Raw genomic sequence first — 65,409 nt, 5'->3', positions numbered from 1 at the left:
GCAGATAAAATGAGGCTAAATTATGTACCAATAGACCTAAAACCTCATTAATTCAGAGCTACACTTTGTATTCCTTGACACTACTGACAGGATGGGTTAAGGCTTAATTCTGCATGAATTTAAGAACACTAGTAGTGTATTCAAGATTACAAGAGAGGCTATTTAAATTACTTGAGACAATCATTTTAAAGATCCCGAATACTTCTAAAGCAGTCATTTACTCATACCCATTTACTTGCAAATACGCTAAGGTAAATAAGTCATTCTATGTATTCATTAAGTCTGTTCTCAAAAGAATTCTTTCAGTAAGTATTTCATGCTCACGTTTCTGTTATTAAAATAATAAATGCTTATTGTCAGTCCGGACAAGTAAAACATTTCAATTTTTCTTAAATTAAGATAAAAGCTCTTTCGCCTCTTTTGATCTGAATTAATGAGTTAAATTTCTATTGTAAAGAGAAATCTAGCATTAAATCTTTACTAAGTGCAACGTAACACTCTAACTGACCTTGTGATAACCTTATTTGACAGCATAGACTCTGTAGTAGGAAACCGACTTCCATGGTGATTCTAGTTCTCAGAGTAAGCAGTATCTAGATTTTTTTTTCGCTTTCTATTTATCAGGAGGGTGTTTTCAGACAAGGTAAATGGTGCACAATCAAGTAACAGATTCGGTCTTAAAACTAAATGCGACACTTACTTCTTTGGCAGATTACTAAATTATCTCTCTCTCTCTCTTTTTTTTTTTTCCTGTGGCAGATGAAGGCTGATTTTACTGAGTACTGATCTATGTAATACCATGGTCACAGTGTGCACACAAAAGAGGGAAAGGTTTATTTCTTGGTCTCTTCCTGGACAGATAGCTTTGATGAGCTCCTTCTGGCCTGAAGCGACTCTTTGGGGCACTGGGTGCTTCCTCGCCCTGGCCCTGGGGGTCCCAGCCTGGTCAGCTGGGAGCTCCTGGTGGACTTCTTCAACCCTCAGCTAGTGACGTGTCGCATGAGAATCCAGCTGTTCTTGGATATCCTCCCCTTCACCACTAAGTACAGGCTGTGATACAGGTGACTGCCAATCTTAATTTTGCAGTACCTTCTGAGCAGCTGGTGGAGAGTTCTCTTTCTCCTCATCCAGATAACTTTCTTGGACATTCGAGCCCACCAGTACCCTTTGGCTTACCTATGCCCAGATAGATGGCTGTCCTTTTCTGGCATCAAGCCCAGGAATGGGGGGGTCACAGGCTTGCACATGGTTAGCTTCCAGATCTGCCAACCGGAGTTGGTACTGACTATTTCACTGGTCTTATTGGAGTCCAATCAGAGCCTCTTCTTGCCATAACAGCTGATGCTGGAGGCCAGCCTCTTCTGAACCCCAGACATATTCACAGCTGGCACCACAGTGCAAGAAGACAAGTAAGTTATCTGATATTTTTCCCTTAAAAATCACATTATCTTTTTTCTTTTTAAGAAAGAATTCTATTACATGTTCAAGATAGCAGAATGAAGTGAAAAAATATACTTTATTTTAATCCTTCTGTTAATATTACATAAGAATATTCTACTTTTAGTACAAATGGACTCTCCTTTTAAAATCATAAGCAGTATTTTCCCCCTCCTGAATATTCTTCCATAACAGAATTTTTAGTGACTATCAAATACTCTACCGTATGGATGTTTTATAATTTATTTAATCAGTCTTTGAATTTCGGACACTTTGCTAGCTGTGCAACTTCTCTTTTCCTCATCTGTACAATGAAATCAATAATAATGCCAACTTTAAGGGTTGTCAGGAGAATTAAAGGCATTAACACATGCAAAGTGTTTAGGAGCATGCTGACTGATATTCCTCTTCTAGACCATGGCCACCATCAAGGCAAAGATCTTGTCTGCCTTTTTCAGTTTTGTATCTCGAGAGTCGAATATCAATTTGGCATGTAGGAGGTGTTCAATAAATGTGAATAGTAGTGTTAGTCTTAGTAGTACTGGAGGTAGAATTAAATTCTCAATAAATAGTTGTTGAACAAAGTAATTAACATCCTTTTACTGATATACTGATAGAGAACTACTTTAAACAACTAATACACTAGGAAATCTATATTAAGTTTTGGAATAAGACGTTTTGTTTTTAAATGCTAAGACCTTTTCATTGTCATCTGGAAATTTAGTGAGGTTAAATTTACAGTCATTGGAGTAGCATTTTCCAACCATCTGAACCTATTTGGTAATTAAATAAGTTTGTTGGGGCGCCTAGGTGGCTCAGTGGGTTAAAGCCTCTGTCTTTGGCTCGGGTTGTGATCCCAGGGTCCTGGAATTGGCCCTGAATGGGGCTCTCTGCTCAGCGGGGAGCCTGCTTCCTCCTCTCTCTCTGCCTATCTCTCTGCCTGCTTGTGATCTCTGTCTGTTGGATAAATAAATAAATCTTTAAAAAAAAAAAGGTTTGTTAAACCTTGGGTGGAACAGAAGTAAAGTTATCTTTACCAGAGGACATCTCTAAACTTCTAATAAGCTACGACACAATGAGAATTTTTAAGAAGGGATGTAGTAGGTTGGTGTTTATCAAATTAATTTGGTTACATAACTTTCATGGAGCATTTTCTAATTCAAGCGTTGTACTGAACACAGTTTGTGAATTCAAAGACACTGTTTTTGAAATATGGGTATCTACTTAATAAACAGGAAGGTGTACAGGAAGCCACCTAGAGAGAAGAAAGGGACAGATCCAAGATGGATGTTATACTATACAGTTTACATTTACCATGTCATTGATTTTGCTGCTCAACCAGAGCAGGTGCTAATGTTCTGGGTCCCTAGAATTATACTTCCCAGGCCCCTTTGTGGGTGATTCCATGTGACCAGCTGCCATTAATGCAATGTGATTAGAAGGATACGTGTCAGTTTGAAATCTGGCATGCGAGTGCCCACGTGGGAGGGTCCTTTTCCTTTGCCATGGTGGCCTGCAGTGTAATAGCCAGCTGTTCTCCATCTGTCTGGGTTCCTGAGTAAAGTAAAGGGAAAGGACCATCTCACATGGACAATTGCATTTCTCTCAAGAGAGAAATAAGCCTCTGTTAATTTCTGCTGAGATTTGTGGGATTATTTCTTATTGCAGCATAACTCAGTTCATCCTGACTGATAGAGAATCTTATTTAATCTAGACTACAAATGTCCAAGACAGCCAGTATTGTTGTATGTGTAATTGATATGAAAATGGAGACTTTGGGAGGCTAAATAATTTATGTCCAAACTTACACTGCCAGCATTTGAACTATCTCATTCCAAAGCCCATTGTATTTCTGCTTTATTACTGTGACTAACAAAAAAAATTTTTTTTGAAGTGGAACTCATTAGACTTCCTAAGTGCTTAGAGAACAGTAGGTGGTAGACAAATATTTGTTGAACAGTGTCGCTCATGTCCGTGAACTACTCTTGCAGTGATGCATGCAGTTGAAGTCCTTTATTGGGCTGGCTAAGTCTACTTCTAGAGGCCAACAAGAGGGCTGACAGTAAAATTTCCTTTGGGGCTTACAGGAATTTCAGCTTTACGGTAATTTCAAATCAGAGATAAAAACAAAAAAAAAAAGAAAAAAACAGAGCAGCTTAAATTGTGCAAAAACGAATTTTGGAGTCCCATTTTTTTTTTTTTTAAGATTTTATTTATTTATTTATTTGACAGAGAGAAACAGTGAGAGAGGGAACACAAGAAAGGGGAGAGGGAGAGGGAGAAGCAGGCTTCTCGCTGAGCAGGGAGCCTGATGTGGGGCTTGATCCCAGGACCCTGATAATGAACTGAGCCCAAGGCAGTTGTTTAACCCACTGAGCCACCAAGGCACCCCTCAGAGTCCCATTTTTATCAGTCTCAAAATACTTTAGATATAACTTTCTAAACCCTGACATTATGAAAATCATTTCACTCATATTTTGCAAGTAAGTACTTTAGTTTTTCTATCAAACCAGGGAGATGGAGATAATGTCCATCAACATTTTAGTAATTTGGTAAATCATATAGGAATTATACTTTGTTTTCTTTTGATCACTGTAAGCATTCAAATTTGAGAAGAAATTAGCTGCCCCTAATTTTTAAACTCCTATTCATTCCTTTGTGTCACTTGACAAATAATTGTTAAGGGCACTATGCTAAGCACTAGAGGTGGGCAAGGCATAAAATAGGCAAAAATCTCTGCTTTCCTGGATCCTATATTTTAGGAGGACAGATAATGGCAAGATAAAATATGGATAGGTAGATGGTGAGAAGCACTATGGAGAAAAACTAAGCAGAGAGAGATAGATATAGCTTGTGTGAGTGTTGGGGAAAAAAGATGTAATTTACATAGTATGGCCTTGGAGGGTCTTACTGAGAAGGGAATTTGAATAAAGCCTCAAAGAAGAAGAAATAGCCCATCACTTGACCAAGTATAGGAAGCAATTCCAGGATTATGGAATAGCAAGAGTAATGACCCTGAGGCAGAAGTTGGCCTCAACTTCTATAGTCAAGAACAATCAGGAAGTCAGTGTGGCCATACTAAAGTGAAGGCAAGGATTTTTGTCTGCCTTGTTCACCATGAATCCCCACCCTAGCATTAGCATTATGCCTGATATGTAGTAGGAACTCCATAAATGTATATTGAATAAATGAACCTATCAATGGGCAAAGAGAATAAATGGGAGGCCAAAGGAGATTCAATTTTTTATCATATGTGTGGATGTGCATACACTTTTTTTCAAAAAAAGAAGAATTAAAGCAAACATGACTGGTTGTTAACAGCAATCAATTCTGAGTTGTGAGAAAGTACATTGCATCTAACTTGTTAAATGTCTATTTTTAAGTTTCTAAAATTACAATAACACACAACAAACAACTCAAAAAAAGACACTTAAAATCTCACATCCCACAAAAGAAATGGGCCCTACAGGGCTTGGTATTTTCATTTGCTCTCTCCTGTTAAACGACCCACCTCTGAGACGGCTGGTGTTTTGTCCATTTGACAACTGTGAAAACTGAAGCTCAGAGACATTAAGTGAGTTGACCAAGGCCATATACAACTGGAAAAAGAAGAGCTGAAATTGGCATATAGATTTTTTGGCTCTGATCCCAGTGCTTTTTTTCTTTTTTTAATACCATCCTAGATATAAGATATATATAAAAACAGGCTTTGCTACAAAGATAAACTAAGAAAGGTATTTAACCATGCATGTAGTGAATAAGTAGTAAGAAAAACAAACTGTGTAAAATTTTAATATGATGTAATGCTATTAATATTTGTTCTTAAAGCAGTCATTATGAATGTAGACCTTATGGTTATTCTACACCTACTTTGTCTTTACTTCTACACATCTAACTAATTGATGTAAATACTACTCACCCACTTCCCAGCCTTCTAAACACATACTACAGACTTCCTCTCTTAGTTATTGTAGTGCTAAAGCCCTATCTCTGGGTTCACAGGGCTACTGTACAGAACCAAAGAAACAGTTCTAATCAAGTCTGGTTAGCTTGCCCCATATACATAGGGCAGTCCTAATGAAAATCAGAATTGCACTTTGTAGTTGTTTATTTAAATATATTATTTTGACAGAACAAAATGTGGGTTGTTTTTGTTTTTTAACTTGCAAGGGCTTAGTAATTCAGTGGTGGCTAAGATGTGGGTTGAGAAGAAAAGGAAAAGTATCCCATTTATTAAGAATGAGGATTGGAATGGAATAGTTAAAAATCGGCAAAACATAAAAGGTCAGTGATTTCAAAGATGCCCTAGAAATTGTATATATAAGCAGATCAATGCAAATTAAAACAAATTTAATAACTTATTAGAAAGATCTGATGCTTTAATGTAAAACATTGACTGACTGGATTGTGGGTTGTAATGGTTTTCTACTTTCCCCTTTGAGTTCCATGGACTCTCTAGACCCTGCATTTGAGAAAATGCAAAACACTCTCGTAGGCAAAGAGGGGCAGTCTCCCTTTGTTTCTTTTGCTAAGACAATAACTGAGTTAGATAGACATAGCTGCAGTCACTTTGGGAGGGCACCACCCATGGACTCTGAAAAAAGAAATGTCAATCCCCAAGAAACTACTTTACTTCACACATCCTTTATGGCCAGGAGTACTAATATCCCTGAGCCAAAGCTGACCTGGTTGTCCTCGGCCAAAATAATATTCTTCGTTGAATATATTTGTGATAGGGTTTTTTAAACCACTGTGTAATTTAAAGCACAATTTAAAAGTTTCTCTGAGAGCCAGGTTTTAGGACTGAAAGTCAGGAGAGAGAAGCTGGAGATCCAGTATTGCTACTAACTGGCTCTGTGATTTGGGACAAGTCATTCTGGCTCTTCCAGCTGAACAGCTGCTATGGTGTCTGTCGGCTCTAGTTCCACTACAATTTGTTACTTAAGGAAGATTCTCCAGTGAGGTAAGACAGGAAAGAGTTCATCATACTGTCTCCCCAACCAAGTATTTAAATTTTTAATCAGAAAGTTATTTTTTAGGGATGTCTGTGTAGCTCAGTCAGTTAAGCATCTGACTCTGGATCTCAGCTCAGGTCTTGATCCCAGGGTCATGAGTTCAAGCCCAGAGTCATGAGTTCAAGCCCTGGGTTGGGCTCCACACTGGACTCTGCATTGGGTGTGGAGCCTACTTAAAAAAAAAAAAAAAGAAAGAGAGAGGAAGTTATTTTTAACATATGTTATTGGTTATTTCATATGAGGTAAGTATGTTTCTCAAAGGGGGAAAAAGATGATTTTTATGGAATCGCCAAGCACTATTTCTGATATTGTAATTGATTAAAAAACAAAACAAAACAACCGCATGACTGAATCCTGTTGTTAACTAACAACTAATAGCAATCAGCAAAGGTTGGTTTTAGTATTCCTTCCTTTAGTTAGCACCTATGTTAACTGAGGCCTTAGTTACAAGTTTGATCCCTGTATAGACCATTAAATTATGTACAAAGATCCCTATTTCTAATTTGTTGTCTTGGGAGGATAGTTTGTTAATCATGGGAAGTACACTGACTGAATGAAAAGATGGCTTGGGATAGCCTATCACCTTAACCTGTCAAAGCACTTTTCCACCTTATAATCATCTTGGTGCTGACATTTACATCCCAGAGACATCAAAAGTTCAAATTAATCTGTTAAGCAGAAAGCCTCAAATGAGGGTCAGTGAGTTGAAATAAACATTTACTCTGAGATTTTTTTTTTAAAGCCCCACACTTCTGAAAGCGTTTTGTGATATCATTTAGATTGGAGAGTCACCTGATTAAAGGATGGTCTTTAGCTCCCAAGCTGTGTCCTGTAGAAAGATCATTAATTCTATAAACAAGCAAACAGTTGGCAAGTTTTTGGGGGATCTGTGCTATCACTGCCTGATATGGAGGGAGGAAGCTCTAACACTATACAGTGCTCTTTTTTTGTATGAAAGTATTCACCCTTCATTTCTTTTATTAGGACTAAGTTGGATTTTAAACATTAATACAGACTTCTTATTGCTTTTCTTCCTTTTTGGGGGGTTCGTATTTTACAGAAGTTATATGAAGGTATTTATTCTAAAAAATTGCATTTCATATGAGAAAAACCACACATACGTGATATCTAGACTACTTGAACCAACTATATTTTTTATATCCCTTTCAATTTTTATTGATAACTTTTTCTTCCCAGGTCCCAAAGTCATGCAGAGAGCTCCCTTTCTATTTTTTCCCTTACCAACAAGTATTCAACTTTAGGCTTCTTTTCAGTAAAATATACCTCCATATCACTTATCTTCATTCTTCATTCTTCCTATTAATTTGGATCTCCTTTCCTCATAAACTTGAAAGCCCTAATTTGGAATTTATTCCTGAAAAAGAATTCTAGTTGGTAAAGGTATTTAAGATTCTCTTTTCAAAGAGACTTGAGAAATAAAGGTCATTCCTTTACTTTTATATACAGAGAAAATAGTTTTTATAGCATTTGAAAAATACATCTATTAATAGATTTTGGATAGTAAAAAATTTTAGAAGAAATCTGACCAAAAGGACACACAATATAAGTACCGCAAGTGTCTTCAAATAGCATTGTCTTCATCAAAGCAAGGTTCTAATGACCTGACTAATGCCTGTTGAGAAGGCTTTGTTTATTTGTTTTTCTTTATATGGGGCAAGGAGAGGGTGTCTGGCAAAGGAAAAAAGGAAGCTAGAAATGTAAAATAACCCTTGAGGCTTTTCCAGGAACTATCTTTTGCATCTCACAAGATGACATCTCCACCTAGTGAGGCTTTAAGGATCTTACAGCAATTCCTAGAAATATTTTAGTTTGAAATTTTCAGACTAATATGTCTTAACACAATTTCAGCTAGTTTGACCTTAAACACATGTAGTTAGAACTAATTACTGAGAATTGAGATGGCATTGACATAAAAATAAATAATGTGGGTAATCTCCAGAGAAATGAAAGAGCAGTCACTAATAGTAATCAACATAATAGAGCTTGCCATATTTGCAGTTCTTGAGGTAGAGAATTGACATGTTAAAAAACAAACAAACAAACAAAAAACCCAGCCAAGTAGTTACATTCTGTGTCTGGGTTTTCTGGTTGTTTTATTATTATTATTATTATTATTTATATAGGCATATAGCCTATATACATGAGATTGGTGGTGTTCATGGACTGAAGGACAGACAGTTTAGGAAGATATTTGTTAAGCTTCTACTTAACATGCTCTGGGCATTGTACCACTTATTTCTGGACACATTTTGAGACCGTATAGCATAGTGGTTATGTCTGCAGGGTGGACATATAGAGTGGAAATATACTTACTTGCTGTATGACCTTGAACAAACTAACTTAAGCTATCTGTCTGGGTGTCTCCATCTGACACACGCAGGTACATGGGGGCAAGTACCTTTATCAACGTTATTATGAGAATTAAATGAACTAATATGTGAAAATACCTTATAGTTGTTTCTGGAACATAGCAAGTGCTCAATATTTGTTAACATTATTTATCATTAATGCTCCCAATCCCTGGGACACCTGGGTGGCTCAGTCGGTTAAGCCGCTGCTTTCTGCTCAGCTCACGATCCCAAGGTCCTGGGATGGAGACCTGTTACCAGGTTTCTTGCTGGACGGGGAACGTCCTTTTCTTTCTGACTGCTGCTGCTACCCCTGCTTGTGCACTCTCTCAGAGTCTCTGACAAATACATAAATATAAATCTTTTTTTTTTTTAAAGATTTTATTTATTTGACAGAGAGATCACAAGTAGGCAGAGAGGCAGGCAGAGAGAAGAGGGGGAAGCAGGCTCCCCGCTGAGCAGAGAGCCCGATGCAGGGCTCGATCCCAGGAGATCCCTGAGATCATGACCTGAGCTGAAGGCAGAGGCTTAACCCACTGAGCCACCCAGGTGGCTTAAAAAAATATAAATATAAATCTTAAAATATAAATATAAATATAAATATAAATCTTAAATATAAATATATAAATATAAATATAAATCTTAAAAATAAATATAAATATAAATCTTAAAATATATAAACATATATTTATATAAATAAATATAAATCTTAAAAAATATAAATCTTAAAATATAAATATAAATATATATATATTATAAATATATAAATATAAATCTTAAAAAAAAATCCTCCCAGTCTCCATTATGTCATGACGAGAAAATGGTAACATGGATTTGAGGCCAGATCCATCAGACTCCCAAGTCCTTGCTAATTCCTACTATGAGAAGGGGGATAAAAAGTACACAAGCATGTCTTGCTAACAAAATTTAAGACATCTGTTAGTGTCTTGAACATAGGGAGACAACAAACTAAAATCACTAGTTAATGTGGAAGAAAGCACCTTGACATTGGGTATTTGGGCACCTAGGTCTTTGTGTAACCCAGTGGATTATTCTTGGTATCAAGTCCCTCATTTGTTAAAGCAGAAGCTACGTGATCGAGGTTCTTTCCAGTCCTATTATTCTGAGTCTATTAGTCAACAGACTAAGTTCCTAAAGCCGTTTTTATTTTCTTTGCCATTTAAACTCATGCAATATCTTCAAAGGAAGCAAAATTCAAGGCGTGTATGTAGAATAACGCAACTGTACCTGTGAAAGTTGGTTTTACACAAGCATAATACTTGGTTCTTCAGCTCCGACACTGTCATTTCTCCCCCAAACTGATTAGGGGTGGAATCAGGCCTATTACTAGGTCTCCCGATTTAGCCCATTCTCCTAGGCATTTAAACCACTTAACTTTCATGTGTCTAGTCCTATTTGCAAATCTGCCTGTTCAGCCTCATAGCTCCCCATCCTCCATCCGCCCTTATTAAAAAATGTTGTAAACTAAGAGTTTAAGACTTGAAAACTCCGTCAAATCAGAAGAATCATGACAGTGTATCAAAATTTTCCCTGAAGTAAAAGAAGTATGTCAAAATCATAGCCTTCGTTTTTAAACACCTTAACAAAACACGCAGGATTTTCTTTTGGCATCATTACATGTAAGACCACCCCCTGAAACTTGCTCTCCTAATTCCAATTGGTTAAAGGGTCTGTCGTTCCAAGAGCTTTTAGTCCCCTCAGAGAGCCTCATTCAGATGAAAACCGTGGTCCCTCCCACTCTCCCCTCCCTGACTCCTCTCCGGGGCTGGTCACTGATTGGTTGAGGCTCCACTCCTCGTGGGGAGGTCTAGACCACTGCGCGCAGGGCCTGCTGGGAGACAAACCTAGGCGCGAGGACGGCGCGAGCTCCTCCGCGTGGGCTTCCCTCCCCCTGCGGCGACCCCCGCTCTGACCGACTGGTCCCCGAAACGGTGGTGGCGGTTTGTGGTCGTTGGTCCCAGGGATTTAGGACCAACATTTGAAGGCCAGAAGGGGTGAGGAGGGGATGGGGACAGCGGGGTCACTGCCAAACCGCTGGTAACGGCTGGAGACCCTGCCTCCCAGCCGCAAAAGGCCCTGTCCGACACACTGTCACGCCAAATGCGCAGTGGGGACCCACGCCCCGCTGGAGGCGGTGTCTGCCGGATTCGCCCTTCTTACTCCCTTGCCCCGTCGAGCCTCGGGAGAGCTAGTGTCAGAGGCTCAGCTTCCTGGCCCCAGAGGGCATCTTTGACTGGATAACTCCTGCTCTCACCCTTTGCGCCGCGTGGTACGAGGCGTCTGGCTCCCACTTCCCCGTGCCGTCGGGGGCCCCTCGGCGGCTCTCTCCGCCCCCCCCCCCCCCCGTGCCCTTCCTTCTTTCTGCCTTATTTCCGCTCTCCCCCGCCGCCTTCCGGCTGCTTCCCACCTGCTGCCCTCCATGTTCTGACCCTGCGTCCGTCGACCGCCACACATCAAGGGTGTCCGGCCGTTGTAGCGCTCGCGCGTTCCCCTCTAGAGGCTTTGGGACGACGTCCGGGGCGTCCCGACTGCTGGGTGAGATTTGGCAATCCGGTCGTTTTCACTGAGTTCTGGGAATGAGCCTCGAACTTTCCTCTGCCTTTGACTCTTTCTCTTTATTCCCCAAGTGCTCTTTTGTGTGTAGGGTTTTGAACAGTGAAAGGCTGCGGGTGTGCGGGAAAGATAACTGACCCCCTACCACCCTCCTGCCCCTCTCCACCCCCCCACCCCCGACTCGCACCGCAGGCAGCCACGGTCGGTAATACTCGCAATAATATCATCTGTGTTTCCTAACGTCAAGTAGTTTCAATTACAAACTTTTTAGAGTCTTTTCTTTGGAGTCCTGGAAAGACCACGAAACCTGGAGTCCGGAGATCTGGGGTTTAATCGTGGCGTTGATGTGAATGCTGAGATCCTTGGGAAGCCAGGACCAGTTAATTGGGGCACCAGTTTCCTCCTTTGTGAATTTTGTTAATGTTGAAGTTTTTTTAAGCTCTCCCTTTCCATTCTGGACTAGTAATTTATAGCCTTTATAATATACGATGATTGTAACACAGGCCGATATTGCCGAGGGAATATCGGGAGGAGGTTTTCAAGACTTGGCTTCTCTTTACAGATGTTGCACTTGGTGCTTGAGAATGGCGTTAGAATCAGGAAACAGGATATGTTGAGTGTATAAGTACACCAATATAAAAATAACATACCCACTGTTGGTAGGATTTTCCTTACTTGAATAATAGGAAGATATTTTCATTTCAAGAATCAACCACAATGTATAGTTGCGCATGTGGACAAACTTCAATTCAGAGATTTTCAGAATTAAAGCTCCTCAGCTGTAATGATTGACTTCTTTCCAGGGTACATATCTAAAGGTTTCTTCTTAAAAATTTGTTTTTTTTTGCACCTATATGTCATAATAGACATAAAGATCTGTTAGTGCTGCAATTGCTAAATACTAGCAGCGCCTTAGTTTCTGTTTAAGGCACTGCTTATTTGCTAGTTTTCACTTTAGAGGGTGGAGTATTGGACTTGAACATTATTGCCAAAGATTATAATACATATCAACGTCTGGAATATACATGTGTAATATTGGATGTATTATGAGTTAACAATTATAAGAATATGCCGAATTTATGGACTGAAATTAAGCCTCATATTTTTAATGCTGTCATTTTTGTTGTTAGGAAACAGACATGTTTTAAGGAGGGTTTGTAACTATAAATGAAATAATTGTAAAATCTGTCCGAATTTGTATATTAATGCTGGGTTGTGTCTTACTTTATTTTACTATCTTATCATTGGTAAAACAAAAAAAAAATGAGGAAAGAAAATATGATCTCTATGTTCAAACTGTAACATTTTGGATGAAAGCTTTTAGAAAACCTTATGTAAGGAATAGCAGTGTATTAGGTAGTGGCATACAAGAATTTTGGTTGTATTGTGGATATCTTTATCCTAAATTCTGAGAATTTTGGGTTCAACACAATATTTAAAAAATTTATTGTTAATTATAAATTAAAAACTGTACTGCCCTCCACAGTATTACTAGAAGTTGTGAAACACCCAGTGCCAACGTTTTTTATACATTATATATTTACCTTCTAGGAATAAAAATGTGTCCTCATATTTTAATAAAAATAATTTAAAATGGAATTGAATTGATCCATCTATACCTTTTTACTCTGAAATACTGTTAGACTTCTAAATCCATACACTTTTGAGTAACCCTTCTCAGTTTCCAACCATGTGGAAAATAGTGCAGTCTGTCACTAAAATGAGCTGCCAGTAAAAAACTTCCATTGACTTGGCATCCGTGGTCTAAGCATACCATACTCAATTGAACTAACAAATCAGGAATTTAATACCATGTAATTTAAGGAATGCCATAAAGATCTAATGTGCTTTCTATAAAAGCATTTTGATACCTTAAAAATTAATGTTTTCTTCACTATTGTATTCACGTTTTAAAAATTATAGTAAGATTTATAAAATGTTCACTTTCATTTGATAAATTTTTACCGTAATTCATAAAATGAAGTTTCAATTTAAGTAGTTTAAATGGGGCTGACACAGATTTCTTTAGATAATTGATTAATTTTCATGTATATTTTGCTAAAATAGTGCTAGTAACTTTTTGGTTAATATCTATTTTGAAAGGCAGTATGAATTTGAAAACTTACATTTTTGTCAACTTATTAAGGATGCTTAAAATTAATGAGGATAAAGTTAGCAGTTAAAGCTAAAGGCTTGATTTGAACAGTTAGTTGAATACCTATCCTGTGATTGGTTATGCCGTTTGGCCGTCTACTTTATAGCTCAGAGGATTTTTTTCTTTAATTTTTCTTCTAATTTTACTTTTGAAACTGAGCTGGGGAGGAATCTTTGAAAGTTCAAAGTTCAGGAAAAAAAATTATCCATGAAAACTAGAGTTTTTATGTGATAACAACTTTTATAACAACTTTTAATCTGCTGTCCCCACTTTTTTTTTTTTTTGCTATTTATGTCAAGAACCTCCCTCCTTTACTCAGATTCCTTGGGTCAGCAAGACTAATTGAGCCTAGAAGCTTCAGTTGGTATGTCAGTTTGGTTATGATATATAGGACTGCTATGCTTCCTTGGAATTTTGGTAATTCTCAGATTGATTCTGGAATATTTTACAATAAATATAAAGACATTGTATGCCTGTTTTATATTTGATTTTTAATTCTCTTGTTGAGGTTCTTAAATTATGGCTTTTTTTTAGAAATGTATTTCATTAAGTATGATATTAAAGTTAGATATTTTTAGATTTTTGCATTAGCTATGTGCATATATTACTTTTGTTGTGGAGGCTTTAAGATACAACATATTCCTTTCTTTTTTAAAAAAAAATTATTTGGGAGAGAGGGAGAGCAGAGTGAGAGAGCGAGCGAGCGCGCGCACACACACACAAAAGTTGAGGGGAGGAGCAGAAGGAGAAGCAGACTCCCCACTGAGCAGGGAGCCTGCCACAGGACTCAGTCCCAGAACCCAGGGATCATGACCTGAGCCAAAGGCAGACGCTTAACTGAGCCGCCCAAGTGCCCCTTTCTAAAGAGAGGGTGAGACAAAAAAAATAGGGTGAGATTAGTGACTCTCCTGTATGTCTTATGCTTCTGTAATTTTAAGCTTTTAAGATATTTTGGTTGAGATTTCTTTAAATGTATGAAGTCCAGCATAGTTTTCTAGTTATTATCTATTAAAGAGAGTCTATAATGTGTAGACTAAGCAATTTCAACATGACACCCTAGATAATATCTTTAAAAATACAACTTTAGAGACATGAATTGACCCAAAATATATGTCTGTAAGTAATTGCTGGGGTGGATTTTATTGCACACATCAGCCATTTAGAGTAAGCTATGAGTTACAGAAAAACAAAACAAAACTGTGTATTAATTAAATTCTACATCTTGGGTAGAATGGAAGCAGAAGGTATATTTACCAGTTGTTTTTATAGCAGTAAATAGATATGTAAGGTAGCATATTAAACTAGTGGCATGTTTAAAACATATAAATCTCATACTTGCCTCTTCTCCACAATGTATCAACATGATGTCTTTAGTGTAATGGACCAGCGTAGTGTCCCATGGGATGGGCTGTCTTAAGTTTATAAATGTCTGAAGGTTTGAGCCACAGGTCTTTTCAGTTACTAGTCTTGTGACCTTAAGCAAGTCTCTATTTTATTTGCTCTTGGTTTTCTATGTGTAAAATTGGAGTTGGCCTAAGGTCCACTTGCAATTCTAATATTCTCTTAGTAGAAAATCTTCAATGATGGTATAATGTCAAAACCTAGTAAAAACAATCTTAAATGGAGAAAGGTAGCATTATTATTTTTTAAAAAAATGTTTCTTCAGAATATCACATATACTTGTTCTTCAAATGTAAACACATTTTTAAAATGGATCAAGCTAAAGGCTTGATTTGAACTATTACTTGAATAATCAGTCTCATTACAAGGATGACAGAATGTCGACTATTTAAAAAGACAGTGTAGGGACGCCTGGGTGGCTCGGTTGGTTAAGCGGCTGCCTTCGGCTCGGGTGGTGATCCCAGCATCCTGGGATCGAGTCCCGCATTGGGCTCCTTGCTCAGCAGGGAGCCTGCTTCTCCCTCTGCCTCTGCCTGCCTCTCTGTCTGCCTGTGCTCACTCTCTCTGACAAATAAATAAATAAAATCTTAAAAAAAAAAAAAAAAAGACAGTGTAGAGGGTGCCTGGGTGGCTCAGTGGGTTAAGCCTCTGCCTTTGGCTCAGGTCATGATCTCAGGGTCCTGGGATCGAGGCCCGCATCAGGCTCTCTGCTCCGTCCCCCCCCCCCCCACCCCTCTGCCTGCCTCTCTGCCTACTTGTGATCTCTCTCTCTCTGTGTCAAGTAAATAAATAACATAAAAAAAAAAAGACAGTGTAGAATCATTATTCTTCACTGGTCCAGCTAGAACAGTTTTAAAATATTTTCTGATTATATTTGGAAAGATTGTTCTTAATTAAGCATGAAATAAGAAAGTTATGTCTTGGGGGTACCTGGATTGCTCAGTCGGTTAAGTGTCTGGATTTCAGCTCATGATTTTGGGGCCATGCTGGATGTGGCACCTGCTTAGGATTCTCTCTCTCCTTCTCCCTCTCTTCTCTCCTGCCTCTCACTCTCTCTTCAAAAAAAAGTTATGTCTTGGAAAAGGAGGTTAAGTTAGGCCATATCATAGATGGGACACAAGTGGGTGAAAGATCAGAGGGGAGGTTAAGAAGAAATTGTGGGTTGAATCTAATATGATGGAATTCAGTATGGCTTTAAAATCCAATTACTTTGACATAGGCTAAGAAAGATTTGGGTATTTTCTTGACAGTATGCTTGATTTGAACCATTAATGTCATGCAGCTATAAAGAACACTAACACATTCTTCTCTGTAATTTTGGCCACTATGCTTTTAAAGAGAAAAGAGTCAGGATAGTGAGGGAACATGAAACTATATTGTGTAAAGAGCAGTTAAGGCAGCATTTTCTAAATAATTTTATAGAAAGTTAATAGAAGTAGCAAGGTCGTGTAGGGTGGAAGGAAGTAGGGTGTCGTGTTGAAATGTTTGAAAAATAGGAGTTATAGCTGAAAGGTTTGTTTTAACTAAAACTTTTCATGGCCTTAAATACGCTGCTTTTCATTGTGATACTCTTGAAAGAGAGGTATAGTGATTCTCAGATGTATTTAGGTATGGAACACATTTTTGAGGCCTGTTAATTGCTCCTGGAATAGTATTCTAAGGGATACCATTTTAGGAAATGTTGGGTTTAAGGAACTGATAATGTTTAGCTTGAAGAAGAGGAAAATCATTTTTCAGATGCAGTTCCATGAAAGAGGCATGTTCAGTTTGGCCAGAAGGGTAATATGAAGATCTATATGTGAAAGTTACAAGGAAGAAATTATGATCTATTGTAAGGAGGAACTTTTCTTCAAGAGTTAACCAGAGTTAAATTGTTTTAAAGAACAGTGAGTTTCCTATAAGAATTCAAGAATAAAATAGGTGACTGCTTTGCACTAATTTTGTAAAGAGATGCAAACATCAGGTGGGTGATAGAATGAGATGATTTTTAGGATCTCTAAAAAATCTGACATTATTTTATTAGAGTTTTTCCAAAAAGTTTTTTTGTTGACTTTTCCCCCCTCTAAGTTAATACAGGATTTTTTTTTTTAATGATATAGTTTTTTAAGAACATGAGTAACTGAATAGTTGTTACAGTTGTATTTAAAAAAAAAAGATTGATGTGAAAAAAGTTTGGATTTAGGTACTGGTTTTGCAATTTATATGATTTCAGGCAAATCACATCACTTTTCGGAGATCTCAGATTATTAAATATCTAAAATGGAGGTAGTCTAAAGTAGGGCTTTAGGAGCCCAATATTTAGGCAGACAGGTCTCTGATTTGAGTATCTACCCTACCAATTTGCCAGCACTATAACTTTATCTTAGTCTCAGTTTATTTTTGAAATAAAATAGAATAATGCCTCACAGGGTAATGAAATGATGTTTGTTAAGTGTCTGTCATGCAGGGTATATAAGGTGCTAAATAAATGAATGCAGAAATAAACATAAAATGGAATTTCACAGATTAGGAATATAAAGGTAAATGTTGTAAAGTAACCCGTCAAAGATCTCCTGACTAAGCACAGAATTGAGGTCTTCTCTCACCCAAGTCTGTTATTTCTAATTAAATTGCAATATTCCTTCCTTTCTGTCTTATCCACTGAATGGTAATCACATACCAGGGAGTGTACATGGTGGTAGAGATTTGGAAATGAAAGACTAGACTCTGGCTATTTGGCAGAATTTAGGGGAGAGGGAGGTAGAAGGGATTGACAGACCAGCACTCTCAGATGGGTTCTGTGATGATAGTACAAATGAGGAATACTTATTTAGCATTGAGACAGGAGAGTCACGGGGTGGTTTTCCTGAGGGATATTAGGAATGGGAAAGGCAAAGAGAGTGAGAAAGGACTGTGGGAACAGGCTATACAAAGGCTGGTATGTGAGAATTTGGCACATTTGACAAATTGCAAACAGGTAAGTATTGTTGTTCACATATATTAAGAAATGAAATTGGAGAAGTAGACTGGGCCAGATTATGAAAGGACTTTTAAAAGTGACCTTTTCTTTTTCTTTCTTTCTTTTTAAAAGATTTATTTATTTATTGCAGTGAGGGGAAGGAGCAGAGGAAGAGAGAGAGATTCAAGCAAGACTCTTCACTGAGCGCAGAGCCCCCAGATGCTGCGCTTTGATCTCAGGACCCTGAGATCAGACCTGAGCTGAAACCAAAAGTTGGATGCTTAATTGACTGTGACGCCTAGGCAACCCTATGGCTTTTTAAAGAGTTTAGATTTTATATTTAAGGAAGAGTGGAAACCCTCAAAAAGGCTTCTTGCTTTTAATACAAGTAGTACATGTTTTTGGCAGTCACAGAAAGGTGAAAATTAGAGTACTCTGACTCCTCATTCCTACTTACCAATGATAATTACTGTTAAAATGTCTTGTAAATATTTCTAAAATTTTTTTTTGCTTCTACAAATGTGTGAATGTATATGTGAATATCTTTAAACAAACATTTCAGTTGGTAAACCAGTAAACATCTTGTTTTCCAACGTAATTTTTCCTCATATATTTCTTAGTATTTTTTCATATCAGTACATACAAATCTGACATTCTCTAACAGTTACATAATATTCCATTATGTAGTTATGCCATAATTTTTTAATACTTTATTCGTAGACAACTAGCTATTTTTTTAGATTTTTGCTTTTTTTTTTTTTTAAGATTTTATTTATTTACTTGAGAGAGAAAGATGCTTAACCAACTGAGTCACTCAGGGGCTCTTCCAGATTTTTGCTTTTACATACCTTGTTTCAGCCCACATATTTTTGCGTACTTGTGAAACTATATCTGTAGGTTAATTTTTTAGTGATTACTAAGTTTATAAACATTTTAGATTTTGATAAATATTAGCAAATTTCCATCTAAAAAGATAATTCCATTAAATACATGTCTCTTAACAGTGTATGAAGTCCTATAAGGATTTTTCTGAATTTTCTGTAGATTCTTCATCCAACAAATAATTATTGAGTACCTACTATGTACCAAACACTGTAGTGGATAGCAGGCTAATTGTTCAAGGCAGATGGAGTCTCTGCCCTTACGTAGCCCAGAGTTAAAACCATAGAAAGTCTGTAGGTGTTGTTTGGTCTGTACAGTGTTTGTTACTGTTTTTATATTTGATATAATTTTCAGTTTTTTGTTTGGTTTGTTTTGGCTTTTTTGAGTATGTAATACTCTGTTTTCAAGGAACCATGTTTGAATACTTCCACTTGGCAGGAAGTTACCTTCTGTGGCAGTCCTTTCTAACTTAGCACAGTTCTGTCTGCTAAGTAGAAAGTTATATTACTCTCTGTCCCCAGCACCAGACATTTGTGATTGTAATTCTGCCCCTTAGGGTCATCATTATGACTGAAAGTCCAGTAAAGTGACTTGGACATAGAAAACATTTAATAACGGTGTAGAGAATTGAACTGAATTTTGAGAATTTGACTTATTAAGTTTTGAATTGGAATTTAGAACTAATATATAGCCAGGACTGTTTGAACATGATTTTCTACCAGATTACTTTTTAGTCTTGCCATTTTTATGTCTGTTGAGTATCGCACATGTAAATGAAATGACATTTATGTAGCTTAGCAATATTTTACTTTATTTTTTATTGAAGTATAACATATAGTGTTATGTTAGTTTCTGGTGTGCAGTATAGTGACTAAACAATTCTGTGCATTTTCAGTGCTTATCTAAGTGTACTCTTATTCCTCCTCATCTGTTTCACCTACCACCCACCCATATCCCTTCTGGCAGCCACTAGGTTTCTCTGTAAGAGTTTGTTTTGAGGATTTTTGGGGGGTCTCTGTCTCTTTTGTTGTTTGTCCATTTGATTTTATTTCTTAAATTCCACATATGAGTGAAATCTTATGGTTATTTGTATTTCTCTGACTTACTTGGCTTAGCGCAATACCCTCTAGGTTCATCCATGTTGTCACAAATGGCATAATTTCATTCTTTTTTATGGCTGAATATATTGCACTGTATGGAATATGCCACATCTTTATCCATTCATTTATCAGTGGACACTTAGGCAACATTGCTTCGATTTTTGGGTCTTTATAAATAATGCTGCAATGAACATAGGGGCACATACATCTTTTTAAATTAGTGTTCTCTTATTCTTTGGGTAAATACCCAGTAGTGGAATTACTGGATAATATGGTAATTCTATTTTTAATTTTTTGAGGAACCTCCATACTGTTTCCCATGGTGGCTGTACCAAATGGCATTCCCACCAGTTCTGCAGTTTTAGTAGGTAAAAGTAGCTCTTTGATTCTCAAATTTAAAAAATTGCGAGTTGCAGATAAAAATCTGCAGATTACTGGCCCCCTCCTGAAAAATTGGAAAATTTGGCATAACTGGGAGACTGGATTTGATCATGATAACAATTTGCTAGAATTTCGTAGTCAATGCTCTTTTCAGATGGTGCTTAGCACTTCTTAGAGTCTTATCCTTGGCCTTTCTGCTTATCTAACATTTCTTCCCAGGGACTTGTGGGCATTTGAGTTGGTCATTTAGTGGATACAAAAACTTAACATGAGCAAAACTGAACTCTGTTTCTATCCCTGAAGTCTGTTCGTCTTCCTCATCTTTCTGCCTCTCATCGCCCAGACTAATACTTGGGTGTTATCCTTGACTTCTCTGTTTATCTCACAACCCATATCCAGTCTGTCAGTGAATTCTTTTGGTTATATTTTTAAAATATATCTCATATCAGAGACTGCTTCTTTTCTTCTTTTTCCCTTCACCAGCCTCTCTGGTCCATTCTGCCATTATCTGTCACCTGAATTTTAGTTGTAGTCTTCTCATTAGTCTCCCTGTTTCCACTTTTGCTCTCCATTTTTATTGTTATTGTTAAAGGTTTGATTTTTAAGTAAACTCTACACCTATTGTGGGGCTCGAACTCAGAACCTGAGATCAAGAGTTGCATGTTCTACCAACTGAGCCAGGCATACCACCTCTTTTGACTTTCCAAAACGATAGCCAAAAGATCCTTTTGAAAGGAAAGATCCTATTACTCCTGTGTTCAAGAACCTATGGTGGCTCCTCATTTAACTCAAAATAAAAGCTAAAGTCCTTTGTGACCTGACTTACAAGGTCTGTGTGTCACGTGGAAGCTTGTTTCCTCTTTGACCTCCTCTCCTACTATTCTTATCACACCCCCCCACTGCCTTACCATATCAGTTCCCTTGCCTGTACCTTTTGTGTGCCATGCACACTTCTACCTTGTACCTTTGTCTTCGTTTTTCTATTTGTGTGCAGTGCTTTTCCCAAATAACTGCATGGGTAGGTTTCTTAATTTTTTGCTCAAATGTTATCTTCTCATTGAGGTCAGTAGTAGCTATCCTATTTAAAATTATACCCTCTCTTCTGTCAATTCCTTCCATGAGTCCTATCCCTGTCTGTCCCCTGCAACACTACTACCTTTCACATATATTCCTTCCTTATTACTTATTACTTTCATTATCAGAATTTTGGTCTTTTATTTACTGATGTATCCCAGACATAAGGAATAGTATCCACATACAATTGGTGCTCAAGAAACATTTGTTGGACAAGTGAATGAATCCTGAGTTTGCAATTCCTGGTCTGCAGTTTGTGCTTTTCTTATTATTTTATTAGTCAATTTATTAGACAATAATACTTTATTAGAAGTTAGTTTTATTTATTGTTGCATATTAATTAGATGGTAAATACATTTATAGTGTTTATATGAAAATAGTTTTCAGCCCTTAATACTTAATCCTGGTAAAAATACTGTGAGGTAGAAACTATTATTACCCACTTTTTTTTTTTTTTTAAGATTTTACTTATTTATTTGACAGACAGATCACAAGTAGGTAGAGAGGCAGGGAGAGAGAGAGAGAGAGGGGAGGAAGCAGGCTCCCTGCTAAGCAGAGAGCCCGATGCGGGTCTCAATCCCAGGACCCTGGGATCATGACCTGAGCCGAAGGCAGAGGCTTTAAACCACTGAGCCACCCGGGCTCCCTATTATTATCCATTTTTTAAAGACAAGTAAACTGAAGACCAAAGTCAGAGCTAGTAAGGGAAAAGCCAGGATTTACATTAAAGAAATTATTTAGGTACTTGGATTTGTTCTTAATTATCACACCATTCTGCTCATCTTTATTTAAATAAGCCTTAAATGTATGTGTTGCAGATAATTTTTCCCTGTTTAAAATTTTCTGTCTTGATTTTGCTTTTTTGCCCTCCAAAATAGTTTAATATTTATGTAGTAAAAATAATATAGTAATATTTTCCTTTGAGGCTTTTTTGTTTATTTTTTAGAAGGTCCTTCTTGTTTCTAAAATTCCCCTTAGTTTTGATTTGTAGTCAAAGCTTAAGATGATCAGATACACATTTTATATCACCTTGATGGCATTATGGAGATTTTGTTTGAAGGGTGTAAGACTAAAACCTGGAACAACAGTTAGGAACCTAGTACTAACTCCAGTAAGAAATAATTGAGAACAGACTGTGGGGATGGACAGGAAGAGATTGATTTCAAGATATATTCATAGGTAAAATATGCAGGTCTTTGTGACTGATCAGCTGTGAATTGAAGACTGCATTAGCTTACAAGTTGCTGGTTGTAAAAGTTTGGAGGAGAGGGAGTATGTTTGTTGTGGTGCTGTTTATTGGTTGAATGGATGAATTGATGGGAGATATAAAACAGGAAGGAATATAAACAGGTTGGGAAGATAAAGTGATATTCACTTTTGGATATGTTCAATTCAGGATGCCTACTGAATATCTAATTTTCTTTCCCTTTTTTTAGAGAGAGAACACTAGTGGGGGTGGGGGAGGGTCAGAGGGAGAGAGAGAATCCCAAGCAGACTCCTTGCTGAGCATGGAACCTGATGAGGGGCTCTATCTTAGGACCCTGAGATCGTGACCTGAGCTGAAATCAAGAGTCAGACCCTTAACCGATGGAGCCTGAATATCTCATTTTCAATACGTTGATTAGGCGGTTTGGTAAATGAATCTTAGCTTCATAAAGAAAACTGGGCTACTAAGTTTAAGGAATAAGGTAGATGGCAGGTAGAAAATATATGGGTCTATGAGCTACTTTCCTGCCTTGTTTTCTTCAGAATTACTTTGTTGAATAAAATATAACAGCTTGCAAAGAGCTTTAAAGACTGAAAGGTTTGTATGTGTGTGATGTGTGTGATATTAATGTGTTTGTAGCTATATTCATCACTCAGAAAACTTCAGCTATTTTACAATTAATAGGGACTCTAGAAGTCACCTGACTTAGGTATATTAATTCATAATTTCTGAATATTCCACTTGCATAAAAGCCAATTTGGATACTTTGTTTTTTGAGGGGCTTTTAAGGTAAAATTATGGCAAAAGGGCATTTTCTTGGCAGGAGGGGATATTGAGATCAGGAAGACCTGGGATTGAATTCTTTCTGTGCCACTTTCTGGCCCCGTGATCTTGGATAATTTATCTTTCTTAGCCTCAGTTTTTTCATCTGTGGAAATAATTTTCTTTTAGCAAAGTTGAGACTCCCTTTTAGTAGTTTTAGAAACTAGAGATAATGTATACATGTTTTCTGGCGTTTATAATAGGCTACTAAATAAACTGAACCTCTTCTGATTTTTATTTTCATCCTGTTTTCTATCCAGTGTCATACTTTTGTTCTGAAATCAGTTACTGTAAAGATAAGTATCTGGATTCTAAGCTAGAGTTATTTGCAAATGTTTAATGGTTCTAAAGGTTCCAATATATGCATAAAAATTAGTATTCATGTTTATGTCCAAAAAATGAGTCTAGAGGTTTTTTTTTTTTTTTTAAGATTTTATTTATTTATTTGACAGACAGAGATCGCAAGTAGGCAGAGAGGCAGGCGGAGAGAGAGAGAGGAGGAAGCAGGCTCCCCACGGAGCAGAGAGCCCGATGCGGGACTCAATCCCAGGACCCTGGGATCATGACCTGAGCCGAAGGCAGAGGCTTCAACCCACTGAGCCACCCAGGCACCCGAGTCTAGAGGTTTTTAACAACAGTGAGCTAACTTAATGTTCATGAAAGCTATGAGATAGGCAGTGTATTGTCTGCATTTTAAAGGTAAGGAAATTAGGTTACAGAAGGGCTAAGTAAGTTAAAATTATAGCTAGTTGAGTGCAAAAGGATTTTAATCTAGGCAGTCTGGCTTTAGAGCCACAGTCTATTAAGTACTAGTGAGTAAAACTGCAGTGACAGTTTCACTTACTCTAGAGCAGTAATTCTTTGGTAATGTCTTCTCCATTCCCACCCTTTGTCCACTGTAGAGATGCTAGTGCTCTTCCCTAGGTTTGTGTCTGTCACAGCACAACTCCTCTGCCCCAATCGTTGAGAAAATGCGAGATGTTTCTGAAAACAGCAAAAACAAAAGCACTGTGGGTATGTGAAAAATTAAGATGTGCTTCCCTCTAGTATTTATCAAAACTAACCTTTAATTAAGCCTCAGGTAATTCTAACAAGACTTTTACTTCATTGCCCCATTTAATCCTAACAGCAGCTTTGCAATAACTTGTACTGGTATTCTCATTTTACAGTGAGTAGAGAGAAACTAAGCTGACCAATTTGCGCAGCTATAAAGTGGCAGAACTAAGTCAAATTGAGGTGCTCTGGCTAAAAATTTTGTACTTTTTTAAATGCTGTGCTGTGGTTTGGTTTCCATTTATAATAAGAAAAGTTCTGTTGAAAGTAAAAAATGGCTTGCTCAGTGCAAGATTTTAATTTTTTTTTAAGAGAACCTTTTTTTAATTTTTAAGATTTTATTTATTTGTCAGAGAGGGAAAGAGAGAGAGAGGGTACAAACTGGGGGAGTGGCAGGCAGAAGGAGAAGCAGGCTCCCAGCTGAGCAAGGAGCCCGATGCAGGACTCCCATCTCAGGACCCTGGGATCATGACCTGAGCTGAAGGCAGATGATTAACCATCTGAGTCGCCTAGGCGTTTTAATTTTGATTTTAACTTTTTAAAATTTATTTATTTATTTGACAGAGAGAGAGTGAGAGCACAGGCTAGGAGAGTAGCAGGCACAGGGAGAGGGAGAACCAGACTTGCTGCTGAGCAGGGAGCCTGATGCAGGGCTTTACCTCAGGACCCTGGATCATGACCTGAGCTGAAGGCAGTACTTAATTAACTGAGCCACCCAGGCACCTCTGTGGATTTTAATTTTTGTATTTGTTAATGATAACACCAAATAAGAGAGACATAAAATGAAGAAATAGAGTAAATCAGAGTATTAATCTTTTGGATCAAAGTGATTTTTCTGGCAACCTAAGGATATGGTAATTAAGTTCATTTAAAAAAATTAAAAACACATCTTTATATATAGTGCTCAACATAGATTCCAGGTTCTCTCTAGGTCCTGCTTACCCGTTGATGTAATTTTCTTTCTTTCTTTTTTTTTTTTTTTAAAGTTTTATTTATTTGAGAGAGAGAGAACATGAGCGGGAGGGGCAGAGGGAGAGGGAGAGAGAACCTCAAGCAGACTTTGGACTGAGCAGGGAGCTGGACATGGGGCTCAGTCTCAGAACCCTGAGATCATAACTGGAGCCAAAACTAAGTTTTGGCTGTGGCAAAACTTGACTTTGCCACAGTTTGTCAAAAACTTTGACTGTGGCACCGATGAGCCCCTAATGTAATTTTCTTAATCTGCTGCTAGTTGAAAATCACAGTAGTTCCTGTTTCTGCTCAGAGGAAGTGGTTTTGATCCCTACTTTTTCTAGTAGCTTCTTCTTGGAACGGGGTGGTTTGAAGTTCTGTTTACTTATTCCAAGGATCTGTTCAATTTCTGATAACTGGTGGGGTCCTTAAAGACTGCTTACAACATGAACCATATTGGCATTAGGCTACATTTATCTGAAAAGTATAAGGCATAGTAAAGTCCAGGGGCACCTGGGTGGCTCAGTGTAACCCACTGCCTTCGGCTCAGGTCATGATCTTGGGGTCCTGGGATCAAGCCCCACATCGGGCTCTCTGCTCGGCGGGGAGCCTGCTTCTCCCTCTCTCTCTCTGCCTGCATTTCTGTTTACTTGTCATCTCTTTCCCTATCAAATAAACAAATAAAATCTTTAAAGAAACATCATAAAATCCAGTTGGCCTATATGTAAAATAATTTAAACCTTGGGCTCTGTAGATCAGCAGTGATCATATATTCATTGATGGCAGTTTATTTGTTTTGTTATTTCTGCTTTTTTCTTCAATAACTCCTTTTCATGTATTTGTGTTTTCTATTTTTGTTGTTCTTTTCTCTTTTTTACTTTTGCCTTCTTTATTTGTAGCTTAATGCTTTCTAAAGGTACTGGTTAATTGATCAGTCACACTAAGTGAAGTTTCCAGCTTCCATTATGTAACATAACTTTGTGGGCAGGACCACAATGGTCACCAATTGTAGCATCCACAACTGTTTTTGGTTTCTTGAACCCAAAAGAAATCCTTCATAGGTTGCTGATGCTTCATGTCATAAACACTGTTTTTGAATTTTGTTTTAGGAACTGCAACAATGAATGAAGAAAACATAGATGGAACAAATGGATGCAGTAAAGTCAGAACTGGTACTCAGAATGAAGCAGCATTACTTGCTTTGATGGAAAAGACTGGTTACAACATGGTACAAGAAAATGGGCAAAGGAAATTTGGTGGTCCTCCTCCAGGTGTGGATTTATTTATGTTCAAAAATATTGAGTCTTTAATATACATTAGGCATATATATCCACAGATATCCCAAATAATAGTTCTTTCCTTATAACTGCTGAAATACCTTAGCAGTTATTTTTGCTGTTGTGAGGGAAAAGAGGTAGATTATGCATGTTATGCATGTTTGACTCTTACATTTTTTTTCAACTCTGCTCTTGGTTTAGGAAATAGTTGAGAAGGAAGTTGGGTTGGTTGGGTTTTCTTTTTTCCAATTTTTTATTAAATTCTAGTTAGTTAACATCTAGTTAATATTGGTTAATTTAGTGATTCATCGTTTACATATAATACCCAGTGCTCAATGCAGCAAGTGCCCTCCTTAGTACCTATCCCTTCTTTAGCCCTCCCCTGGCCTACCTCCCCTCCAGGAGCCTCCCATTTATTTTCTATAGTTAATAGTCTCTTATGGTTGGCTTCCCTCTCTTTTTTCCTCCCTTCCCTATGTTCATCTGTTTTGTTCCTTAAATTCCACATATGAGTGAAATTATATGGTATTTGTCTTTTTTTGACTGATTTATTTTGCTTAGCATGGTACATTCTAACTCTATCCATGTTGTTGCAAATGGCAGTATTTCATTCTTTTTGATGGCTAAGTAATACTCCACTGTATACTTCTTTATCCATTCATCAGTTGATGGGCATTTGGGCTCTTTCCATAATTTGGCTATTGTTGATAGTGCTTCTATAAACATTGGGGTGTATGTGCCCCTTCAAATCAGTATTTTTGTATTCTTTAGGTAAATACCTAGTCGTGTAATTGCTCGGTCTTATGGTAGCCCTGTTTTTAACTTTATGAGATACCTCCTAATTGTTTTCCAGAGTGGCTGCACCAGTTTGCATTCCCACCAGTGGTATAGAGGAAATTTATTTCCTTTCTTGGAATCCTCACCAACATTTGTTGTTGCTTGTTTTATTAATTTAAGCCCTTCTTACAAGTGTGAGGTGGTATCTCATTATAGTTTTGATTTGTATTTTCCTGATGATTAGTGATGTTGAGCATCTTTTCATGTCTGTTGCCCATCTGGATGTCTTCTTTGGAAAAAGGTCTGTTTATGTCTTCTGCCTATTTCTTAACTGGATTATTTGTTTTTTTGGGGGGGGGTGTTGAGTTTAATAAGTTCTTTATAGATTTTGGATACTAACCCTTTGTTAGATGAGTCATTTAAATATCTTCTCCCATTCTGTAGGCTGACTTAGTTTTGTTGATTGTTTCCTTTGCTGTGCAGAAGCTTTTTATCTTGGTGAAGTCCTAATAGTTTATTTTTGCTCTTGTTTTCTTTGCCTCTGGAGATGTATCAGGTAAGAAGTTGCTATGGCTGGGATGCTTGGGTGGCTCAGTTGGTCAGGCATGACTCTTGATTTCAGCCCAGGTCATGATCTCAGGGTCATGAGATTGAGACCCACATTGGGCTCTATGCTCAGTGTGGAGTCTGCTTGAGATTTTCCCTCTCCCTTTAAATAAAGAAATAAAATCTTTAAAAAAAATTGCTATGGTTGGGGTCAAAGAGGTTGCTGCCCTTGTTCACTTCTAGGATTTTGATGTTTTCCTGTCTCACAGTTAGGTCTTTCATACATTTTGAATTTATTTTTGTGTGTGGTATAAGAAAGTGGTCCAGTTTCATTCTTCTGAATGTTGTTTTCCAGTTTTCCCAGCACCATTTGTTGAAGAAACTTATCTTTTTTCCCACTGGTTATGCTTTCCTGCTTTGTCAAAGGTTGATTGACCGTATTGTTGTGGGTCCATTGCTGGGTTTTCTGTTCTCTTCCATTGATCTATGTGTCTATTTTTGTGCCAGTACCATACTGTCTTGATGATTACAGCTTTGTAATATAGCTTAATGTCCAAGATTATGATGCCTTCAACTTTATTTTTCTTTTTCAAGATTGCTTTAGCTATTTGGGGTCTTGGGTGGCTCCGTAAAAATTTGAGGATTGCTTGTTCATTGAAAAATGCTGGTGGATGGGGTGCCTTAGTGACTCAGTCAGTTAAATATCTTCCTTTAGCTCAGGTTGTGATCCTGGAGTACCAGGATTGAGCCCCACATCAGGCTTCCTGCTCAATGGGGAGTCTGCTTCTCTCTCTGACCCTTCTCCATCTCGTGCTTGCTTGCTCTCTCAAATAAATAAATAAAATCTTAAAAAAAAAGAAGAAAAATGTTGGTGGTATTTTGATATGGGTTGCATTAGAGGAGTAGACTGCTTCAGGTAGTATAGACATTTTAACATTATCTGTTCTTCCAGTCCATGAGCATGGGTTTTTTTCCATTTCTTTGTGTCCTCTTCATTTTCTTTCATGAGCATTCTATAGTTTTCATTGTATAGATCTTCTACCTCTTTGATTAGGTTTAGTCCTAGTTATCTTATGGTTTTTGGTGCAGTTGTAAATGGGGTCAATTCCTTGATTTTTTTTTTCCTTTTCAATATTGGTGTATAGAAATGCAACAGATTTCTGTACATTATTTTATATCTTGCAACTTTGCAGAATTTGTGTATTCTAATAGTTTTTGGTGAAGTCTATTGGGCTTACTAGTTGGGTTTATAAAGAGTCAGGATTGGGTCACTGGGAAAAAGAGTACTGTTAAAGGAGAGGTTATTTTGGGGAGGATTTTGAAAGAGCAGTGAGTAGAGGAGTGGTGTTTATACTAGAGGCAACCAGATAGAAACAGCTACATAAATACGATGTTTTGCCTTTCTACTAGTAGCCAGTGTACTTTATTTCCTCAGAAACCTCCAATTAGCTTTCTGTTAGACTTAAGATAAAGTCTTGGCCTCTAGCCACCTGGATGGTGGCAGTACAACTTTAGTACTGCCTCAAGTATGTGTTAGCTGTACAGGCCTGTGTGCTGTATGGTGTTCTAACATACAAAACACTTGCTCTTTATTAATATATCTGGAAGGTTCGTTCCCTCATTTTTTTCTCATCTCCTCTTAAACCTCATATGATCAGAGAAGGTTTACCTGACTACCGAGAATATCAACTCTTCTGTGGCTTTATTTTTCTTCATAGCACTTGTCATTATCTCTTTTCTCTGTTGAATATAAGCCTTATGAGGAAGGGTCTTCTATTTTGTTCACTGTTGTACCATTAATATCTAGAATAGTGCACAGTGCATAGCAGGCACAGTAAATTTGTGGAATGAGTGAATCATTGAATAGTGCATATAAATATCTTATTAGAATTTGTTTATTTTTGTCTTTCAGGTTGGGAAGGTCCCCCTCCACCTAGAGGCTGTGAAGTTTTTGTAGGAAAAATACCTCGTGATATGTATGAAGATGAGTTAGTTCCTGTATTTGAAAGAGCTGGGAAGATATATGAATTTCGACTTATGATGGAATTTAGTGGTGAAAATCGAGGGTATGCTTTTGTGATGTACACTACAAAAGAAGAGGCTCAATTAGCCATCAGAATTCTTAATAATTATGAAATTCGACCAGGGAAGTTTATTGGTGTGTGTGTAAGTTTGGATAATTGCAGATTATTTATTGGAGCTATTCCTAAGGAAAAGAAGAAAGAAGAAATTTTGGATGAAATGAAGAAAGTTACAGAAGGAGTTGTAGATGTCATTGTTTATCCAAGTGCAACAGATAAGACCAAAAATCGTGGTTTTGCATTTGTTGAATATGAATCTCACAGAGCTGCTGCCATGGCTAGGAGAAAACTAATCCCAGGTAAACTTGCCTTTTAAAGTTTATTTTTTCATATTAACCTAATTGTAAATATGGAAAAATGACAGCACCTTATAGATTGATATTTTGATTATATGTAATGCCCTTAAAGAGATACAGAGATTTTTTGAGTAAGGAGGTAAAATAAATAGTTCTAAAAAGACAGAAGAAGTTGTCCCTATAAAATGAGTCATTATCTGTAATAATATATGAAATTACTGAATATATACACATATACACTTTTATTGTGGTGTTAATTGTTGTTTGGTAGAAATCCAAAGGATGGTACCTAATTCTTTTGTTAAAGGTCTTTTTTTTTTTTTTTTTTTAAGATCTAACCCATTTCAGAGAGAAAGAAAGCATGCACAGGGGGAAAGGGATGGGGAAGGGCAGAGGGAGAAAGAGAAGCAGGCTGCCCACCAATATAGAACTCCATCCCAGAACCCTGAAATCATGACCTGAGCCAAAGGCAGATGCTTAACTGACTGAGCCACCCAGGTGCCCTGATAAAGGTCTATTTTTGAAATGTATTTGTACTGTTGACTCTTGAATTCCACTGTAGGTTCTGGCTGGGTTTGCCTTAGTAAAAACTTTCATGGAGGTTTTCATGTGAGAAACTGTGTTTAACCAAATATACTGATATTGGAGTTCCTGCTTCTTTCGAGAAAGTTTTATTTAATAGTTTTTGACTTTTAGTTGTTTTAATTGTCTTCAGGTTAATTTAATTTTTTACAGGTACATTCCAACTATGGGGCCATACCATTCAGGTAGATTGGGCTGACCCAGAGAAGGAGGTTGATGAGGAAACCATGCAGAGAGTTAAAGTTCTCTATGTAAGAAATTTAATGATCTCAACTACAGAGGAAACTATTAAAGCAGAATTCAACAAATTCAAACCTGGTGCAGTTGAACGAGTAAAGAAACTTAGAGATTATGCTTTTGTTCACTTTTTCAACCGAGAAGATGCAGTGGCTGCTATGTCAGTTATGAATGGAAAATGCATTGATGGAGCAAGTATTGAGGTAACACTGGCAAAACCAGTAAATAAAGAAAACACTTGGAGACAGCATCTTAATGGTCAGATTAGCCCTAATTCTGAAAATCTGATTGTGTTTGCTAACAAGGAAGAGAGCCACCCAAAAACTCTAGGCAAACCACCATCTCTTCCAGCTCGTCTCAATGGTCAACATAGCCCAAGCCCGCCTGAAATTGAAAGATGCACTTATCCATTTTTTCCTGGAACAAAGCTTACTCCAATTAGTATGTATTCTTTAAAATCCAATCATTTCAATTCTGCAGTAATGCATTTGGATTATTACTGCAACAAAAATAATTGGGCACCACCAGAATATTATTTATATTCAACAACAAGTCAAGATGGGAAGGTACTCTTGGTATATAAAATTGTTATTCCCGCTATTGCAAATGGATCCCAGAGTTACTTTATGCCAGACAAACTCTGTACTACGTTAGAAGATGCAAAGGAACTGGCAGCCCAGTTTACATTACTTCATTTGGGTAAGTTTAAAAATACTTTAAATAATTATTGTAGAATAAGAAACTAGGAAATACTATTATTAAAAATTATTTTGAATTGGTGGTATTTAACATAAATTTTACCTCAGTTTTATGAATTCATGGTAAATTTTGTTGAGACTTTTCTCTTGTCTAATCTTCCTATATTTAGCTTTTAGCTTTTTAAACATTACTTAGGGGAAAATTTGGATTTTATTTACAGAGATCATGATCTTATTTCCTTAATTTATTGTTTTTGTAATGACTAATCTTCATTTGATAATTTCTATATAATTTACAGGATGTTACTTAAACCAGCTTGTAAGAGTGTCCCTGCATCTTTGGTGAAGTCTACACAGTAATCATTTCGGGGGGCAGTGGCAGAGAGTTGGTAAAATCAGAGGTATTTCAGATGGGTTATGTGTAGACACAGCCTTATGCTCACCAATCTGGAAATTTGTCATTATTACTCATGAAAGACAAAAAGCATCACCAAGAGGTGTTTATGACCAGTATCTTCTTAATTTCATGCTTTTAAAAGATTAAGTTTACTTAATACCTTTGAGGGATAGTTAAAAAGGCTTTGGTAACAAAACATTTTGCATTGTGAAGGAAGAGATGTAATATCACTCTGGTATTTTCTTCTGTTTTTTATTGTTATGTTAGCGCCCCCCCCCCACTTTTTCTCAGTTTTTTGACAGAGTTATAGATTGTGTTTGGTGATTATTTTGTGCTTCAAATAATATTTATTAGAAGAATAGTGGTTTCTTGAAGATAACAGTAATGAGTCCCCAAGAAGGATCATAATTGTTTCTTGATTATAATTGTCAAACTCTTAGCTTAAAATTGATTTGTTATATGGTTGCAGAACCATACTACTGAAGCTTATGTCTGTTTAAAATTGATACTCTCAAGTTTGTTAAAGAGAAGGCAGTCTAAAAGGAAAACCATTGCGAAGGGGGGAGGGAATTTTATACATTGTATAGATGTATTTTATACAGTGCTTATTCATGCATAACCACCATAGTATGCATGTTTTTAGGAGAATCTGATCATCAGAATTTCAGGGCTGAAGGTAGGGTTTCTTTCAAAAGAAACTTTTTGGTCATGTCCTCAATTATTAGAAATGTTAGGGAATTTTACAGTCATTGAAATTAATAAATTCTTAAGTATGATTTTCATTAATGCACAAAATAGAAGCCTTCCATTTTTTCTTTTAATAAAGACAATTTAAGTTAAAGATTAAAATTACATGGACAGCAAATAATTCAAATTAGGGTTCTTAGAAAAAATGGATCAAATTATTTTTTTGGACTGGAATATAGGTAATTAGTTGCTGAGCAAGATTTTTCAGGATACTTATATCTGATCTAACATGGTAATGCTAAAACATACTTCTGTCCCTCCTCATTTCCTTACAAATTTAACTTAGCTTAAATTTCCAAGATTCTTAAAATAGTCTTAGTTCATATCAGATTTTCCAGTTGGACATGATTTGCCCATCTGCTTATTCCATAAAGATCAGATGCTAATTGAACCAGAGGGTTTTCATCAGCTTTTAACTCCATTATTGAGATGGTTTTGACTGGAGTTCTAGGACCATAGTTAGTTTTATTGAGCTTACAGTTCCTAAAGAGAATCTTTGTTCAGGTATAGTTTTCCCAACTTGATTTTGTTTTTTATGGATGAAGATAGCTTCAATAAATGAAATACTTAGAGGACACAGTTTGCTTTAGTCCTCTATTTCAGATTTTATCAGCCTTATATAAAAGCTACTTATAATAAAATCGACAATTTCTGTTTATATTTTCTCAGTTTCTAATTACCATCAGAGAGAAGACCCAAGATCTAAATATAAGCCAAAAATTTTAATTAAACACTAGGACTTGTTTGGATGCGCTACACAAGGCTTTTGAGGCCTTATCTACAAAGTGACATAAAAAACCTTATTGCAGTTGACCAGATATGTGAGTGAAGGTTCAGGCAGCTGAGGAGAAGAAAGGATAGAATTTAGGGAAGTGTAAGAAATAGGGGTCTAGAAATCTTTGATCAGAAAACAAGTGCCTGACCTTTGGAGGTTATTAAAGTAGGGCAGGAACTATAGACAGCCAGGAGGTTACATGTTGCTAAATGGGAGATTAAGGTATATATATATTGAATATTGTTGTGGCAGTATTCTGGTTTGCTTTTTACTTCTGTTAATATTGGACTCTCGGGGCTTTAAAGAGTTGATGCCTTTTTAGGTACAGATCTAAAGGTTGCAAGGTTTTATTGGGTGGTTAAGGGTTGAGATCAGTTGGTAGTAGTGTGTTCTTAGAGGGTGAAGGGTGGTGTGTTCTTCCTATCCTGCTAAATATTTACATGTTTCAAGCATTGGATTTTTCTGAGATCTTGAGAGGTGGTTATTGGTTCCTAGAGTCTCCCAAATAGAGTTCATTAAATATTAAATCATCTTTTGGCTCTGTTTTCTTAAGGAATTTGAATGTACCTCTCCAGATAGTGAATTCGACTTCTATTTTAAAATGTTTTCTTTGGGTGTGGTAATTTTTTTTCTTTTTTTAAGTTTGTTTTCATACCCTTCTGTTAACCCTTTCAGTTTGATGTTATTCTGAGCATTATTACCCAGTCTAACCTTGATGGTCTTTGATTATTATATGTGATATAGTCATTTACCTTTTTATTTCAGAGTCCTTTAAGAATGTACTTTTGATACCCACATTGTTTTGGTGTTATCATGCCCTTTTTTTAGGTTTGAAAAATAAAACAGAAAAAATTAGACTTTAGTTAAATGATTATCATTGGTGTTATGAGGAAAATAGTTTTCTTAAAGGGATAATAGGTACCTAAATGAGTAGTACTAGAGGTCTGAGAGTTTACTTCTAGTGACCATTTAATGCTTTTAGTGGAACCCCAAAAGTTCTTGGTGGGTAGTTCTTTAAAATCAATTTTAAAAAAAATTGGGTTATTTGGTCCCATTTCAAGTGAATTCTATTTTAAGCAAAATACCCCTAATAGAAGAAGCTAAAAGCTGGGATTTAATGCCAAAATTGAAACCTCTTTTTTTTTTTTTTTAACTTCAAAGTTGGAGACTGTCTTCCTCTTCATAATGTCAGAGAATGATCTCCTAACCTCACTGGAAACTGATTACCCAACCAACGGGATGAGAAATTGTCACCTGTTTATATTTAGGAACCTGTAATATGTGAGATACTCAGTGGGTTTAATACATAGACTATATACCTGTGGGCTCAGAAGTAGTTTCTATGCTAAGTATTTGACGTATGGAGATATCATGGGTCATTGAATATCATATCTTTTTTTTTTTTTTTAAAGATTTTATTTATTTATTTGACAGGTAGAGATCACAAATAGGCAGAGAGGCAGAGAGAGAGAGAGAGGAGGAGGCAGGCTCCCTGCTGAGCAGAGAACCGGATGCAGGGGCTCAGGTCCCAGGACCCTGGGATCATGACCTGAGCCGAAGGCAGAGGCTTTAACCCACTGAGCCATCCAGGCGCCCTGAGTATCATATCTTTTAAAATAAGGATTTTCTAGTTAATAATTTTGTATCTGTTTAATAATGGATCCAGACTATGAGTGGGATAGTCTTTGCCTCTGTTTTGAATATGGGCCTTCCATATTTGCCACTGCTTTCCCCTGGAGGATTCTCAACCATGTTAAGAGTGGGATAAGCAAAATCAAGGAAATAAAGGGAGGTCCTGGAGAGCTACAGTTTTGAAGAAAGTCCTGGAGAATACTTACTGGAAGGAAGGAGGTAGCCTCAAGTGTGTCATGGCAGTTCACCTTGTTATATAATTTATTAGTAACTAATTGAAGGCAAGGCATTTCATTTCTTATTTCTTTCTATGTTTGTATAATACTGACACAAGTGGCATTTTTTTACTTGTATTGAACCACACCGAGCTTTCAAACAGCAGTAAAGAACCTCTGTCACAAATCAGCTTGTTCCCTTGATGTAATTTCATCATCTTTTGGCTGTGACTGAAGAAGTTTATTAAAGAACAACTTTTCTTGAATGCTTCTCATGTACTAAGTGTACTCTTGTAGCAGCCAGGAGTTAAATATAAATAAAACTTTGTTTTTGGTCTTAGGGAGTCATGATCTATTGAAGAAGGCAGAGACAGACTGCAGAAGTTTTGAGAGTACAAAGGAAGGGTGTGCCCACCTGATTTGAGTTGTAAATCTTGAGAGAGTTTGTGGGCAGAGGGGCACAACCTGAGCAAATAACTGCTAGAAAAACAGCATGGTGGGGGGTGGCTAATGGCAAACAGTTGTGTCTTGTATTTACTTTGGTGATTTCAGTCAGATTTTAAGGATTAGAAATTGAAAAGATGTAGACGTTAGTTAATTGAAATTTCATCAGTCTTGCTTTTTATAAAACTTTGCAAGGTTTTTTTTTTTTAATTTTTTTATTAGTATGACTATGTTGTCTTTAGTTGCTTTTCTTTTGAGCAAGTAATTTTTTTCTGGATGAATCCATTCTAAGTTGTGTGGACTATTTTATGTGTCATCTTATGGTCATCTTTTTAATATCTCCTATATTTTCTATTTTCAGTATTCATTTTTTGGCTGACTTGCATCTTGTTTCTCATATTTGACTTTGTAATGACATACTCTTTAGAATTTTTAATATTTTATGGTCATAGAGTGGTAAGATATTTAGATATATATTCCAAGCATGATAGCTGTTGTCTTTGCTAAACCTTTAATGTCATTAAAATTAGGTTTTGATTTTTGCTACCACTTGTAATTTGGTTGAAAGTTATAAAATAGAAGACAGAGTACAGAGTACAGAGTACAATGAAAGTAAAACTTCTGAGAAGTTTTAATCTGAAAAATAATTGGTGCTTTTTTTCTTATGAGCTATCATTATTTCCAGATTGATGGGCAGAAATGCAAAAATAAAATTTTAATTTAAAAAATTTGCTAACAAATTGCTTTGAAACAGAGAAACTTTTTTTTTTTTAAATTTAGGAAATAATTTTGGAGGACAAGCTAAATATATGTAATGTTTGTATCATATTTAAATGAAATTTATTATAAATAAAAGAAAAATAATGCCTTTAGAAAGTTACTTTTTCCAGTTTTAATTACAGACCTAACTTTGATATACTATTTCAAATTGATATCTTAAAGAAAAATAATCTGCTAAATTTGCTTTAAAATTCATCTAGTTAAAAAGGAGGGATAACATCAACATTTGTACATTAATTTGTTTTCATATGACCAAATGGTGAGATGAAAATTCCATTAACTCAACTATGTGTCTTTGACCCTTTAGAGGGCCCAGTGCTCATGAAAATGTATTTTTGTTCCTCTTGAAACATACTATTTTCTCCTGCAATATCATCATCTGGTATTACTCATAATTCTTATCTTATTAACACTTTTATATTAATGAACCGTAATTATCATGGAGTTAGTAATGTAAGAGAAGCAGCTTATTTAACACAAAGTATTGAGTAAAAATTTAAGAACCTATAGCCTCAATCACCAGAAATCGAGACCTTTCATGGCAAATGAATCATTCACTCTTTGTGTACCTCAGTGCCTTCACCTCTAAAATGTCAGGGTTTTTACTTGGTGAGCTTTAAGGATTCCTTTATCACCCCAATTTATGATTTTGTTTAAAATATAGTCAAAAATCCTATGAAGGACCAGAAATAACACTTGAATTTTTACATATATATATATATATATATATGCACACACACAAATATATATATTTGAATTCAAATAGTTTAAAACCAAGGGCTGCTTTTCTAGGAATTAATTATCAGTTTAATATCCCTTCCTTTATATAATTGAAAGCTTTCATCTCTCTCCTTCACAGCAGAAAAATGGGTTAAAAAAAAAAAGCAACGAGTCACCTATTTTATTTGCATTATGACAAGTAATTTCTTTTTGGTTATTTCCGTCCCTGAATTTTTCCAGTTAAATATAATCAAAACTAAGATTTTATAAAACAACTTAATTACTTAAAAGTTTGGAAATTTGCCTTCTTTTGTAACAGAGAATCTAGGAAAATGATGATGTGTATTAAAACATATCATGTGACCAGCATTTCCTTAGTTATGTTGTTAACTGACTAATGTGATCTGTGATTTCATTTGTTTTATATATTTATTTAATCATGTTTGATCACTTTTTCTTTTGTATCTTTGGTTAATACCTTCCTGAAATACTTGTTCTAATACACATTTTAACAGTAGCTACTGCTTTATTTTTAAATTTAATATCTGATTTTGTCACTTAATATTTAAAAAATAGTGGTTTGTAAATTGTCCTCTCTTGTATCAAATGCCACAATAAATTTTGCATGTATATTCCATTCTTAGATGTCAGCAGCAGTTTATAATTTTGCCACATGATGTCCCCTAAATACATTTTTTGGCATGGCTTGAAAGGAATTTCAGTGTTATATTGATATTTCTCTTCTTTCTGGCTTATTTTGGGGGGGAGGTAGACTCAGCAAAATCAGTGTGAAAAGCTGCATTAGTCTTCTGCCTGCCATGCCCTTATTTCTGTTTCCTATTGAAAGTTTGGTAGACAATAGTTACTTACGCTGTAGCAATATAATCTAGTGAGAGGACTAGTGAATGGAGACAGAATGTTTTTGAAAAATGGTTTTACTATGATGATTTTGTTCAAGTAATCATCTGTGCTTTTAACTACTTTGAAATTATTCAGTGCCAGTTGCTTCCAGGTCTTTTGGTTAGATAAATAAAGTATCTACTTTTATTAGTTAATTTCAGATAATATCATCTACTCTAGAGCAATTGATTCTCTGTCCTAGAGTAATACATACTCTATGTAAGGCATGGTAGACACTACCTCCAAAAATGATGCTCTTACTTCTGGGGATTCTAACTAGAAGTTTTAAATCATGAGAATATTAATAAGGCTGAGTTCTTTGTTCCTTAAATTTGTAGTATTTGCCTAAAGATACTCTAGTTATGTGTGAGCCATTATTCATCTCATAGTAAATGACATTTGGACTACAAAAATGACCTGTTTGTAGGTTTTTTTTTTTTTAATTTTATTTATTTTTATTTGACAGAGATCACAAGTAGGCAGAGAGGCAGGCAGGCAGAGACAGTGAGGAGGAAGCAGGCTCCTTGCCAAGCAGAGAGCCCGATGTGGGGCTCGATCCCAGGACTCTGTGATCATGACCTGAGCTGAGGGCAGAGGCTTTAACCCACTGAGCCACCCAGCCGCCCCTATTTGTAGGTTTTTATATACATAATGTGGTTCAAATTTTAAGAAAGTGATTTGTTTATATACCTTCCTGCATTGTTTTGATTCAGTAAATATCATCTGTATACCACACTGATAGTTCTGCTATAATTGTATCTGTAACTTTAGGTTAAAAGGTATATAGAAATGCAGTCATTAGAAAACAATCTGTTGTAATTGTATTGCCTGATAATTTGGTGAGTGTACTCAGAAATGTCTCTTTCTTTTGTGTTTAAACAACAGAGCTTGTTTTTTATAAGCAGATTAACTCGAGGGATTTACATTTGAGTAAACTTCAATAGATAAAAAAATGTAAACTAGGATATACAATTCCAGCTTCCTTATACTCTATGTTGACCTTCACTTTTTCTCATGTACCTTCTGATTTTCTTTCATTATGTTTTCTAAAAAGGATATTATTACTAGAAATACTTTATTTTTTCAACTTTTTTTTTTTTTTTGTAATTCTGTTTTGTATGTAGATTTTTGTAAGACTGCAGGGCAAGCCCCATTAATATTTTTTCTTGTTGCCTTTGTTTCAGCAGTACACGTTCCAGTCTGCTTGTTTACTGGCCAGGTTATGGGATAAACAAATCAGTTTGCAGCTTATGTGCCATATATGTGTATGGCTTTTTTTTCCCCTACCACTGCTGTGTTAATTTTTCATTCAAGAAAGACCAAATCAGTATTTAAGAATCTATGAAAATTAAAGATTATTTTGGGCACAGAATGTATAAGATTCCAAATGAGCCATTATGAATCTTTGGAAAAAATGTTTAAAGTTATATTCTGCACTGTAAATTTAATAATTTTTACCAAAAGTAAAAAAATAATCCAAGCAAGGACATGTTTATTAATTTAAATGATTCTTACTTGTGTGTATTATGTCTCCATGTTTCCTTGAGATCTCACAAATTAAGTTTCCTTAAGTGATCAAGAATCCCTTAGGGATTCCTCAGTATGAAATTTAGTTTTCTCAAGTATGGAAATAGTGATGATACTAGAGCATTGGAAAGCTATTCCTTTTCTCTTAAGAACTAGAGGGGAAAAGGAGATACTAAGCAAAAATAGGATTATTTGTCCCATGAAAGCACTCTCCTAGCTTCTGAGGGGGATTTACACACATGATAAAATACTCATAATTGTTTTTCCTTTTTCATTTCTTAAATTTTTTTTCCTATGGTTTACTTAGCAGTAGACTTAAGATTTTTTAACTTCTTGTATTACAGTGCATCTAGGATATGTGTGATTTTTCTGTTCTTTTTGCAGTCATCTACTTTGATTTAGGTACCAGTGTTTATTAAAAACTTCACTTCTCTTGGTTTTTAAAAACGTTTGTACTTTACTTTTACTTATTTGTTTATTCTTATTTATTTAGTTCATGTGCAAACAAGGAGTTGCTACATTAGTGAACATGACTTGGGGAGGGAGATGGACAGACATTTTCATCAGTCCTCTAAGGCTTCAGAAAGTAGATTGGTGATATCAGGCACTCTTTCATTTGAATTGGTAACTAAGGGAATGATTCCATTGCCTTACTAAATGAGTTTTCAGGTAATTTCTATTTTCATTTCCTTCAATCTGATGTGCTGTATTGAGAATTTTTCTATGACAAGAAAAATTCTGTAGTCAACTCCCAAATATTTATACTTAGATATGAGATACGAATAAACCAAAACTAAATAATCCATGAATAATTGGCTTATTCATTTAATTATATTTGTTTATCCCAGGATTTGTTTACATGTATGGTTCATCAATTCAGGAAATTTACGCACATTCTAAAGCCCTGTTATAAAACCCAACTTAGGAAAATTTGGAAACTTCTCCTCCGCTCAGTTTTCTAATGGGGAGGATGGCATTATCTCATATTGGTGGAGTGCATGGACTTAAGTAGAATATTCATCTTCCCTCTATTTTTTTCTTTTTTTTTTTCTGGTAATGGATGTGGTTGTTCACTTTAATCCTCAATTAATTATCTATGAAAGCTGTGAAGTGGATTAAAGACTTTCTTGTTTATTTTAGAGAGAGACCACACACGAGCTGGGGGGAGGGCAGAGGGAGAGGAGAGCATCTCAAGTGGACTCTCTGCTGAGCAGGGAGTCTGACCTGGGGCTTGATTCCATGACACTGAGATCCTGAGATCCTGAGAATCTGAGAATCTGGGAATCTGAGAATCTGAGAATCTGCGAATCTGCGATCTTGACCTGAGGCGAAATCAAGAGTCAGACGCTAAACTGACTGAACCACCCAGGCACCCCAGGATTCAAATTTTAAATCGAAAGAATTGAAGCAATGGGAAATTATGAGTAGGAAAATAAAGCCAAGCAAAACTGAACAATTTATTGTTTAGGGTTATATGAATATGTGGCAAATCGTTGAGAAACGCAAAGGAATGAATAACACTTAAAAATTAGGATCATGATTACTTTAAGGGTTAGAAGGAGAAATTGGAAAGGATGCAAGAGAGACTTCTAAGTTACTGATAATTTTCTGTTTCTAAGCCTGGGGGGGGTGAGTACATGTTTTTATTCTGTAAATAATGTAACTGTACATTTATATTTTATATATTCTTTTTATATAACGTACTTTTACAGTTAAGTAAATAAGCTGGCAAAGAATGAAAGTTTGCCAACCAGCCAAGAGTTAAAAGCTTGAATTATTTTATCAAAATTAGAATGAGTCATTGTATTCTAGAGATTCTCAAATTCATGTAATTCAGGAATATAGGAAAGTTGTGTTGTTTCCAGACCAAATATTTTTATTCTGCTCAGACTATATGTGAAATGTTTTGTTTTCTTTTGGGCCCTATGGTTTAACTAATCCTTGACAACCAGGGAGGACTTGGAAAATCTAATGCAAAGTAGGACAGTGAACAATTGAAGAATTTGGGGCTTTTTAGTTTATATATTCTGTATTTACAGGGGAAATATGATTGCTGTCTTCAAGTGTTGGAAGAGCTGGCACATGGTAAAAAGACTGTAATATGAAGTTCAGGGGTTAGAATTAAGTCTAATAGAGGAAAGTTTCAGGGGGGCAGATTATGATTTAATATAACCCAGAACCATGTAAGTGTTTAAAGTACTAAAAGCTCTGTTTCACCCAGTTAAAAAAGAAAAAAAAAATCTTTGTTTTAAACCTGTTTATTAAACAAACGTATGGGGAAAGGAAAGATTCTGTACTAGACTATTAGAACTCTGAATTATCTTCCTTAACATCACTTAGAGCCTTGCTGTTTTGAAGCCCTCTGAAAAATGTCCTTTTCAAAACTTTAATGTAAGCAGGTTTGGCTTTGGCATTCTTACTCTCATATGAACAACGTTTTTGTTTATTATTATTCACTCTTTTAGACTTTCTGTTCTCCTTTTTGGTTTATTAACGGACAGCTGGCTGACTGTTAATCCTTGTTAATACGTGCATTGATTCAATAAATACTTACTGAACACTGTATTTTGTCTATAAAGTTCTGAGAGTTTGTAGTGAATCAGACCCAGTTGTTGCCTTCATAGTGTTTACCTTCTATGAAGAAGGTGCTCAGTTACAGTTCTGATAAACACTGAAGAGGTACAGGGTATATGAGGATACATAACTGGATGACCTGACCTAACCTGAGGTTGAGAGGGTTAGGGTAGGACATTGCACTTGGAAAGAATTTCAGCAAAATGAAATTCAGTACTTTAAATTTAGTATAACATTTAGGCTTCATAGACTAGAAGAGCATGGCATTTGGAGCCAGATTTCCTGAATTCAAATCCCAGCTTCATCACTTATTTGGAAAAGTTATTTTAACCTCTTTGTTCTTTAGTTTCCTCATCTACAAAAATGGGAATATTAACGGTATTTATCTCGTAGGGTAATTGTTTGTAATAAATGAGTTAAAATGTTAAAAAGCACACAGTAATGCCATTTGTGTATTTAAGTGTGTCATACAAATATTGAAAAATAACATTCAGAAAACAAATTTAAGACAACAGTTTCCAATCATTTATAATTATAAATATTAGTAATAGTTAAGACACTTTCGACATTTATATAGGTACTATGCTAAATGCCTTTATATATAATACATTATTCTGAAACTTCCTTGAGGTGAATATTACTTTAATGCCTATATGGGCTTTTTTGGTAACAAATGAAGAAACTGAGGCTCTAGGAAATTAAATAGTTTGCCCAGGATCCCCCAGTTAGCTAAGAGGCTGTGTGCACTTAGCTGCTCTTCTTTGTAACGTCACGTGATTCAAATGATAACTGACCTGAGTCTACTGTTAAACATTTGATAACAGACTGTGAACTTGTGGGATATTATTGGCCAGTTATTCTTCTAAAAATTAAAATGGAAGGAGATGGGTCTTTGTTCCATGCTTTTACATCATTTTCAGAGATAGTTTTATCTTTACCAGTCCTACAAGCCCATGTATCAGACCACTTTAGTGTAGTGTGGACTTAGGACATCTATCTCAGACCTAAATGAATCATTTGATTCTAAATTACAGAGATCTTGTGGACATATTTTGTTTACAAGGTAAATTTGGGATTTTAAAATTTAAGATGAACACTGACAACCAGTAGTGTATGTGTCAAGGTGGCAGATGATGTTTTCTTTTCCTCTTTCAGATGCTAGACAGAATCTCAAACTGGCAGTTTGTTTATTTCACGGTCCCTTGTTTGGTACTTTCATTTTGCTCTCTGATTATACTCAAAATATCTCAAACACATAATTCAGCCATATGATTTTTCACTCCAATTATATCTGTTTTTTTCATTGTTATTTTCTTGTTCAGGAACCAATAGTGGCTTGCTATTGTGGTATGATAAGGTCCTCTGAACTCCACATTCTCTTGTTCAGAATGCTCTCCTGGTTTTCCCTATCTTACCTAACCATAGACAAATACCTCTTTAGTTTTGATCATCTGAATTCGTCATGCTCATGGGCACTTCCAGGCTTTTCCAGGTGTTGTTCCCTTTGCTTGGAATATTCTTCTACTTGCTGTCATTTACTTTACCTCTTATATCAAGCTTTTCTTAGACATAATAACTGCTGAGGATGACTTGTTCTTTATATTACTCAACAGTCTAGTAATTTTTATATTACTCTTTATTTATTACTGTAAAATTTTTGACCCCTCAGGATTGTAAAGCCTAGGGACTTCATACTTTTTAAAAAAATTGTTATTGTTTACTGCATTTATATAATTCAGTACTGTCTTCTCCTTTAATAGTTAGCATGCTTTTCAAATAATTGAAAATTATCTTCATGCTCTAAGATTAAAAGATAAAGATTCTTATGAAAGATAAAGACTGTAACTTTGAGCAGGAACTGGAAAAGGATTGGAAAAGAAATATCTGAGATACGGAGTTGGCACAGTTACAGAACAATTACATTATGAATAGTGGTTAATAGGACATTTTATAATTTTATTTCAATTAAGTAGAAATGATTAGTGTATAGTTTTTAAAACACTGATGAAATGAGTATTTAAAAATAGTGAAATCCTTAAAATATAGACTTGGGTCATGGATTATTTTATATTAAAGATTATATATTATATATGTGTGTATATATATAAATGAAATTTGGATAGTGGAAGAATAGGAGATTTTGGTTGTAGCAGTATAGAATATATTGGATCAAATGTACAATTTTATAATTTTGTTGACTATTGACCAAATATTTTGTAATTTTATTTAAAAATAATTTAATATTATTTAAATTTTAAATATTTATTGACCATTATAGCTTCTTAAGTTCATAACATAAGCCATAGTTATATATAGTGCCATCTATAACATTTGTTAAGACATCACAAATGGAAAATAATTGGCAATAGCTTATTTGTTATATATTCTTTCTAAACTTATTATACTGTCTTGCATTTCTTCATTCTTCTAAACAGGTATAGAATAAGAAGATGGAGTTCTTTCAGTTTAGTTTTCTAAAGGCAGGAAAAACCCTGAAAATTCAGGTTGCTAATACAGAAGTTTCATTTGGAATATACTGGAATCCTGTGCATTCAGTTATTTTCTGTTTTGAAAAGAAAAAAGAGCAGTATGTCATACCTGAAAGTCTGAAACACAGTTCTTCATTTTTTTATACCAATTATTTAAAAATTTGTATGGAATTCTTCTTCAAACTGAAAACCAGTGAAATCTTCAAAAATACACAGTGTGCTTGTACAATTAGTTTTAAGTGATTTTTAAAACATTTCATCACATGTTTATAGAACAGTTCATATCTACAATGATAGGTCTTAGTGGATATAATGAAAATAAATACCTTAATTAGTAGGAATTTTACCTAGTTTATCTTTTTTTGGCTTTTACTTCTACATAACAGAAGACTAAAAATAATGTATCTAATGATTTCAGCTTTATAGAAAATGAGATCCTGTTTCTGATCTTTGAAATTTGATGTATCCTATTCTTATTCTTGACTTTTTGACATGCCTTTTCTTTTCCCTAGCTTTTCCCTTGTGTCTGGATTATTGAATAATCCCTTACTGAATAATCATTATGTTGTATACCTGAAACTAAAAAAAAAAAAAAAATTCTTTTGAAATAGTTTCACTGAATAAATTTATTAACAGTCAATACTTTTTAAAAGGAATAACAAATGACAAAGCTAACAAATGACAAAGCACCAGTAGTAACCTTGTGTTTGACATGTACTTGAGATTTTGCTCATGGTTTTTACTTTTCCTTTGAGGGTTATCATCATCTCTTCTGTACATTAATGGGAATGTAATTGTCTTAGACTGATAATATAAATCCCAGCATTTTTCCTCTTAAACTTTACTAAAGATTAACAAATAATTAATTGTAAAACTCCAGGCGGTATGTGAAGGCCTTATGGAGGGACAACTGGTTCCGTATTTAATAGTAATTTCAATTAGATTCTTTACTGAAAATCACCATTATAGTTTCTAAATTGCTCTGAATCATTTTTACTTTATTTTGCTAACTGTATTATGAGTTTTATTTTTTAATCATAATGATGAGTTTCTCATTTATGGATATCACTATGGTAGCTGTTGTAATTCCCCTTTTTTTTTTAACTTAGTAAGTTATTACATTACATACAGACAGAAAAGTCCACAAATCATAACTGTAAGCTTTGTGAATTACTGCAGAGGGACCATATCTGTTTAACTACCAGTGAAAACATAAAACATCAACTGAACCTCAGAAAGTTCCTTTGTTTGTACCCCGACACACATATTACCTTCTCTCTTCCCAAACCATTCTTCTGACTTCTGTGTTTTTGGTTTTTATACAGCATTTTATATACTTTTGTCTGGCTTCTTTTAACGTAATGTTTATGAATAAAGATTGGTCCATGTTGTTGCATGTGGCAGTATGGTTCATTCACTCTCATTGATAGTAATACTCCATCAGAATGTTAGAATGTATTTGCTGTTTCTATTGTTGATAGAAATTTGAGGTGCTTTCAGTTTGTGCTGTTCGAATAATGATGCTGTGAAGATTCTTGCATGCATTCCCGTTGAATACCTAGGAGTAAAAGTGGGTCATATTTTTAAAACTTGAGTAAATAATGCCAGTTTTTCAAAATGATTATATAAATTTACACTTCATAAGCAGCATGTGGGTTTTGGTTATTCCAAATTCCTGCCAACACTTGGGTATTATTAACCTTTGAAAATTTGGAACATTCTGGTTAGTATATATTGCTGTCTCCTTGAGATTGTAATTTTTATATCAGTGTTTACTAATGATATCAAACTTCTTTTAAAGGGATTATGGGGCATTAAGACATCCTCTTGATGAAATGTCTTGTTCTAAGTTTCTTGTCTCATTATTGTAGTGGGTTGCTTGTTTTTTTTTATTACTTAAGATACAAGCCCCTTGTTGGGTATATTTTCTACAAATACCTTTTTCTGTGTGGCTTACCTTTCTACTCTTATTCATGGTACACTTTGAAAAACAGAGAAGTTCTTAATTTTGGTATGGTTTAATTTATCAGTTTTTTAAAGTTAATCCTGGTTGTGTCCTGCTTAAGAAATCTTTGCTTACCTCAAAGTCATGAAATAATTCTAGAAATTGAGAATTTTTTTTTCTTTTAAATTTAGTGAGGGTTTGAAGTACATGTTCATTTTATTTTACCCTCAGTATGTATAATCATTTACATAGAACTATTTATTGAAAAGACTACCCTTTCCTCATGACTCTGAAGTGCCACCTTCAGCATAGACCAAGTATGTATGTGTATGTACACACATGCACACCTATGTGCACATACCTGCCTTATTCTGGGTTCATTATTCCATTGATCTAATTTAATTTACCACATTGTCTTAATTACATAACTTTGAAAAGTCTTAATTTGATAGAGAACATCTTTACGTGTTTTTTTCTTGATTATCTTGGCTCTTCTCAGCCCTTATGTTTCCATATGAATTTTACAATTAGATTGTTAATTTATACCAAAAAGAAGTCCTATTGGGACTTTGATTAAAATTGAATTGAATTTGCAGATCAATTTGCAAAGAAATGACATTTTATACTATTGGAACTTCTGATCCATGAGTATTATAGATCTCTCCATTTAAGCTTTAATTTTTCCAAACATTCAGTAGTCTGCTATATAAATTTCTCCTACATCTTTTATTAGATTTATTTGTAGGTATTTAATGTTGCTCAGTGGTAATGTAAAAGGTGCCTTTTAATTTTGATTTCTGATTGCTTATATAATTATAATTATTTTTTATGTTTTGAATAAAATGATCTATCTGATTCTAATGGTTTGATCTTCCATTATTTTAAATTTTCTACCTACACAGTCATGTCAGCTGCGAATAATGAGCTTTTTCCTTCTTTTCTATCCTTATACTTTTCTTTTTTCTCTTGCCTTGTTGTACTGGCTAGAACTGCTTGTCCAGCATTGAATACAAATGATGATAGAAGGCATCCTTTTTTTTTTTTTTTAAATTTTTTATTTTTTTTCAGCGTAACAGTATTCGTTGTTTTTTCACCACACCCAGTGCTCCATGCAATCCGTGCCCTCCCTAATACCCACCACCTGGTTCCCCCAACCTCCCACCCCCCGCCCCTTCAAAACCCTCAGGTTGTTTTTCAGAGTCCATAGTCTCTCATGGTTCACCTCCCCTTCCAATTTCCCTCAACTCCCTTCTTGTGGAGCATAACAAATAATATGGAGGACAAGGGTAGATGGAGAGGAGAAGGGAGAAGGCATCCTTTTAAACTTTCACTATTTCTCCATTAAGGTATGATGTTTGTCGTAGCTTTTATTATAGAAGCACTTTGTCACATTAAGGGCATTTTCTTCTATTCCTAGTTTGCTAAGAGTTTTTTTTATCAAGAATGACTTGGGTGATGAATTTTATCAAATGCTTTTTTGTATATAGTTAGATAATTATATCATTTTTGTTTTTTATTCTTTTAATGTGGTGATTTGCATTGGTGTTTTCAGTGTGACATCAGTCCTGTATTTCTGTAATAGATACAATTTGGTCATCATGCATTATCCTTTTTGTGTATTGCTAAATTTGGTTTTTGGTATTTTCTTTTTTTTAAATTTAATTTTATTTTTCCAGTGTTCCAAGATTCATTGTTTATGGACCACACCCATTGCTCCTTGCAGTACGTACCCTTCTTAATACCTACCATCAGGCTCACCCATCCTCCCACCTCCCTCCCCTCCAAAACCCTCAATTTGTTTCTCAGAGTCCACAGTCTCTCATGGTTCATCTCCCCATCCCGATTTCCCCCAGCTCACTTCTCCTCTCCGTCTTCCAGTGCCCTTTGTGTTACTATTCCTTATGCTCCACAAGTAAGTGAAACTATATGATAATTGACTCTCTCTGCTTGACTTATTTCACTCAGCATAATCTCTTCCAGACCCATCCATGTTGATACAAAAGTTGGGTATTCATCCTTTCTGATGAAGGTGTAATATTCCATTGTATATATGAAACATATCTTCTTTATCCATTCATCTGTTGAATGGCATCTTGGCTTTTTCCACAGTTCGGCAATTGTAGCCATTGCTACTATGAACATTGGGGTACATATGGCCCATCTCTTCACTACGTTTGTATCTTTGGGGTAAATACCCAGTAGTGCAATTGCAGGGTCATAGGGTAGCTCTATTTTTTTTTTTTTTAAGATTTTATTTATTTATTTGACAGATATCCCAAGTAGGCAGAGAGGCAGGCAGAGAGAGAGGGAGAGGGAAGCAGGCTCCCCACCGAGCAGAGAGCCAGATGCGGGGCTCGATCCCAGGACCCTGGGATCATGACCTGAGCCGAAGGCAGAGGCTTCAACCCACTGAGCCACCCAGGCGCCCCAGGGTAGCTCTATTTTTAATTTCTTAAGGAATCTCCACACTATTTTCCAAAGTGGCTGCATCAACTTGCATTCCCACCAACAGTGGAGGGTTCCCCTTTCTCCACATCCTCTCCAACACGTGTTGTTTACTGTCTTGTTAATTTTGGCCATTCTAACTGGTGTTAGGTTGGTATCTCAATGTGGGTTTGATTTTAATTTCCCTGATGGCTAGTGATGATGAACACTTTTTCTTGTGTCTGTTAGCCATTTGTATATCTTCTTTGGAGAAGTGTCTGTTTGTGTCTTCTGCCCATTTTTCGATGTGATTATCTGTTTTTTGGATGTTGAGTTTGAGGAGTTCTTTATAGGTCTTGAATGTCAGCCCTTTATCTGTAGTGTCATTTGTGAATTATCTTCTCCCATTTTGTGGGTTGCCTCTTTGTTTTGTTGACTGTTTCCTTTGTTGTGCAGAAGCTTTTTATCTTGACGAAGTCCCAAAAGTTCATTTTCCCTTTTGTTTCCTTTGCCTTTGGATACATGTCTTGAAAGAAGTTGCTTTCTAGTTACTGCCTATGTTCTCCTCTAGGATTCTGATGGATTCCTGCCTCACGTTGACGTCTTTTATCCATTTTGAGTTTATCTTTGTGTATGGTGCAAGAGAATGATTGAGATTCATTTTTCTATACATAGCTGTCCAATTTTCCCAGCACTGTTTATTGAAGAGACTTTTGATATTTTCTTTTGGATTTTTATACCTGTGATCATTAGTGAGATTAGCCCACGCCTTTCTTCCTAAAAGCAGGAAGTTTTTTCTCTTTGTTCTGTGGAAAAGTTTGTATATAATTGGTATGATATATTTTTTGAATATGTGAAATATCATCTAGGAAGCCATCCTAGTTTAGAGTTTTCAGCCTTTTTTTTTACTGTAATATATACATATTCAGGCTACAAATTTCCCTCCTAAAGTATGGTGATAGCTGTGACACGTTTTGCTGTATTTTATTTTTATTTTTATTATGTATTTATTTATTTTTATTTGTTACGTTAGTCACCATACAGTACCTCATTAGTTTTTGATGCAGTGTTCCATGATTCATAGTTTGCGTATAACACCCAGTGCTCCATGCAATCTGTGCCCTCCTTAATGCCCACCAGCAGGCTCACCCATCCCCCACCCACCTCCCTTCTAAAACTTTCTATTTGTTTCCTGGAGTCCATAGTCTCTCATGGTTCATCTCCCACTCTGATTTCTCCCCCTTCACTTTCCCCTTCTCCTAATGTCCTCCAAGTTATTCCATATGTTCCACAAATAAGTGAAACCATATGGTAATTGACTTTCTCTGTTTGACTTATTTCACTTAGCATTATCTCCTCCAGTCCCATCCAAGTTGATGCAAAAGTTGGGTATTCATCCTTTCTGATGGCTGAGTAACATTCCATTGTGTATATGGGTCAAATCTTTATCCATTTATCTGTTCATTTCAAAATGTTTTGATTTCTTGAGCAAACACACAAATTTTTATAGTTACCTATATATATTTTTTGCTATGATCAGAAAGTATGATTTTAGTCATTTTGTTTTTTTGATAACCAATTAATGTAAATATTCCATGCCTGCTTAAAACGAAGTGTTTGCAGTTGTTAATTGCCTTGTATTTACGAGGGTCACTGTGACAAAGTACCACAATCTGGGTGACTTAAGCAACAGAAATTTATTCGCCCACGTTCTGAAGGCTAAAAGCCGGAAATCGAGGTGTTGGCAGGGCCATGTTCCCGTTCAGGCCATCAGGAGAGAATTTCCTTGCCTATTTTAACTTCTGTTGTCGGCAGTCCTCGAGTTGTTGGGTTATAGATGCATAATTCTAGTCACTGCCTCTATTGTAATATTGTCTTCTCCCTGTGTGTCTGTGTCTTCACAAGGCAATCTCCTTTCTGTTTTCTCTGCTCCTGGAAGGATACCAATCATATTAGATTAAGGCTCTATCATACTCTGCTGTGACCTCAGTTTAACTAATTACATTTGCAATGGCTCGGTTTCTGAATAAGGTCACATTCAGAGGCGTGAGTAGTTGGACTTCAGCATATCTTTTTGAGGCATACAATTCAGTTAGGGCAAGTTTGTTAATCATATCTAAATTTATGTTTCATGATTTTTTTTGTCTGCTCATTCTTTTATTGAGAGAGGGTTATAAAAACCACCCACTGTGATTATAGGTCTATTTTTATTCCTCCTTTGGTTCTTTCAGTTTTTATATTTTATATTTTGAGGTTATATATTAGGTGTGTAGAAATCTAGAATTTGTTATATTTCTCTGGTAAGTGTACCTTTTATCATTATACTGTCATTCTAGCTCTATCATGCTTTCCTGCTTTAAGCTGTACTGTACTTTTCTAATGTTAACTTAAACTTACTTATAACCTGTCTTTTGGTTAGTTTGCATATTATATATCTTTCCATTGTGTAACTTCTACTTTTCCTGTATCTTAGCCATAAGATGAGAGCAGTATATAGTTAGGATCTGTTGTTGTTCTTGTTGATGTTTTTGTTGAAAGTCTGTTCTTTGAGTGTTTGGTTAACTTGCACTTAATGTTCTTATTGATTTGCTTAGAATCTTTCATCTTGCCATTTGCTTTCTATTCTTTGTTCTGTTGCCCTGTTCTCTTTTTCTTACCTTCTTTAGATAGATGATTACTTTGCCCTTTTCTCTTCTTTCAGCTGTATTAGCTGTAGAGTCTTTACTGTTCTTGTAGTGATTACCCTGTTGATTCCAACTTGGATTCTTAACCTATTAAAGTCTAATATTAATGCTTTTATCACATTTCCAGACAGTGCAAGAACCTTTATACACTTTAACTTATTTCTTCTTCCAATTTCTACAGTGTCATGGTATTACCATATGTTTTATCTTTTTTTTTTTTTTTTAACAAGTAGTCTCCACACCCAGCATAGAGCCCAATGTGAGGCTCGAACTCATGACCCTGAGATTGAGACCTGAGCAGAGATCAAGAGTCAGAGGCGCCCTGGTATTTCCAAATGTTTTAAACTTGTATATTTTAGCCCCCACATACCTAATTATAATAGTTTTTTCTAAATATACATTTGTATTCATTTACATTTACATTTTTAGCATTTTCTTTATTCTTCATTTCCTATTTTATATCTCCAAGTTTCCTCTATGGTTGTTCCTTTATATTCTGCCCAAAGAACACTCATTTGTATTTTCTTTACTTCAGTTTTGCTTACCTGAATATGTCTTTGATTCACCCACCTTTTGAAAGGATATATATACATATACATGTGTGTATATATATACATGCATATATATATATACACATATATATATATATAAAATAACTGCTGATCTTATATATAAGATCAGCAGTTATTTTCCTCTAGCCCTTTGAAGTTATAATTCCACTTACTGTTTTCTGGTTTCCACTGTTTCTGTTGAGAAGTCAGCTGTAATTTACTTATTGTTCCTTTGAACATAAACTCTCCTCACCCCTGCGGGGAGTTTTAATATTTTCTCATTATCTGTGATTTTTGAAAGTGTCACTGTGATGTGCTTACGTACTGTTTTCTTGGTTTTTATCTTAATTGAGACTTTTCACCACGTCTAAAATCTGTGGATCAATGTTATTCACTTGTTGCAGAAAGTTCTAAGTTACTTTGTTTTCAAATACTGGTTTGGTGTCATTTTTTCCCCTCCTTTTTATATGGTACTCCAGTTACACCTATGTTAGACCTCTTTACTGTATCCCATTGATCTATTATGTTCTTTCTGTGTTTTGCACTTGTTTGTATGTTTTGTCTGTGTATTTGCCTCAGACCTTTTGTTTGGTTCATTAATTTTTTTTTTAAATATGTGTCTAACATGCTGATAAAACCATTTATTTGGATTTATTTCTCAGTTCCAGGATTTCATTTGACTTATGATTTAAATTTTTCCTTCAAAACTTTTAGTCTTTTATTTCCTTGAATATATTAGGCATAGTTATGTTAATATCCAGTTCTGAAAACTTTATCTAAATTCCCTGTAGATCAGTTACTGTTGAATATTTTTTCTGTTGGTTTTAGGTCACATTGTTTTATCTTTCTTTGACTGACTATTTTTGATTGAATGTCACATATTGTCTATGAAAAATATAGGGATAGTTTGAAAGCTATCATGATCTTATGGTTATTTAGGGAAGATTTATATTGCTTCAGAAAGATGACCAAGGGACTGGCAATCCCAGATTGCCTTATTAATCCAGGCAGGGATCAGGAAAAGTTGAAGTTGAGTTTACTCTCTCTTAAAGTTGGTCTTCTCTTAAAAAGTTCAGTTTTTATTCAGGTTCCCAGCTATCACTAGCTCCACAGCTCTAATTTTGTCCTTTTATCCTCAGAAATTTGTTTGTCTCTTGTTATCTTCCATTGGCTATCAGATCCCTCTTCAGAGTTGACCAGTCCTTCTAGGGGAAAACACATCTCCAAAAGGTGTGCAAACTATGTTGGGTTTCCTTCTTATCCAAGATCACAGTCCTGTAATTCTTCACTGTCTTCCTTGGTCCTTCTGAGTGCCTTTTTTTTTTTTTTTTTAAGATTTCATTTATCAGATAGAGATCACAAGTAGGCAGACAGGCAGGCAGAGAGGGAGAGAGGAAGGGAAGCAGGCTCGCTGCCGAGCAGAGAGCCCGATGCGGGGCTCGATCCCAGGACCCTGAGATCATGACCTGAGCTGAAGGCAGAGGCTTTAACCCACTGAGCCACCCAGGCGCCCCCTCAGTGCTTTTTGATAAATCCTTTTGCTTTTTAATAATTACCTGCATTTTTTAACTCTTACCAGGAGGGTTGATGGAAGTTACCTAATTTCATCATGTAAATAATAAAATATTGTGACTATTTTTTCCTACTGAGTTATAATCTTTAAGATGGCTATTTTAAAAATCTGTAGTTCTATGTGGATCATCAAACATTTTCATTTGTTCATATTTTTTTTTTTGCATAATATCTTAGCATATGGTTGGATGTACATCCTGACCAGAAAGCTTTAAGGGATATAAAGAGATAACCACTAAAATGTATGGATATCCAAAGTTGTACTATATATGGTTATATTAGGTTTCAAGTAGATAAAGTTTAGCTGTTAATAAGAAAAACTTTTTTTAAGCTTAGTATTATTTTGGCCATCTATCTCTTTTTATGACAGAAAGAAAAGATATTGATATTTTTCAAATTCCTTTCGATTCTTTGGGCTATCTTCTTATCAGAAATTGGGCAATCTTAATTGTTTTTAAAGTCCTTTATTTTATTAGTACTTCTTGGAAAAACCAACTAATAAGGACTTGATTGGTATAGAGAGACTTTTTTTGATTATGTGTTAGCTCATACTTTTCATTTATATATCAGAATACTGTTTTCTTTGTTCATCTTTGCAGAGATTCAGAAATGATAATTATTTGTCGCTTGTTTGTTTGTTCTTTAAGTTTATTTTCCTATTTACTGATTGAGTTTTTAACTAAAGTTATCAAGGATTCCATGCACTTCCAAGATTAGGGATAACATCAATCTAAAGACTCAATTCTTTTCTGTCTTCACTGCTTACAGACAGGGAACACAATCTCTTCAGCCTGGACCTATGTAGAAGAATTTGGAGAAAATAAACAGGTAAGAAAAAGTCTTTTAGGAATATTAAGTGATATATTTAGTTTTCAGAAAGCCAGTTATAAATTATTCTTATGGTTATAAGAAGAAAATTTAAAATTGTCTAAAGAAGCTTGTGAAATATTTGGTTATAATAGCTTTATTAATTATAGATTTGTTAAGAAAAGTTTTAAAAAGTTAACTGGTTTCCATATTTCAGGTTCTTCTCAAAGCTTATAACATACTAGTGTATGTTTTGAACGACTACATATGGTAAACAGTATTTTAATGTAGATGTTGTCAGAGTGAGTGTATTATATGTAGATTTTCAGCATTTCTCAAGTTTATCTGAAAAATTTTTATCTATTTTTTTTGAACTAATAAAGCTACAGTTATTGTTGATGCAATTTAGAATAAAAGTTATTTACTAGGATTCACGCTCTAGTTTTTCCAACATGGTGCTGAAAGGATAGATTTTAGTAGGATGTTAAAGGTAGTTTATAGTTTAAGTAAAGGTTGCTCTCATTCAGCTTCCTTTTCACATGTTGAGGCAAAAAGAATGTTTTGGTTCCCTGGGTAGAATCCATGTACTAGTTCTGTGTTCTTAAGTAAGTTAACTTTCATCTTTCTGTGTCTCAATTTCCTTGTTGAAGAGGAAAATAATAGTATTTGTTTTGTGAGGCATTTATAAGGTTTAAGTAGTGCTGATGTTGTATAGGTAGCTTTGGCACTTAGTAAGTACTCAATAATTATTAACTCATTAATAGAACTCATACATTAGATACAAGGAAATGTATTTATTATGCTTGAGGCATATGACTTTATTTTTGTATATCTTAATCTTAACATAAAAATTCAAATATGGATGCTATTTGCAGAAATACCTTTTACAAGATTCTGTAGTTCAAATTTTGAATTATGAGGACTAATTTTACTGATAGAAATGAGACTTGAAAAGAGTTGCCATCTTTCCTAAGGCTTTTATTCTCTCTTCACTTTTGCCCAGATAGATTTTCTAGTGAGCTGTAATTTTTGAGCCATACTGAAGCCTAGATAAACTGTAGCACTCAGATAATAATTTTCTCTTATAGGTTGCTTTTCTATTAATCTCTTCAAAATGGTTTAGAAACTATGGTTTAGAAAAGGAATTTGACATAATCTATTAAACAAAGGTAGCAGACTGGAAACTCTAGGTGTGGTTTGTTTGGTCTCTTTGGTTTTTTGAAAGGAAAGCAACTAGATTTAATTTCAGTACAAATAGCTAGACACCTGTTTTACATTTGGTCCTTTTTGAGTTCTTTTTTCATTTGTTTGTTACAGCTGAGCCTCTGAGGGCATTTGAATTTGTAATCACTGTGTTTAACATAGTTCAAGAATATTTGTTTTGTTTTTAATGTTTGCCATTACATACTAGCCCTGTTAAAATTTCTTCCCAAAGTGATTTGCAAAGTTTGTTCAGTTAAGTAACTATTTCTAAGATCAAACAAGTTTGGGGAAAGCTGTGTACTACATACTGCCTTAGGAAAAATCATAATGCTTGTTAGTGTATTAAAAATCACTGAAGTACCAACCTGTGTAAGTGTTAAATCCAGTTTTACTAAAATTTTTTCAGTATTTTATTTGGCTTAGGGATTCTTGTTTTGAGTACTTCAATTGTACAGGGATATACGTTGGGAAACACTAAAACTAACTCAAAGAAACACTTAGGTTTTGTTTATAACCTTATCAAAGTATAATTGAAATATAATAAAGTGCACATTTAAAGGGTACACTTTGGTCAGTTTTGATTTATGTATACATCTGTGAAACAGTATCACAGTCAGGAAAACATTTTTGCCACTCCTACAGTAACCTGTTCCTTTGTCTTCTTTTCCAGGCAACCACTGATCTGATTGCTGTTACTATAGATTAGTTTGCTTTTTCTAGAATTTCAAACCTTTGTTTTTTGAAAGCTTAAATAACAATCTTTAGGTAATTTAGGATGAAATAGTAATTTCTTAAAAATAAGAGTACAGGTATCTGACAATTATGTTTATAAAAATTGATATATACTGTCAAAGTTTCACAGCAAGAATTTGAACAAATCACTCAAAAGTATATAGAAAATAAATTGTAAATTTAAAAAACAATTAAAAACAAAAGCAGATGATTTTTTTCCCCAAAACTGAACCTGAAAAACAGAGAACTAACCAACTAGAACTTTGTAAGAAAGGAGTTAGAGATAATAACTTTCATTCTTATACAGCCACCATTATTAGGATTGTCATACCGAAAGCCTCCTAAAAATCATCTTAAAACAGAAAAACTTACCTAAGCTATTACATGAGCCTAGTCTTAGAAAAAACATTGGTCATTTCATGTCTACTTCTTGCTCTTTTCTGTCAGTTGCCTATAGCAAAAATTAAGTAAAGGGTAAAAATTGTTTTGGTCAATATTTAATTGTAATAGGGAAAGTAAACTAGATAAAAATGCCAGTAAATTTGATAATAACTAAAGTGTTCTAGCCAAAAATATTACTTAAAAATTCTAGTTAATAATTTTTAAATATGTCATAAGTTATGTTATTTAATAAGTAGTAATTTTGAAAATTTCCTCATCTGTTTTACAGTTAGTTCTTGATAATTCTTTCCTAGGATGGAAAGGACAAAATAAATGATGAATGTCATTTACACTGTAATAGAAATTTCTTAAATCTCTCTTTGAATCCAGCCATGTTTTGTGTTCTGCATATATACAGTGCTGTGTTAACATGTTAACTTGTTAACAGGCAGGTGAAGTTTAGTGAAAGAAAGTTACTGAGTTGTTTCAGTTGTGGCCTCTTTGAATTTTAGAAATTGAAATTACTAAAATAAAATTTTAGTAAATATTCTATAGAAATCTAAAGAAGTACTTAAAGTATGTATTAAAGGTATGGGATATGTATTAAGGGTATGGGAAATGTGTTTCATAGATCAAAATACCGGTTGCTTCATTCTCATACACTGCTTTTAGGAGGGTAAAACAGTATAGCTGTCTTAGAAAACAGTATAGTTGCCTCTAAAGTTAAACATAAAATTACCTTATGACCCAGCATGTTGATTTCTAGTTATTTACTCCAGAGAATTGAAAGCATATGTCCACATGAAATTTTGTACACATTATTCCTTAGCAGAATTATTCATAATAGCCAAGATAGAAACAACCTAAATATCCATTGACTGATGAGTAGATAAACAAAATGTGGTGTATTCATGCAAGGGATCCAAAGAGGAATGAAGTTCTGATATATACTACAACATGGGTGAACCTTGGAAACAAATGCTAAGGAGCTAGTTAAAAAAGACAATATAAACTGTATGATTCCATTTTTATTAAAAATCTAGAATAGGCAAATCAATAGAAACAGAAAAATTAGTCGTTGCTGGAGCTGGGGGAGAGGAAAGAAAGGAGTGACTACTAAAAGGTACAGAGTTTCTGTTTAGGGTGATGAAAATATTCTGGGTAGTGTTTCTGGTTACGCAACTTTGTGAATCTACTAAAAACCACTGAATTGTACACTTAAAAAAGGTACATAAAAAAGGGAGTGGATTTGAAGGTAGAACTTAAATAGTTAAGGAGAAGAAGAAAAATAGTTAACAAGTAGAACAATTACGAGAAATGTACTTACTAATGGAAAGTTAAAGAGTATGGTCAGAAACAAACCAGAAGAAAAGGATAGCCAAAATTAAGTGTAGGAAGACACTTCGACCAAACTCAGGGTAAGGTCTCCATTAAGGGTTTCCTCCCTCTTTTATATGAAGCAGAGAAGCAGTTCGAGAATCCATGGTGTTTGGTCAAGATGTGTAAGAGAATTAGAAACAAATGAGACAAATGGAGTAAAGCAGCAGTGTACCTCCATTGCTTAAATTTTCACTGAGAAGCATCTTGGTGGTGGTTTATCTCTTGTGTTGGTCAGAGAAAGGTAGTAGACTGAATTAACACAAAAGTGGGGCTGACAAAAAGGTGGTGGAAGTGCTGCCAGTCTCTGCACTTGCTCCCAGGTCAGTGGCACAGCAGTTAATGCCTGTTCACTTTCCTGTTCAGTCTAGCCACAGCTTCCAAAGGGTTGGGAATTGGGGGTCCTTTTAGCCATTACTGCTTGATTAGAATTGGCACTTAAGGTTAAGCCTGTTTGCAGTATAGATCAAAGTTACTCTATGGAAGTGTATTCTTTCCAGATATAAATATGAAATTGTAGGCAATTTGCTCAAAATGCTATCTTTAATCATTACATTAGAGCAAAGTCTAATTTATTTATTTACTTTTGCAAAGGGCCTTTTCTTCAAATGAGATTCTTAGATAACATTTAGCATATAAAACGGGAATGCAGAGCTGCATGGTTTGAATGGGAAATGTGGGGGTGGGTGGGTGCAAGCAGCAGCCAGTTAGCTGAGAGCACTGTCTACTCTATTTCTGCCCTCTGTCTAACAACCTCTTATTAGACAACCTCTAACAACCACTTTCCCCAGCCCAGTTTTGAGAAGATTTACAGAGTGAAAAAGCTGGTCAAGTAGAAATAATACTTTCCTAGGAATTAGGAGACCTAATTTTTAACTCGTTTTTCTTCATTTAACTGTGGGAGTAGCCAACAATCACTTAATCAACCATCTTTGGTCTGTGTCATTCTTCAGTGAAAGGTGGTTGGAATTAGAGACTTCTGAGGACCAACCTATCCCTGGTTTATGATTTTGAATTAGAGAATTTGATTAGTTAAAAATTTTTATTAATATAAACAATAAAAAGTCAAACCAATAACAATAGATCAAAAAGCTTGAATACATACTTTACTAAAGAACATGTTCAAATGGGCAACTAAACACATAATTAGTTATGAGGGATTAGTCATGAGGGAAGTCCAAATTAAAACCAAAATGAGATTCCATTTCACATACTGGGATAGTTATGATTCAAAACACTGGCAATACTAAATGTTGGTGAGGATGTAGAACAGAGCTCTTGTATTTTACTGGTATGGATGTAAAATGGTCACATTGGAGAACTGCTGAGCAGTATCTTTCTGCCCAGTGACCCAGCAGTTCCACTCCTAGTTATTTGCCCAAAAGGAATGAAAACATATCCACAAAAAGACTCGTATGAGAATATTCATAACAGCTTTATTCATAATAGTTGAAATTTAGAAACAAATATTTATCTGTCAGCAGGTAAATGGATAAAAAATGTTATAGTGTATACATATAACAGAATACTGCTGAACAATAAAAAGGAGTAAAGTGACATACACAGCATAGTGAATCTTAGAAATTATATTGAGAGAAAGAAGCTAGGCTTGATTTCTTTAAAAATACATTTTGTATGAAGAACAGACAAATCTAAGCTATAGTGAGAAATCAGAAAGTGGTTGCCTCCCGCAGAAGGGCTATTAACTAGAAAAGAACACAAGGAACTTCTGGATTGATGGATATGTTTTATATCTTGTTTTAGGTGTTGGTTGCATAGGTTTATAGAGTTATCAGAACTCACTGAAATGGGCACATAGGATATATGCATTTCACTGTATATAAATTGTACCACAATTTAGAAAGTATTAAGACAGTTGAATAATTCTTAGTGTAAAACTTAAATTTTGAAATTGGCTCTAACATTCCCTTAAGAAGGGAAAAGGGGAGGACAGATCCAAGTCTGAGACAGAAACAGTGGGATTGAAGAGCTAAGAATATTCATTGGGAAGAAAAAACAGGGGTGGGCAAGTAAGTATATGCTAGGAATTCTGACTGACCTAATTTATTTCATAAAAATCAGTGATGCTTCCTGATTTTCTTTTTCTGTGATATATATTGTATGTTAGATCTAAGGAAAATATGATTCATCTAGGTTTATGTCAGTAGTTACTATCTTAAGTTTGATATGTATTGTATTTTCTGATTACCCAGATTTTTTCTGAATATATTTAGATTCTTGTAATAAAATTTACTTTTGAAATGTTTGTAAAATCTTATGAACATTGAAGCTTTTCATTTCCTAATTTTCATAGTATTCGGGGGAAATTTTTTTCTCTTGATTTATCCTGTATGAATGAGGTCAAATTTTGTATTTCAATTTAGTTTCCTTAGAAATGTGAGAGGACAACAGTTGATTAGTGTATTTTTAAATTAAAGGTTTACAGTAGGAGACTATATAAAATGCCCATTTTCAGACCTAAGTACTAAGCCAGTAGCCAGTTGTCTGGCTATTTTCTTTGTGAAATAATTCTCTGAAGATGTCTCTCTTATCTACATTTCAATGAACAGTCTGCATTAACTGTTGCATGGGTGTAAACCCAAAGTGAAAGTGATTTCTCTGAAAACTACATTTTCCCCACCTACAGAAGTATAACTAGTTAAAGATCTGCTCTTCTAAATCGAATTGTCTATGGCCACATTGTTAAAAATTGAAAGAACTAGTTGTATCATAGATGCCTGTCTAATAAGTAATTGACTATATTTGTGTAATATTCTTTAGGGGGAGAGAATTAGAAATTCTTTTAAACAATTAATTTGAATTATGGAAGCACTAAGATTTTTATTAATACTAAATACCATTCCCTTTAGGCACAGTGGCTCCTTAGAAAAACAATTCTGTGATACCTACTTACCCTGCTTTGGATATTAGAAAAGCAAATGGTATCAAAGTAATTTCTTATCCAACTTCAAAATACTGAAAATATTTTGAACTGGATATTTTAAATGTATTTGTCTTCTTGGAACAGACTACTTTTATTGATTTTATGGTACCACTAATAAAAATAAAAAGATTATAAAATTAATCAAGTTAGAGTTTTATAGTGTTAGAAATTAAACTTATATTTAACTGATTTTTATTTTTTCCATTTTTTTTTCTTAACTAGGTCCTTACTGATGTTGCTTGAGCTTATTCTCCTGCAGTTGATCACATTCCTGTTGGCTAAATATTAAGTCCCATGACAACATTAAGTTAATGCTTGTATGTTTTAGGCCTCATCTATAAGACCAGGAAAATATAGAAAAAACTTGATTTGTGCATTAGATTACCTAATTCCTTTTTTTTCATTCCTAGAAACACCATAACTTTTATAAATAGTCATTTTATAGTCATTGTTAGGCCCTTGGCTTATTCTACCCTAAAGAACATAGTTGAGTTTTTGGAAAGTACAGGATTTACAAATTTGGTCTTTAATATTCATACACGCATATAAACATAACAATGAAGCAGGAAATTATTGGCATATAAGATGAATGTTTATTGTGGAATAGTAATACTTCAAATATAACTGGTTTTTAAAAAATAATTTGGTTTTAATTTTTGGATTTTTCTATACTATAAGTTGATAATGGTTTCTTGAAGTCTATTTTATAAACATGATTCATTTTACTGTTTTATGGTACAAGTAGGAACGCTAATGTTAAATTGGCATATTGAGTTATACAGAAGTTTATATTAGTATTTAAATAATGAAATATTGGACAGTTAGTTTACACCAAATGTTTTTGCAGTCCAGGGGAGAATGTTTTTGCTGGCTTGATGCCAAATACAGTTTCAAAAAAAATAAGCAAATATGAATTCGCTGGTTTTTAATCTTTTCTTCATGGACTACCCCTTAGCATAAGAACCAAATTTAAAAGGAGCTGCATTGTAGAACAAGGGAAATCAGAGGTTCTCTTTTTTCTGTGATCAAACCCACAAAACAATGAATAGATACGCAAGTAAAAGATATCCAAGAATGCATTCTAGTAAGATCTCTGAAGTTTTGTGTCAGTGAAAGAAACTTGTGTCAGTGAAAGAAACTTCTAGTAATAAACCATTAGAATTTGCAATGCTCTGAATGTTGAAACAGTCTTTACCAGCAAAATAGTATTAGCAGGATTTTGAATGTTAGAACATTATGTTAAACTGTGATTATAGTTTTAATGCTTTGTCTCTTTGACTTAAATTTGTATCCATAAAGATGTGCAGCATAATTGTTCATGTATTTATTTGCAGACTACAATTTTCGTCGCAGCTCAATAAATAGTCTTTCCCCTGTTAGTGCTACTTTCTCTTCTGGGACTCCCAGCGTGCTTCCTTATACTTCAAGGCCTTATTCTTATCCAAGCTATCCCTTGTCACCAACAATATCACTTGCTAATGGCAGCCATGTTGGACAGCGACTGTATATCTCCAATCAGGCCTCATTCTTCTGAAGAAGATATTGTAAACATGAGTATGAAAGTTTCTTTGTAAAGCATGCAAATTAAAATACTGTTTTATTTTAGAATCGGGTTTGCACATTTGGTTTTAAAGTGATAAATATATATTTATTTCAACATAGTAAACATCAACCATAATTCAGAATAACCTACAATTGCAGAACTTGTAAAAATGCTAAGTTTAAAAAGTTATTCAGTGGTTTCTCTTGATAAAGGTATAGCAAACTACTCTTTTTAAACTTTTGGGATTTTAAATACTTCTGATTCCTGAGTGGGCATTAGAACCCAATAGTTTATGTTAAATTTTTGCATAATAACTTTGCCAAATAGGATTTCACAAATATTTAAGCACTTGCAGACAATGGTTACACTAGATTTGATTACCAAGGATCACTATCTGTATTAGAGATTGTAACAGTTATATAACCATAAGCAGCTAACTATTATGTAGAAAGAAATGAAGGGCAAAAATTAAGATACAAATTTTATGCAGTACTAAAGGAAAAGCAGTCTACCATTGTGGTCCTTGAAAATAACTATAAATATTTTAGTTAACTACCTGTTATAGAAATAAATTTTATTTTTGCTGTTAATGTATTTCAGGTTTTTATAGTTATACTTCTTTTGTGTTTTTGATATTCACTGTATAGTTGACTAATAAGTGTTATGGTTTTTTAATGTTGAAATCATGTGTTGTTTAATTTTTGTACGTGAATTCAAATTCTTTGACATTAAATATGTGATGCTTCTAATATGTATGTGTTTTATTTTTGTTTATTAGTATACACAAAAATACTAGCTCTCACAATCATCTTGACCTTTTCATGGGCTAAGTGACTTCATGGGACCAAAGCAAAGGATATTGCAGACAAAAAAAAGCATTAGTTTTGTGAAACATAGTAACCAAAATCCTTTTCAGGAGCCAATAGAAATATTTTATTGGTGAAGCCAGTGAAGTTTTCTTCTTTTACTTATGAATACTTAGTGAATCCTGTCATTTTGGATGTTTAATGGTTTGGTGTAATGTACATTTATAATGAATTTTCTAATGATGGTTTACATAATTGATAATCAGGGACAAAAATTTTTCCAGCCTTAGATACCAGACTTTAACTTTGTTGATTAACTCATTATGTAGGAGCACAGGACATGGGATTGGCATACATAGAATATGAAATGGTTGCAAATATTTCTTCTAGCTTAAGTTTCTAGCAGAAGTTAAATGGAGAGTAAATTACAGTGACCCTTGAACAACTGGGTGGATTCCCTTATACAAGGATTTTTTTTATACCGTACAGTACTGTAATACATTTCCTTATGCTTTTCTTAATAATGTGTTCTTTTCCCTAGCTTTAGTGTAAGAATACAGTATATAATACATATAACATACAAAATATGTGTTAATAGAATGTTTATGTCACTGGTAAGGTTTCAGATCAACAGACTCTTGAGTAGTTAAGTTTTGGGGGAGTCTAAGGTTAAATGTGGATTTTTGCTTACACAGGGAGTGAGATGGGGCAGTTGGTGCCCCCTACCCCCGTGTTTGTTGTTCAAGGGTCAACTGTAGTCTCACTTTTTTTCACCCTCCATGGAATGCTCATTCCATATAACCATACGCAGTATTTAACTTTTCCAGGTTACTGCCTTAGATTTTCTAACTTAAATGAGCATAGATATTATACTAAACCAAAATTAATTTTTTTTCCTGACATAGATTGTATAGCTTTTGCAGTTTAAATACCATGACTTACAGGTTCATATGGCTCTTTTGGCAAACACATAGAGTGTTTATTTAGTCAGCTACTGTGCTAATAACCTGGGGATATGGAGGTGACTCTGTTTCCAAACTAAAAGAAAACATATTAATATAGTTTTTCATAGGAGTGTTTTTAATGGCCCCAATAATCACAGTTACAAGTTCCCAAGCATTTTCATTAAACAAACAAACCACAGTGTATTTGGAGATCCACATTAATATGATGGAAAATATGTAAGCATTGGTTTTCATGTTAGATTACCACTTCTGCCAGGTAACAGTTCTTTGAACTTGGAGACAGTTTTTTGATATATCTGGGCCACACTTTAACATTTGTAAAATGGTGATACACACCTTCTAATGTTAAAAACACCTGTCAAGTAGAAGGCACTCAAATGGTAGCTGGTATTATTTGGATATAATTACATAAATCATATACT

General features: G+C 35.0%; 1 protein-coding gene across 1 annotated transcript; it reads left to right on the top strand.

Moving 5' to 3' along the window:
* Window positions 1-26,479: 26,479 nt before the first annotated feature.
* Window positions 26,480-63,957, top strand: RBM46 (RNA binding motif protein 46; the record flags this gene model as incomplete). The annotated part of the gene is made up of 4 exons (XM_080797010.1): window positions 26,480-26,630; window positions 29,872-30,339; window positions 31,072-31,854; window positions 63,008-63,957. 4 exons carry the CDS (start codon window positions 26,480-26,482, stop codon window positions 63,205-63,207), a joined length of 1,602 nt encoding a protein of 533 aa, XP_080653136.1. The 3' UTR covers window positions 63,208-63,957.
* Window positions 63,958-65,409: the final 1,452 nt, after the last annotated feature.

This window comes from Martes martes (genome assembly GCF_963455335.1).
Source record: "Martes martes genome assembly, chromosome: 2".
In the NCBI taxonomy this organism is placed as follows: Eukaryota; Metazoa; Chordata; class Mammalia; order Carnivora; family Mustelidae; genus Martes; species Martes martes.
This window is presented reverse-complemented; position numbering and strand designations above follow the sequence as displayed.